A 60,948-nucleotide genomic window follows, 5' to 3' on the forward strand; every position below is an offset into this window, starting at 1 on the left:
GTTACTTTTCAAGTAATTAATTACTTTTAGAATCTTGTTACTCAGTTACAAACTCAGTTACTTTTTTGAAAAAGTAACTTACCCAACACCGATGAACACACATGAAAAGTTGCATATGTTTTACCCTCTCTCTCTCTCTCTTGCTCTCTCATTTTTTTTCCTTAACTTTTTTCTAAAGATGAGCCAAAACTGAACATCCTTATCAACAATGCAGGAGTAATGGTCTGTCCCTACGGACAAAAAAGCACCAACAAATACCAAGACATTGCCAGCGTTAGACAGTAGTAGCGGGTTATTTGGACTTTCAGTATAATATTGTACAATAGTTAAAAAGCTACTGTCTGTGAACTGCCTGTGCACCAATCATTTGGGTTTTTGGTTTTTTTTACCTGTGAATCATTCAAATATAAAAACTGACTCAACAAATAACAATAACAACTTTTAAATAGTATCTTAGGCACTTTTTTGCAAGCAGCCTGTCACAGTAACACATGAGGGGGAGTGCAATTTCCACTCATGGCTGCATTAACACATCAGTACAATTTTGAGGGGAGCGGTCAAATTTCAGGTTGTACTAGTCAAAATACTTCAAAAAGTTACAAATGCATAGAATTTTTCAGTACTCACTTTGTGATGTTGAAGTTGGATCTGATACTTCAGCCTAAATGCTACACTTATTTCATAATCAGCATTTTTATGACTTTACTGCAGAACGGCAAAGTGTTAACACATGCTTTAGATATGACAGACAGACATGAAGTTAAAGGTCAACTTCCAGATAAGAGATTTGACATTACAGTGTACTGCATTTTCACTTCCTTTTAGCCACACTCATTTCAAAATTCATTTTCCTCATCGTGTGTGTTTAACCCTGACATTTCCATAAATAGTAGTTATATTGATTGGCTTGTATAATTAGACACTGAAGCAATAATATGTTTAAAAAGGTAGATAGGGCTTTGGTTTAAAAAAAAAAAGAGTACAATTTATCGACCCTGCTATCAGAACTTTTTTACTACACAAGGTTTAGTAGGCCACTCTAATGAAACAAAAAATCTGTAATAACTTTTGTATGGTACCGTTTTACAGTCTAAACACAACACTCCTTTCAAGACCAACATTTTTATTACTGCAGAACAGTAAAGCTGCAGGAAAATGTTTTAAACAAAAGGTAAGGCTTTATTTATTGCTGCTCAATATTGCAAACAGGTGGAACAGAGAAAGCATGGGACAGGAGGGCACAGAGTAGACAACACACAACACAGGGAAGCCAAATAACAAACCCTAAGAACTAGAACTCCGGAAATACTAGGACAGAAACATAAATACTAACAGTGACAACCATGAATAACAAACAATCAAGAAACACAAATTAACCAGATACAAAACACTGGGTCACCGACCCAGGACCGTGACAGTTATATTGATTGTCTTCTAATATTAGACACTGATGCAATACATTTGAAGAGGCAGATAGGCCATTGGTTAAAATCAAAGAGTACAGTTTATCAACCTTGCCAACTGATCATTTTTCCCTCGTGAGGTTTAGAAAGTCACTCTAGTGAAGATATTTTTTTGTTTCAATAACTTCCTTGCCTGGAAGCTTAGTTGCTTTAACATGTTATTACTGTTGTTGTTGTCTCTCACAATAACAGTTTAAAAGAAATCTGGATCTATGTAGTGCCCTTGACTACATAGATCCAGAGGGCACAAATGGGCGATGCTGTATTACCCATGCAGGCTACATCGATGCAATGTGAAGTTACATTTCAAGTGAGGTGCAGGTCAAAGTTTTCTAGTTACCCACATACCTAGATTACAATTCACCCGTCATTAACTGTTGTTTGGCTATTTCTGCTCTGAGACTGGAAAAAACAAAAGATTTAAGACATTTGTGTATACCTTCAAGTCTATATTGAGGACTTTTGACTTGTTGACTAGTTGCAACAATATTTACTAATTCCAGCTTTTGGAATCAGTTGAATCCGGAATTACTGATCATCAGTTAAAATGTTGTTTCCAACATTTCCAACCGCAGACAATGAATCCGTGTTAACTGACCATCAACATAATGCAACACTGGACAAACATGAGATGTGTCATCAAAATTTTACACATCACAGGTATGCTCATAGTCCATCCATCCATTTTCTTCTGCTTATCCGGGGCCAGGTCGCGGAGGCAGCAGCCCAAGGAGAGAAGCCCAGACCTCCCTCTCCCCAGCCACCTCTTCCAGCTTGTCCGGGAGAACACCCAGGCATTGTGAGATTGTTATATTATCTTATGCCACGTTAGACCCCTAATTAAAGATTGTGAAATCATTATGTAGTTTTAGTTTGCATTATTCTCCTGACTTAGAAGAAGGTGATAACTATTACAGTTATTAAACTGATTTGTATTACATTAGACTGCTGATTTATTGTGAATGAATGATATTGTTTTATGATGCATTATACTGCTGAGGTGTATATATATATATTATTTGTCTTATTAGAAAAGAACAGAACATACTGCACAGGAAGCCAAGGTCATAACTTAGGCTCACTGAGAGAGAGAAAGAATGTGGATGTTTAGGTTTTATGACTAGGTGGAGGGGGGCTGAAGCTATAAGCATGTGAGGAACACTCAGACACTTCGAGATCAGGCGGACACCCTCCTGCGCTCATCTCCCCTCCGGATGGTTTGTGCGCAGAAGTGTTGTTTAGAATAATAAGATTTGTATGGAATAAAATGGTTGTTGATTGAGCATTTATACACCGAGTATTGTCCTTCCTTCAGCCCAAAGATCAAAAGAATTGGGAGGATTTAACAGCGTTCCCAGGGCAGCCGAGAGATATAATCTCTCCAGCGTGTCCTGGGTCTGCCCCGGGGCCTCCTTCCGGTGGGACATGCCCGGAAAACCTCACCCAGGAGGTGCCCAGGAGGCATCCTTGTCAGATGCCCAAACCACCTCAACTGGCTCCTTTCGATGTGAAGGATCAGCGGCTCTACTCTGAACCCCTTTCGAATGTCCAAACTTGTCACCCTATCTAAGGGAGAGGCCCATTTCCGCCACTTGTATCTACGATCTCGTTCTTCCAGTCACTACCCACAGCTCGTGACCATAGGTGAGGGTAGGGACGTAGATCGACCAGTAAATTGAGAGCTTCACTTTTACACTCGGCTCTCTCTTCACCACAACAGACCGGTACACCGTCTGCGTCACTGCGGCCGCAGCACAATTCCATCTGTCAATCTCCCGCTCCCTTCTCCCGTCACTCATGAACAAGACCCCAAGATACTTAAACTCTCTTAAACTCTCACTTGGGGCAGGAACCCGTCCCTGACCCGGAGTGGTCACTCCACCCTTTTCGGGCTGAGGACCATGGCCTCAGAATTGGAGTTGCTGATTCTCATTCCCACTGCTTCACACTCGGCTGCGAACCGTTCTAAGGCGAGCTGGAGGCCATCCCCCATTAAGCTAACAGAACCACATCAAATCCTTCCGCCACTTGGCTACACCTAGAAATTCTGCTCATAAAAATCATGATCAGAATTGGTGGCAAAGGGCAGCCCTGGTGGAGCCCATCACCCACCAGGAACGAGTCAGACTTATTGCCGGCTATGCAGACCAAGCTCTTGCAATGGTTGTACAGGGAATTAATGGCCCATAGCAATGGGTCAGACACCCCATACTCCTGGAGCACCCCCCCACAGGACCCCCCAAGGGACACGATCAAATGCATTCTCCAAGTCCACAAAACACATGTAGACTGGTTGGGCAAACTCTCATATGCCCTCAAGTATCCTTGAAAGGATGAAGACCTCATCCAGTGTTTCATGACCAGGACGAAAACCGCATTGTTCCTCCTGTATCTGAGGTTCGACTAACGGACGGACTTTCCTCTCCAGCACCCTGGCATAGACTTTCCCTGGGAGGCTGAGTGATTCCCCTGTAGTTGGAACACACCCTCCAACCCCCCTTTCTTAAAGATGGGAACCACCACCGTGGTCTGCCAATAAAAGGGTACTGCCCCTGATCTCCATGCAACATTGTAGAGGCATGTCAACCAAGACAGCCCTACAAGATCCAGAGCCTTCAGGAACTCGGGGCGGACCTCATCCACCCCAGGGGCTATGCCACCAAGGAGTTGTTTAACTGCCTCAGTGACCTCACCCCCAGAGATTGGCGGGTTATCCCCTTCGTTCCCAGACTCTGCTTTCTCCAAGGAAGACATGCCAGTGGGATTAAGGAGGTAAGTATTTCTTCCACAGCCCGACAATTTTCTCAGTCGAAGTCGAAGTCAGCAGCGCTCCACCCACACTATACATAGTGCATTTAGAACACCGCTCTTGGGACAATCCATGTCCCAATTGCTAGTTCTGGTAGCCGGGGATCGGTCTGCCAGAACCTCACTCCTGGCCACTGCCTGGCTCACAATGCACCTGCTCCTGGTTATTATAGAAATGTAGTTTTTAAAAAAGGATTTTGCCCTTTTAATTGTATTTAGGGAAATAACTTCACACATCATAAGTCTGATAAACATGCCCCACCAAAAGAAACAGACTCAAAACTTTTAACTGACATCTCACACTTTTTAATTTGATGTTTTTGTGCAGAATTAGTGCAGCAGGATAGCATTCCTCTTGAACGTAATTAAATCATAAGGTGTGGGTGGTCTTTGTAACACATTTTCTCTTTTTGTATTTATTTGATGTAGTACATTTATTGTAAAGGTCTTTAACAAGTTTGGGATACATTATTTCGTATTTAGTAAATTGTTACTATTTCCAGATACATTAACTTCACTCTATTTTCTGAAACTGAAAATTGACAATTTTAAAGTCATATTTCCTCCCCCTCCTTTTACTTCCTGTTGACATATTTGTTGCTTGACCTGATTAAAAAGTCGCCACCAGTTTGGATTATCAATGTATCTTCCATGGCTCACTCCTGGGGCTCCATAAATCTAGAGGACCTCAACAGTGAGAAGCATTACGACAAGAATAAAGCCTATGCTCAAAGCAAGCTAGCCAACGCCCCCTTACCAATCACTGGCTAAACGATTAGAAGGTAAATAATGCACCTTACACGCTGTCATTTCTTTCTTTTAATTTGCCAGTTTTCTGTTCCAATCAAATGCATGACTAGTAGCTCTACCGTTGGTGATTTCATTCACTTTTTCCTTACTTTTAGGCACAGGAGTGACGACCTACTCTCTCCATCCTGGAGTTGTTCAGTGTGAGTTATGTCGTTATCTGAATGGTGCCCAGCAATTCTCCATGAAGATGAAATTGAGATTTTGGTGTAGACACCAAAAGATATATAGCAGCGAGAGATATAGCAGCTTATTGGCTTAGAGTAAAGGATACTTTCTCAGATTATGCAATTCAGTATGAAGCAAGATAAATGTCCTGTTAAAGTCAGAGTTTTCTGTGTCACAAAAGTGTCCCTCTTTCAACCTAGCTAAATCACCATGTAGACCTACGCTGAACATATAAGGTATTCGAAAACAGATTATGTTCAAAGTTTGGGTAAAAAATGTAATGCATTTAATAGTCAAAGGAGCTTGCAAAGAAAAGCGTCTGGACTTCTTTAAGTTACTTGAAGACGTTTCACCTCTCATCCGAGAAGCTTCTTCAGTTCTAAGGTCAAATGGTGGCGAGTCCCAGATTTAAACCTAGTGGGAGTATCCCCCCACAGAAGGACAAAAAGACCCCCTGATGATCCTCTAAACGCCTGAGCCAAGGTGTGAAACTGGGTTTGGGACAAGGGCGTAGATTTGGCATGGACGGAAGGGACATGTCCCCACCAATATCCAGCGATTATTGAATTGTCCCCACCAATAATTTGATCTCTTCGAGTAAAGAAAAACAAAACCGATAGAAATTTAAAAAAAAAAAAGATCTGTCAACGTCTCATTCACCCAGCGGTGCAGAAAGAGTTAAATTACGTTCTCTACCGGAGTCCTATATCATGTGACAAATATGGCCAATGTGATTGGCTGTGCCTTTCAGGGAGCTCTGTTTAGTTTTAGCAGCAGCAATCCTGCCCTGCGAGGACCTGCAAGGAGGAGAGGAGGATGGCAGCCAAAAGAACCTGGATATAAGAAAGTATTTTTCAAAGAAACCTGTAAGTCACTTAAAGTCAAGTTCACTCATAAAATCTGTCCATCATAATAATGTTACAGGCTATGCAAGGCAATACATGCCCCTCTTATTACTCTTTCTGGGTTGCAAAATAAACTTTTAAAAAATTTTCAGGCGAGAATGTAGCTGTGCAAACTTCAAATATCTGAGCCGACGAGAACAGCAAACTCCCGGCACATCGTTTTAGGCTTTGGCCCACATCAGTCTAAAATTGTATGTAACCATGAATAACGTGTTACCATGTCTACCAGGAGAGACTGGACAGTATAGATGTAAAACAAATATGCCAGCAGTTTATCTCAGTTAATGAGAGGAGAAGGCATGTGTTTGGCTCCTTCACATAGTGGACATTGAGTTGTTGTGTGGGACACCAGTAGTCCATGTCTGTTGCTGTAACAGTAGTTCATGTTTAGAATAAGAAATCCCAGCTCACTGATTTGATAGGGGCAATAGTGTGCCCAAAATGTTGCATAATTTTGCTAAGAGATCTTTTACTTTGTGGTAATCTTAGATGAGTAGTTTTATGGACAAAAACCACCAGGTCATTCAGTGTTCCCTTAGTGCTAATGTATAAGAGATGTTGGTGTAGTATAACTGAAGTAATGTTGTTAAGTCCTTAAAGTCATATTCTTTTATTGTCATGACTGTATTTTAAGCTATTTTTATTATTATATATAGTTCATAGTTTATTATAAACTATGAATTGTAATTTTAAATGGTTTAAAAGCATGTAGAATAGCATATGTAGGCAAGTATATTTCTCCTTTTTTTTAATCAAGAAGCAAAGACGAAAAGGAAAAAAAAGAAACAGGGCAGGGTTCGGTGGTTGAATCATCCGTCCCCACCAATGCCAAAACCAAATCTACGCCCTTGGTGTGGGTCCCAATCAGCCAGAGTTTCGGGTGAGCTCATTGTGAAACCTGGCCCCACCTTATCATGCGAATTCCTGAGGTCAGATGGCCCAGGATGTGATGAATAGATATAGATCCATCTATAATCCAGTTTTGAGTTTTCTCAAAATTATAGATCCAGTTTTGGATAGATTATCTGGATTATCTATGGATAGATATAGATCCATCTATAATCCAGTTCCCTCCCCAGACGCCTTAACGCCCACTCACATCCTGGGCCATCTGCCCTCAGGAATTCGCATGATAAGGTGGGGCCAGGTTTCACAATGAGCTCACCTGAAACTCTGGCTGATTGGGTCCCACACCCAGCTTCACACCTTGGCTCAGGCGATTAGAGGATCATCAGGGGGTCCTTTTGTTCCTCTGTGGGGGGATACTCCCACTAGGTTTAAATCTGGGACTCGCCACCATTTGACCTTAGAACTGAAGAAACTTCTCGGATGAGAGATGAAACGTCTTCAAGTAACCTAAAGAAGTCCAGACGCTTTTCTTTGCAAGCTCCTTTGACTACGATGACCTGAATGACTGAGAACCTTCACAGACAATGCATTTAATACCATTAAGTGCGATATCAAGAGTGCAAACATCATTAACAGCAGTCTATAAACTGTAAACTATTAAAAAAAACTATATAAGACATAGAAAAGACAAAAACAACCTGTCTCTATTCTCTCAAATTGCACAACCCCTTATTAAACCAAGCACATTCAAGTGGACATTGTAGCATTTTAATGCTTTTTATTGCTCTGCTATTCAGTCCTTCTGTCCTTTCGCCATGACAGTGTCATGGTGCAAAAAATATATATAATATATACATCTCTATATAAATATTACAAATAAATACACAGAAAAGGAGTGTATACAAACTACCTACACCAGTTTTTATGTTAGTGTGCACAGATCCTAAAACAAATATAGTTTATAACCATTGCCGATATCTGTTATCACTGACTGGGGTTTTAAGCTTTGTCAAGTCAGCTAATGCAAAGAAAACACAACTGTGATATCATTCACATATACGCCGGTTCCCTTTAACTTCTTTCCCATCTTTAACAGTTCAACTTTATATTTCCTGTTCACAAATCGTAGTATGATAGTTGGCATCTTGGTATGTTTTTGTGGAATAGTATGACATGCAGCTATGATTTTGCTATCCAAAATAATGTCTTTGTCTGAATAACTTGCTGCTCAAGCAAATCCTTTTCAGCTCTTGGTGCATCTTCCCCCTCCTTGTCACCTGCTGTACTCCGTGCATAGGTGTAGTGATTTGTCTTCAGTCCAGAAATAATCAGTCAGCTAATGCAAAGAAAACACAACTGTGATAAATTTCCAGTGTAGTACAACTGAATAATCAATTTTCGGCATCATTGCCTGAGCAATAAGCATAATTAATAGCTATGTTGTGCTTTTGGACACACTGTCCTCAGGCTCCAGCTTTATGTTTATATATTTTTATGTTGATGTGAGACTGTTTCTAATTGATTATATTTGATTTATATATTTAACCTATTCTGTGGTTCTTGTACTTGTTTGGGGAACAGGATTTTATTATTTTTATCTACATTGCTGCCTGCGAAGTGACACCCTGATATAGTTCTGTGATCTGTGAAACAGTTCTGTGAATCACTGAGGCACCGTGTGTTTGTGTGTTCTTTGTCCTCAGAATTTTCAAATAACTTGAGATGTTTTATGATTAATAGCTATGTTGTGCCTGTACTATTTTGAACATACTGTCCACAGGCTCTAGCTTTATTTTTATGTTGATCGTATTAAAACAAAGAAAACAATCTGAAGTTGTTGTTTTTAAATTATATATACAATGATTTTACCAGTCCGGCCCACTTGAGAATAGACTTTTCTCCATGTGGCCCCTGAACTAAAATGAGTTTGACACCCCTGAACTAAACGAAAAGTTTGTTTTTTCATTTCTGCTTTCAGTAAACTATATTTAAATCATTGTGGCTGTTATGCTTTTATGTCTGGTTTTGTGTGATAATAAATGTTTTTCTCCAAAAATGACTGTTCATTTCATTAATCAATAATTGTTCTCATTTTTTTTTTCTGACGAAAACAAGATGACAACTTTATGATGACATGTATTGACAGTTTTGTCTACGAATAAAAATGAGGTCGAATCAGAAGTAATTTAAGTTGTGTAGAAAGGCGGGGCGAGTTTGGAAGTGATCCAATCAGAATTTATTTCCTTGTGCAGAAAGGTTAGACCGGCACGTTTCATATGTTCCTGGGAAACGGGGGTGTGGGTGGAGGGGCTCATTTATTCCCATGCTCTTCTCACGGAAATCCAATTCAATTTCAGCCTTTGTAAGGAGAAGAGCGCACCTACCAACGCATTTCGTATTTGATGTCAAGGAAAATAAAATGGAGCAACTCCTGCTGGTAAAAACAGACAAACTTTTACACTTTTTATTTTTCAAATCAAATGAGTCAAATTTAGATTTATTCTGCTATCATTTTGTGATGCCTAGTTGAATGAAACAAAAATAATTTAATGCCTTAATTATGACTAAAACTAAATCCTAATTTGCTGTCAAATTCAACCTAAACCAGCCTGAAGCTTGAACTCACACACTGGGTACATTACTTTATCCTTCATTACTTCAGCTCATTATTATTATTTATTACTGAGACAGACAGATTATTTATCATCTAATAATAACTTATGAACGTCTGCGTTTCCTTATACCAAAATATTCAATGTTCTGCTGTGTTAAGACCCTGAAATATTTTGATCAAGTTGATAAAATCATGGATTTCATTCATTTAATCATTAAACACAAAGGGAGGGTAATAAAGACAATGCTTGTTGGTTGCAATTCTACCTTGTAATTCTGTGAGGCTGTGGTTTCTTGATAATGGTAATAAGATCATAACACTAACCAGGAAAACCAGTCTATTGTTCCTTATGTTGCTTAAAAATTCAATTCATAGACCAAGCTCTTGGGAGAAAAAATAAATAATTATTCATTGTTTTAAAGAATCTTATGCTGCTCAACATTTAACTTCATATTTTAAATTTCCATAAATTTGTATTTGTATTAATTTATAATTAGGTCAATTGTGATCATTTTAAGTAATTAGAGGAACTTTAACATGCAGTATTTAATAAACATCCTCCTAATAAGTAAGCTATAAGTAAGTAAGTAAGTAAGCACATACCGCAAAGAATAACGGCCCTTTGGTGGCCCAGATCTCGTTTGCCAGAGGTGGCCCACACATGGGCCAGCACAAGGCCAGTTGCAGACACACTGGTGGTCCTGTGCAGGGCCATGTGTGGATTACCTCTGGTAAACCTGATCTGGGACACTAAAGGACCGTCATTCTTTGCGGAATGTGGGCCATGTGTAAGCACATTGTGTGGACCAGATCGGGCCCATACCAATTTTGCTACGTGGGTATGTTAAGTGATTGTACATAACTTTGTTGATTACTTGATGACACCAGTCAGTCAGAAGTGCCAGCTTGATGCCAGATCTGGGCCACATACACCAAACCACAATCGGACCAGATGTGGCATGCCATCACTAGACAGTACCATCTATGCCAGGCCTGGCCCATATCTGGATGACATATGTCTTATCATGCCAGAAGTCAGCCAGGAGTGCTGGCTTGATACCGGATCTGGGCCAGACCTGCTTGCTATGTGGGTACTGTGGTATGCACATTGTAATATTGTATATGTAATAACAGTTATGGCTTACTTATTACTTACTTGTCTTATTAATTAACGAGTTAGTGTAAAATGTCTTTTTTTTTTAACCATTTCCAGATGTTTCCAGGATTTTAAACATGATAATTAGTTAAACTGAAACTGTGATAGGGCCATGCTATTATAGAACATATTGACTTGCCCATTAAACGTGGTCTAATCATTTGCGAGGCACCATAAATGTGTGCACTGAAGTCCTTCATCTCCATGGCCACGTACAACATGAATCATTAATGTTTGATAAAGAAAAGAAGCTGGCTATAAGAACGGCAAGTCCAGCAGTGATACCATCAGTGAGGGAAACTGCCAACGGGATGGATGTAAGGATACAGTGTTGCATGACTAAACTGGACTAACTACACTGTTTCACTCAATAACTCGCTCCACTTTTTTTCTGATTTGCTGCCATGGCGATTGCATGCTGAAGATTTCTGTTTTTTTAATTTATTTATTTTTCAGTGATTTTCTGTCACAATGGAAGAAACTGAAGACAGCATTGCAGTGGTGGGAATTGGATGCAATTTTCCAGGCGGTGAGGACACTTTAAGAAGTTTCTGTCAGTCTGTTATTATTTTACTACCTAATTTGATTGTTGTGCGTCACATGGTGTATAGTCAGATCCAGAAGTATTTCGACATGGACATTTTTGTGTTTTTGCACCTGTGAACCACCACAGTGGATTTGAAATCAGTCAAGATTATGAAAGTGCAGACTTTCAGCTTTGATTAAAGGGGTTCGACAAAAGTATTAGATGAATTGTTTAGGAACTGCAGTCATTTTCAGAGGCTCAAAAGTAATTTGACAGGTTGTTACAAAAAACTTGATAGCTGTCCACTGGAACACCCAAAAGATTTGTTCCTGAGGTGAAGGAGGCATTGCTAGGCTTAATCTAGCAGATTCTTAAAAAGACACAAATGGTGGTATACAGAGGCAAAAACTGTACCATTCCCCAAATAGTATATTAGGAACAGTGAAAAATCTTTCACTATAGTTACATAAAGTTTAAAAAGTGTTTTATATGTATTTTCTCCCCAAAAAAGGAGAGGGGCTTGACAATTTCTGGAAGGTTCTGGTGAATGGGAGAAACTGCTCTGTGCCAATTCCCAAAGAGAGATTTGACTTAAGCAGCTGGTATGATCCTGATGACAACAAGCCGGGTAAATCCCGCACAGCCAAGGCTGCTCTCATTGACAGGTATGGCCCCATATCTCCTTTAGATCTGCTTATCTGTTTCACAAATGTGCGCCTATCAATACAGTCATATAAACTTTTGTTTGGCAATTTCACACTTCATGAAGTGTTGATTAATGAAATCACACTGCTGCTCCTAATTTGTATTAAAACAGAGACATACTATTTTGACGTTTTTCCAAAGACGGTTTAGTTTTTTCCCCTTTTGAAAATAAAACAAGTGCTCCAAACACTGGACTACTCAAATATGGCCTCTTAACATGATAAACCTCCATCAGTTAGCACAATGTTCCATGGAAATGAGTCTGTTTACATATGTCTAGATGTCCTATTAATAATTTATGATGCATGGTTCAATTTAACCCATTAACTGTCACTGAAGGTTTTTCTTACCAAGTCCATGTTATATTAGATAACAACAACCCTGCGTTTTTTTCAAACATAGGGCCATTTCAGAGTGACTACAAAAATTATGAAAAGCAGTTCATTTCTTAACTTTAGGCATCATTTTAGATTACTTTAACCTACCTCTGTGCAGGGAGGCAAATCTGCCAGTTGATTCAGGTGGTGTTGTTCCTGCTGGAAAACTGCAGAATTCACTCGGTTTAGGCCTTTTCTGCTGAATGTTTAGGCCTTTCCTGCTGAATGTTCTCAATCAGATTCCTTGGGATCTTACAGTCAAACTCCACAAAAACGTTTTCAACCTGGGAGACCAATTCATGAAGCATAAGTGCTCATAATAGGACTTTCGGGGAATGATAATAAAATATCAGTTGTGCTGTAATCCTAATGGACTCAGTGTGTAGTATATACATTGCTGGTGATGTCAAAGACTGAACATCACCTATTGGCTGTATATAACTGTGAAATACAAATAACAAGATAACCCACTTACAGTGAACTCAAAGTGACAAAGAACAACTGTCTCATATGTTAATCATAAAATATAAGCAATTTAGTGCTCAGTCACCTTCGGTCATAAATGTAGCACATGATCATTAAGGCAGTAAAATGAGACACAGCGCTGATGGATACAGTTGTGTTAAGAAAAAAGTTTTGAGGTTTTACATATCAGGATGTAATAAAAATCATCCAGTTCTATCAGGTCTTAAATTTGGGCAAGTACAACCTCAGATGAACTACAAAACATGACATATTACGCTGTGTCATTATGGGTTTAATTCAAATTGAGCCAAAATGCAGAAGCAGTGTGTGAAAACCTGAAGACACCCCATGATTCAGTAGCTTATAGAATCAACTTTAGCAGCAATAACTTAAAGTTTTCTGCATGACTTTATCAGGCAGGCACTTCACTCTGGAGGAATTTTGGCCAACTCATCTTTGCAATGTTGTTTCAGTTTATTGAGGTTTGCAGGTCTCAACACATCATTTCAGTCTGTTTGAGGTCTGGACTTTGAGGCATTCAAACACCTTGACTATTTTCATTTTAGCCATTCTGTTGTAGATTTGCTGGGATCATTTTCCTTTTGCATGACTCAAATTGGGCCAAGCTTTAGCTGTTAGACAGATTGCTGCACATTTGACTCTAGAATACTTCGGTAAACAGAAGAGTTTGTGGTTGACTTAATGACTACAAGGTCCTCAGATCCTGTGACTATAAAACAAGTCCAAACCATCATCCTGATATGTGTTTACTGTGTGTTATGGCCAAACATCTCCACTTTGGTCTCATCTGTCCAAACGAGTCCTGTGGTTTGTCCAGATGCAACTTTGCAAACCTAAGCAGTGCTGAAATGTTCTTTTTAGAGAGAAGAGGCTGGTAAACCTTTTCAAACACGCCATAAATGTCTGAACTTGAACATTTAATGTTCTAACTGAGGCCTGCAGAGTCTAAGATTGCATTTCACAGGTTGACCTTGAGGTAAATTTGCTGGGTCTTCCACTCCTGGGACAATGAAAAACTGTCTTGAAAGTTATCCACTTGCCTATAATAATTACCACTAGTCATTGCTGTCTTACCTCTCTGACATTGTGTTATCACAAACCCGAATACTCCAGACTAACAAACCACCAAAACATAACTGATCAACAAGTGTGAGGTGCTCAAACTTTCGGAACAGTAAATCAAGTTTGTTTGATTTACAGGGCTTGGCTGCTAGTTAACCAGTTAATTTCTATGGAAGTAGTGAAGATCTACTTAGTTTTTCAAAGTTTTTCACACATCGCTTCTGCATTTTGGCTTAGTTTGTTTGTTTGTTCTAATAAATAAAAGCATGGTGTAATATGTCATGTGTTTTAATTCACTTTAGGTTGTATTGACCTATCTTTGTGACCTGGACCAAATTATATTTGTCATGTCCAGTATAGAATATACGAATAGAAAGAGAATGTACTTTATTTTTACCCTGATTTAGGTTTTTTCTTTCATTGTGTTTTACCAAACTGCAGTGTTTTGTCTTTAGCTCTTTGGACTTAAGCAAATCTACCTTTCATTTGCATTAGTTTCCTTTCTTTTGGTGGAGTATTGCACAGAAATTGTGGACAAACCAAAAATAGAAACTGATTATAGGTTTGTACAATAGAAACAGCTTTACAGCTTTAGAGTCTGTACATGCATTACTCTGTAAATGCAACACATGTATGAGAAGTAATCTAAGAAGGAAGAATTTAAACAGTAATTAGAACATCCCATTGCCTGAATCTGACCTTGTTATTTATTTATTTTTTTTTGGTATTTTCAGGTTTAATGAATTCGACCACAGGTTTTTCGGCATCAGTGACAGTGAAGTGGAACAAATGGATCCTCAGCAAAAACAGCTCCTTCAGTGTGTCTACAGGGCTTTAGAAAATGCTGGAATTCCAATGGAAAAAGCCAGTGGGACCAGAACAGGAGTGTTTTTTGGTAAGGTACTAAAAGCTTACTTGTGTTTTTGTGTTTTTATTGTTTTGTGTTACAATAATGGGTGCTTGATCCAAAACTTAGCTACTTTTTATACCAGAATTACCATCAAAATTTACATACATTCAAATGAATAATGTTAAAATGATAAGTGCATGACCCCTGTGTTTTATGTATCTCTGTAGGAATAATGAACAGAGATTATGAAACAAATGCTGCACATGTGCACCCAAGTGTGATCAACCACTGGACTGGCACAGGACTTGCCATGAGTATTGCAGCAAACAGAGTCTCCTATGTCTTTAACTTCACCGGACCTTCGCTGTCCTTAGACTCTGCCTGTTCTTCATCCCTTGTGGCTCTTCATCTTGCCTCTCAATCAATAAAACAAGGTCTGTCCAGCATTAATTAGCAATAGAGGAAATTATTCTGTAGTATCGTATTTATTTAGAAAGCGGCGTTTAATTAGTTGGGATGATATGGTGTGTTTTTATCTTATCAGGGGATTGTGAAATGGCTGTCTGTGGAGGGGTCAGCTGCATCCTTGAGCCAAGAGTTTTTGTTGCGCTGAGCAAAGCCAAGATGATCTCACCTGATGGAACCAGCAAACCTTTTTCCAGCAGAGCAGATGGATACGGCAGAGGGGACGGATGCGGAGTAGTTCTCCTAAAACCACTGAAAAAGGTCAGCATATGCAGATTAATTATAAGAAAATGTCAAATACTTCAGGAATTTAAACATTAAATGGACAGTTTGCAAAAGTGCAAAACCCGGACGTTGGCAATGTAGTAGCTCAACCAGCTGATGATCCATCACAATTCATAGATTACTATAATACATGAAGTACAGAAAGGAAGTTATCAGTTTTCTTGTACAAACTAATGGCTCTGTTGCACAAACTAATGATAATTAAAATCCACTGAGAAGTACAGCAGGATCACAAACTGTCATATCCATTACAGTTAATCTAGTTTAGCTAAAATATGAGAAATATTCAAGGGGGAGTTGCAAACCTTGTGAATTATGGAGGGACAGACAGATGGGCGATGAACACCTCGCCATCTCATAGACCTGTTGGTCCTTCGGGAGGATGAGCTAAAAACACAACAATGACTCCCGTTTTTTTCATATTCAGTGATCAATTGCAATTAACTGCAGTGACCAACTGTACACTTTCCATCAAACGTGATTGACCTGCTCGCCTAGCGTATAAAAATTGTCTCCAACAGATTGGTTTAGCATTTCATTTTCATTTTTGCACACTTAGTTTAGTTCTAATTAACCAGCTTGAACAGAGGATATTTTCAAATGTATTTTCTGTAGCTGTACAAGTGGCTCCATAGTGCATACCTTTACGCAAAATATAGAACATTCCGGTTGATTTAAGACAAAGTGGAAATCTCTGCAGTATTTATCCTTCAGCTGAGTAACTCACAACAGTGCAATCTAGTTTATATATTTATAACTATAAGCTAAAGTTCAAATATGGCATGTAATATGTTTGACTCTGGTGTTAGATGTTCTTTATCAATACACACTTTTATTCATGTTTCATTTTCATCTTCTTGTTGCTTGACAGGCTCTTCAAGACCATGACCATATCTGGGGTATAATCAGCAAAACTGCTGTAAACCAAGATGGCCGCTCTGTCACTCCAATCACCAAACCATCCATGACACAACAAGAGGAGCTTCTCCGCAGAATCTATTCAGAGTCTGACCTTGCAAATGTCCAGTACATAGAGGCACATGGGACTGGAACCCCAGCTGGAGACCCAACAGAGGCAAGAAGCATTTCCAACGTCATTGCTAAATCTAGACCTTCCGGTTCAAAGACACTCTGGATTGGCTCTGTAAAGAGCAATATTGGACACACAGAATCTGCTGCTGGAGTCGCTGGACTCATTAAGGTTCTCCTGATGATGAAGCATGAGACCATTGTTCCTTCGGTGTTCTACACTGATAAGGCTTCCAGTGTAGATACCACAGCACTAAACATTAAAATTCCTAAGGAACCAGAAAAATGGGAATGCTCTAGTGCAAGAGTTGCAGGAGTTAACAACTTTGGTTTTGGGGGAACAAATGCACACGCCATTGTCACACAGTACATCCAGTCATATTCTAAGCAAAGGCATGATGAAAAGCAAGTCAAGTATTTTGTCATATCTGCAAATTCTTCAAAATCACTTAACATGATGATGGAAGATACCATCAGTCAGCTACAGGCAGAAAACCGGTTTGATCTAGATTCTTTGCTCTACACGTCAGCTTGCAGAAGAACCCACCAAAAACATAAATACAGAAAAGCCATCACAGTGTCTTCTGTAGTTAATCTAAAAGAGAAGCTAATTGCTACTGTTGGCAAAAATATTAGTGTTGCCTTCTCAGATCCAAGGTTAGTGTTTGTCTTCTGTGGAAATGGTGTCACCTACCATGGTATGTGCATGCAGCTACTAAAAAACGAGCCTATATTCAGAGAAAAGGTCAAAGAAATTAAGGACCTTTTCCAAAAGCTGAGTCCTCTGGACATCCTGGATACTCTTGAGAGCGAATTTGAGAGCAGCGACTTCAGAAACCCAGACGTTGTCCAACCCCTCCTCTTTGCTATTCAGGTTGGGATTACTACCTTGCTCAGGCACTGGGGAGTCAAAGCTGATGCAATTCTTGGACACTCTGTTGGTGAAGTGGCAGCCGCTCACTGCTCTGGTCTCTTGTCTCTGGAGGATGCAGTAAAAGTCATATATTTCCGCAGCACTCTCCAGAGAAAAGTCACCGGAGGAAAGATGCTCGTGATCAGCAACATGGCTGTATCAGAGGTATCTTCACTGCTCCCTCCTTACTCTGGTAAAATTGGCCTTGCTGCATATAACAGCCCACAGTCCTGCACCCTTTCAGGTGAGGCAAACGCAATTGAGCGCTTCCATAAGGAGCTAAGCACCTCAGCCAATAGTCAGAATCTGTTCCTTCATGTGCTGGATGTCCCTGCTGCTTATCACAGCCACATGATGGACCCAATTCTATCAGAAATTGTGGAAAAAATTGGTCTCTTTCAGGCGAATGATCTTGACACAGAGTTGTTCTCAACAGTGACAGGGAAGGAAGTCCAGCAGGGAGATTTCTGCACAGGTGAATACTGGGCTAGAAACATTCGTGAGCCGGTTGCTTTTGAGCAGGCAGTACAGTCAGCAACTAGAGGAAAGAAGCACACTGTGTTTGTTGAGATAGGTCCAAGAAGGGCACTGCAGAGAAACATTATGGAATCTCTGGGAAATGACACGGCTGTCCTTGCCTCTGTGCAGCCAGAAAGAGATCAAGAATCAGTCATGTCTGTTGTCTCTAAACTGTTTGAGCTCGGCGTTCAAGTAGATTGGAACACCTTCTATAAAGGCTATGAGACAGTACCTCTGCCTTTTCCTAAATATCAATTCGACTGCTCAGACAAGGATGTTATCATTGGGGCAGCACAGAATAACACAGCAAGCAATCATCCTGTGCTGTGTCAGACGGGAAGTGAAAGCAACATTTTCACTTGTGATCTAAAGTCCGACTCTTCTTTCTACTTGAAAGAGCACAAGCATAATGATGTACCCATCATCCCTGGTGCTTTCTATGCTGAGCTGGGTTTAGCTGCGTGCATGGCCAGTGCTAAACCAAAAGTACCTCTCAGTTCACTGCAGCTCAGTGTCAATTTTCACAGACCATTTGTTTTAACACAGAATCTACCTGAAATGATAGTGCAACTAGAACAAACAGAGAGGGAAACCAGATTTACCGTTCTCTCCTCATCTGTAGTTTATGCATCAGGCACTGTGGTTTCAAAGAAAGAGAGGCTGATTGAGGAGCAGCGCATTTCACTAAGCTCCATCAACAAACGATGCACATCTGTAGTGAGCTTTCAGGAGTTTTATGGGTATCTCTTTCAAGGAGGCTTTCAGTATGGAGACATCTTCCAGAATAAGAAGGATGTGCACTATGGAGATGCTCTGAAAGAGGCTTTTGCAAAAGTCTCAGTTCCAGAAGAACTTCAGCCTCATTTGCATGACTACTGCATTCATCCTGTCATGCTGGATTATCTGATGCAGCTTCTCCCAGTCACAGTAGAGCACATCTTTGCTGACAGGCCAGGATTTCCAGCCAAAATAGGAAGTCTTACAGTCTTTGAACCTTTGCAAAATGAGATGACTATTTATCTGAGAGCAACTGATGTGGGCACTGATCACTTTGGGGTTTGTGGGTGCTTTGCAGACAAGGAAGGCAGAGTGTTGGTTGAGGTCAAAAATGTCATAATCAAGTACCTAGGCAGTCGTTCTCATGTGGTAGATGAGTACTTCTACCACAATGCCTTCAATGTTGTCCCAAATGATCACATTCCTACTCCTCCTCCAAAGGCGTTGGTGTTCTGTGATACTTTAGGGATTGCTGATGGTCTAAAGAAATATTTGGACTCAGCATCTACTTACATTCCCATCACATATGCAAAGGACATCTTAGGCAATGGTTTCCCTTCTCTTCTGGCAAATCCTAAAATCAGAGATATTAGAGAAAACTTTGATGAGGTCTTATTTTTGTGGGGCAATGAAGACTTCACATCACGGCCAGCTGAAATCATCCTGCAGAGTATAGCTGACTGCTGTGAGATTTTCCGCCAAATAGTTGTTGAGCTAAAGCGAATTCACTTCCCAAAATCAATTAGAGCCATAACCTACCGTTCATCTGACATCACAGTAGATCATGTAAGTCCAGGTTTTGCTCTTGTTGGTATGACACGATCGTTCGCTGCTGAGATAACAGATCTTTCTTTTCAGCTGATTGATGTGAGCAGGATCTCTCCTGAGGACATTGCAGCTCTGTCTGATGTCCTAAGGTCATACCCATGCAGCAAGCACCCAGAACTGGTGGTAAAAGATGGACAGGTCTTGAAACCTTCCATTGTGCGCACCCCACTAGAAATCACTGACAATGATGTTGGCACTTATACATCTACAGTGTCTGAACCTTGTATTTTTCTGACAGCTGATTCTCATGAAATTACGAAACTGAGTGCCATTCGCTCTGACGAGGAGGCTGAGCCGATCAGTGATACATTCATTGAAATCCAGCCCAGTAAGATATGTGTTCACTCATCCGACTATTTCCCAGTCAGCTCTTCAAATCTAAAATTCGGCAAAACACTGTATTGGAACAAGCACTCATCTCAGAAACACAAGCTGCTCGCTCTTGACTTCAGCGGTACTGTCATTGCAGTTGGAAAAGATGTAAGGAAATTCAAAGTGGGAGAACATGTTGCTTCCTGTTATCCTGTGGTGGCAGCAAGTAAGATCAGAGTACCACAGGAAGTGTGCTACAGCACCAAAAGGTTCCCCGTCCTCAGAAAAACACCTTGTGTTTCCTACTTTGTGCTAGCATGGGAAATCCTTCATCGAGCCTTGCTCGGAGCCAAGCGTAATATAACAATCATATGCTCTGTGCCTGATTCTGCACTATTGAAAGTCTTGGCATTTAGCGCTTGCAAATCAGGCTGGAATGTGAATGTTGAAACGCAGTGCAATGGAACCTTTGTAGGTGCCAGTCAGTTGGGTGCAATTGTCATTCTGCCTCCATTTGATGAATCCCTAACTGCTCAAATTTGCAACTTTCCAGGGTTGCAACATGTTGTAATCGTATGTGAATCTCCGAAGCAGGATCTAGTCGTTGAGGAAGTGTTCCAAAGTGCAAAGGAAGGTGTTCATGTACAGATAACTCAGATGCCAGTCATTTTCCAAAAGGGATTCCTGAGAACACACAGGCCATACCTTTATCACTGGCTTAAGTCCTTAAACTTTAATGGGAAATTGGCTCTTGAAAGCTTTACCTTTCAGAGTGCAAAATGTGAACGAAAACGCATTGATTCAGCAAAACCAGACTCATATTTCAGCTCCAAGAAATTGGCTGTTGTAGCTCTAGAAAATGATGTTGGCAGCACACTGTCTGAGATTCCACTTTTCCGAACAAAAAAACGGCTTTTTCGAAAGAGGTCTGTGTATGTAGTGGCAGGTGGTCTTTCTGGTCTGGGCTTTGAGACTGTTAAGTTCATCTCACAAAGAGGTGGTGAGTACATTGTCATTCTCTCCAGAAGCAAGCCCACACCAGAAGTACAGCAGGAAATCAACAATGTGGAGAAACAGTGTGGAAACAGCATCACCAGCATGGAGTGTGACATATCTGTTTATGAGAATATCCACAAAGTCATCAATGTCATTGGCAAGAAGTTCCCTGGTTTTCCGATCAGAGGTGTGTTTCACAGTGCAGTAGTCTTGCATGATGGACTGATTGAGACCCTTAACAGATCTCTGTACGAGAAGGTTTTCAGGCCAAAAATAAACGGTGTCCTGAATTTGCACTATGCAACAAAGCACTGTCCGTTGGATTACTTTGTATGTTACTCCTCCATCTCCGCTTTCCTGGGAAACGCATCGCAAACAAACTACGCAGCAGCCAATACATTTCTCGATCTGTTCTGTCAATACAGGCGCAAACTCAGCTTGCCTGCACAGTCTATCAACTGGGGAGCTCTGAACCTTGGTCTGCTCTTGAACAAAGAACATTTCCAGCGTTTTCTGGAGGCAAAGGGAATAATGATTTTAGATGTGGCTGAGATTTATCAAAGCTTGGAGCAATGCCTTGTGCTCAACCGACCCCAGCAAGCTGTTTGCAGGTTTCACTTCAGAAACATCAGATACAATATCCTCTCCCAAAATAACGCCTTGACTATGCGCCTTTCTGCATTAGTTGAGGCAGCCTTCCAAAATTCTAGAGAGACTTACTCTGAAACTAAACAAGATGTCTCCGTCTCTCCAAAGGACTATGTTGTTTCTCTACTTAGTGAGACTATTGGCATGGAGCAGAGTGAGCTAAAAGATGATTTACCACTTTCATCCTTAGGCATTGACTCTATGCAGGCTATGACTCTGCAGAATTTGATCTTTCAGGGGAGAGGTGTGAATGTACCTTTGGTGAAACTGTTGGATCCCAGTGCAACTATTGCAACAGTGGCAGCTCTACTGAGTGAAGGAGCTGAAGGTGAAAGTGTCAGTGAGAACCCAGAGTCTCTACCAGATGAAGCTGAAGTTTCTACCAGATTGTGAAAAACTCAAATGGAGATATTTACTTTATGAATACAATCAGCCATCAACCGTCAGAACACTACAATAATGGATTCAATCTTTTTTTTCCACTGAGATTCAGTTAAAAAAAATAGATAAATAAAACGGCCATTGCAATAAAAGAAAGTTCTGATATTAATGCTACTTGTTTACAGAACTTTGCATCCTTTTTGGAACTCATTTTTAGATTTTGGTCGATTTCTTTTTTTGTAATGCGGTTTTTTAAACAAATGGCATGTATTGTACTAACTGGAAGTTTTCAAAGGATATTTATGTCACTGTTTTACTCACCAATATGGTACAGAAAAAAAGCGGATTGCAACTAAACATGTAAGTCTGTATAAATGCATTTACTGCTAAATTATGTAAAGTAAGTGCCTTATCTTGTATTGTTTTTAAAAATTGAAATAAATGTTTTATCTTTATAATTGGTCTTGCTGCATCTGTAGAAAGACCAATTATTGCTACTGGGTTCTCTCCTTCTACTATCTACTATCAGTGCTTATCACTGTTAACTGATTAATTCTGAGTGTTTATCAACTTTATGACACTAATGGAAAAAAGCTGGCATGTCCAATGAATGATCATTTGGCGGCACACATGATTTCTGAACCTTCCGCTGAGCACAAAATTATCATATCGTATGGGAAGGTCAATTTGGTCCCAGAGAGATGAATATGTGATAAAATAAAATAAAAAATATCATAGAGCAATTTAATATCCACTGCACTTTAGTTTTAACATTTGAAAAGGCTTCACCTAAGCTATCATGATGTATCATGTCTTTATTATAATTCTTTCTTTTTTGACACAGAAAAATCAAACTTGAAAACATTGTTTTTTTCTTCTTTTTTTATTTTATTTTTTTAAAGAGGTAAATTAAATTAAATTAGAGGTAAATATTTCTGTAAAAATGTACATAATACATGAACCATTTCCATAGTCATTTCAATATGCAAAGCTTTCAATGGCAAAAGTCATCTATTTTGTACACTTAGACACAAATACCCTACGTTTCAAAGCTGAATTAAGAGATTTAAGCTCATTTTGTTTTTTAATTAATTTATACATCATAGATCATAGGCATGACTTGTGTAACTCACTGCTTCATAATCAATGCTATGCAGACTTAAAATATTATTACAATGGAGCTATGACAAAGGGCATAACAGTTTTAGAGTACTAGACACAAACTTCGTCAAGCTTTTATTACACAACACCAAATAATGAGGCAATGTTTTCAAAGGAGGATTATTAATTTCTTGAAAATACAAATTAAAAAAGTAAAATAAAATAAGTAATTAAAAAGTAATTAAATTATGATCTGAAACAAATTAAAGAAATTTGTAATCACAACAAATAGTCGAGGTTCTCATAGCAAGTCTTGTACAGAGCGCTTATAAGGTGACTGTGATACTCATGGGATAAAGAATTATTATGTTTTGTTTTGTCATTATTTTTATTATATTTTGGTTTCAAGCAAACAAGCAGCAGAAGAGTTTTTAGCAGAAGCTATCTAAGAGTGCTCACTTATGATAAACACAACTAGCTGCTTCTTAACTACGTCTACATGTTCAAAAGTATTTTTAAAATGGGGATTTTTCCACTTTTATGTTTAAACATGTCCGTCCACATAAAACAAAAAAACGTGTCATATACTGCCAGTACTATGCCAAAGTTAATCAGCAAACCCGAAGCTTGCAAAGAATAACACAGCACAAAGTGTGACGTCCAAAAATGGGGCATAAAAACGCAAGAAGACAAAATCTTAATTTTCCTTGTCCACACTTAAGCAGAGTTTCTGAAAGGAGGGTTTTGAAAGCTCAGTTTTCAGTGACCTAAAATGCCATTTACATGTGGACAAAAGGCCAAAACATAAAGAAAAGCCTATATTTACCAAAATATATGTGAGCAAGGCTTTATACACAAATGTACTGTAAGATGTGTTGTAAAGTCTGTTGCAGCATTTATTCAGACACATGTGCCATGGAGACAGGATGTACTGTACTCAGTGTTGGGAAGGTTACTTTTAAAATGTATTCCATTACAGAATACAGAATACATGCCCCAAAATGTATTCTGTAACGTATTCCGTTACGTTACTCAATGAGAGTAACGTATTCTGAATACTTTGGGTTACTTAATATATTATCATGCTGTTTACAACTACATGAATCTACTATTGCTGTGATTTATTACTGTTACTGAAGGTTCGCGGCTCCGAACCGTAGTAAAGGGACCTCTGACTAATACGGTGGGTTCTGTGTCGGGCTCGTAGCCGAAAACTAGCTTTACTTTGTTGTCTGGGTCAACTTTGCTAGCGAGAGACAGAGAGAGGCGTTGAAAGGCTGCTCCAACGGAACTTATTGTTTCGGAGGAAAACACGAACACAGCGTACAGTCGAGTCTTAATAGCTTACTTACAACTGGGCTCGTCAGGCACTCTTCTTGGCTGCAGTGGTTATTATTATATTTACATGCTTCCAGCTCCCGTTTTTGCTCGATGACAGCTCGTACTTTTCCTTTTTCTCCCTCCCTCGCTCACAGACACATAACGTGTATGGCAGTCCATTCTCCCTGCAGTACGGACTACACTGCCTATGATGCTACATTCTTTAGCGCTATACCTGTAGCATTCTGCCTATTAGCTTAGCGCAACAACAACAACAGGCGCTCTCTCACCCAGGAAACACGCAGAGACCCTGTAACCATGGCAACCGTAACGCTGCCGCCTGGAACAACAGAACGTAGCTGTCAAACAAAATCCAAACAGGCCTGACCCGCCACAATATGAAACAGGGAAGTACCGCCGTGTAATCCATTTATTTCAACAAAGTGACTGTATTCTAAATACCACCTTTTTAAACGGTAACTGTAACGGAATACAGTTACTCATATTTTGTATTTTAAATACGTAACGGCGGTACATGTATTCCGTTACTCCCCAACACTGACTGTACTAAACCATTAGATAACAAAATAGCGTGCATTAGCAGGATGTTAGCAATGTATGCACGACATTTACTCCCCTGGAACCCAAATTGAGGGACTTTAGCATCATTTAAAATCTATACATACAATCAATACAATAAATGTAGAAAAGTAAAATGAAATGGAATTTAGGGTTTGTTTGGAAGCTGGGTAAATATTTATTTTAGCTGATTAGCTCCAATTATCTTTGAAAACACTGCCTGGGGTTTATTTAACAAGTTAGACAAATGTAACTGTTTAGTTAAAATGGCATCAGTAGTAATAGAATAGCAATTAATTATTCACTCTTTAACACATTAGTTACCAAACTGGTAAGTGTACTGTTTGGGTCCAGTATTACAACCAAAGGTATATTTACGCCTGTCTCCTGGAAAATCTTGTTCTGCAGAGTCATTGCTAACATCGAGTCAATCCCCAAAGCACACAGATTGGAGTCATGATCTAGTTCCTCTGCACTTACATTGATTATTTCACTCACAATATTCCTCACATGTTCATATGTGGAAGAACTTTGGGTTTTGGGTTTGTTATGTACTTCATCTTTGAGCTCCATTTCTACCAAAGGTAACAATCGCTTTCTGAGAGACTCGTTTTGCGAAAGGACATGGATACTGAGATTTTTAAAGCTGAATTTGCATATTACCTGTTGGGGTCTGTTCATCAAAAGACTCTTTTTAAGTGTCTCGTGAACCTCACAAACATCCATTATCATCATCCCCTTTGCCTCTAGAAACTTTTGTAAATGATCTTTGTTCAGCAGGAGACCAAGGTTCAAAGGACCCCAGTTGATGGACTGTGCAGATAGGCCGAGATTTCGTCGATAATGGCAGAACAGGTCGAGAAAAGAATTGGCTGCGCCATAGTTACATTGTGAGGCATTGCCAATGACTGATGAGATGGAAGAATAGCACACAAAGAAGTCCAGTTTGTTGTGCAGTGTTGCATAATGAAGATTTAGAGCACCACAGACTTTGGGCTGCAGCACCTTTCTGAAGAGAGACTCATCAAGAGATTCAATCAATGCATCGTGCAACACTGCAGCACTGTGAAACACTCCTTTGATAGGGCAACAAGGGAATGTTTCACCAATTTTTGAAATTGCATCGACTACCTGCATCATCACAGAAACATCACACTGGATGTTTATGATAGCAACCCTGTATCTTTTCTGGAGGAGATCCATTTCAAACTGTGTTTTATCAGAAGGTCTTCTTCTTGACAGAGTTGCAATACAAGCTCCACCATTGTGGGCCAAAAACTTAACTGTCTCAAGACCCAAACCAGACAGCCCACCGGTTACGATATAAGTACAACTTTGTTTAAAGAGTTGTCTAGGCATTGCAAACAAAGGGATTTCAGATGCCAGGCTACACGATTCTTCATGGCCTAAAACTATTTGCTGCACTGTCTCTGTTGTGAAATAGGACTCAGGTATTGTACCGGACCAGGACACTTTTGAGTCTGAATACAGATACAACTCCCTTCTTAGAGGTAGAGATCCTGTATCAAAGCCTAATGATTTTAACCAGTTGCAGATATTCCTGCTTCGTGCTTGTAGATAAGCTTTCTGGAGAACATAATCCATATCGAGTTTATGCACATGAATGTGTTCGCTCTTCGGAGTAAACAATTTGTCTGAGACTGAGGGTGGCATATGACTGCTAAACACGAAAATAATGTGTTTTTCAAGACCCCCATTGTCATACATCTCCTGCCAAGCGGCATCAAATGGTGGCAAAAGAACGAATGCGTGACTCTCATCAAAACATGGAGGTTCTCCAGTGAAATGTGACTGAGAGGAAACACTCCAGCCTGACCTGGTTGCTGTGAGAGCCAGAACCTTCGTCAGAGCAGAGCCTGAGTTTGGGGAAACAATAGTCAACTTTCTGTGCTGCTTTTTATCTTCAAACAGTATGCTCTGCAAGATCTCCCATGCCAGTATGAAATAAGACACACATGGAGTCTCTTTTAGAAATGGAAATGTCTTAATGTTGTAGCACACTGCTTCAGGAATTACAATTTTTGAGGTGGCATGAACTGGGTAACATGATGCAATATGGTCTCCAACTCTCAGATTATTGACATTTTTCCCCACAGCTGTAACAATGCCACTGAAATCTAGAGCCAGAAGTCTGTGATTCAGTGATGTATGCTTGTTCCAGTACATTGCCTTACCAAAGATCAATTGAGAAGTGGTCACAGGGAAGTAATCTGATGAATGCAGGCAAACACTGATTAGCTGAATTTCAGCTGTCTTCTCTTGGAGAGCTTTTCCATTAGTGTCACAGTGGGTGGCAGACAAATGGGTTATACTGTATGGATCAGTACTGTGTAGGACAAAGTCTCTTGGATTCACTGAATGTGTTTCACCATCAAACAAAGCTTTTTCTGTCAATCTGGTCCGTGCCATTTTTGTTACTGCTGCCTTCCCTTTACTGATCCAAACCTCTTGGTGTCTGCAGGTGTTTATTACCTGAGCAAGTGTTTGTATGTTTTCACTGGTCACAGAAGCAAGGTCAATCAGCTGAAAAGAAAGATCTGCCAACTCTGCTGCACAAGCCCTTATCATACCAGAAAGTGCAAAACCAGGGCTGACATGGTCCACACACATTTCTGATGATCTGTAAGTAATGACATGGACAGAGCATGAGCGTTTGCTCTCTTTCACAGCCAGAACAATCTGGCGAAAAATCTCACAGCAAGTCATCAAGCAGTCCAGCATCTTTTTAGATGAAAGATGAGTGAGGTTATCAACACCCCAAAGGAAGAGAATATTTTCCACATCCACTCTGCTGGTGAGACACTGGAGCACTAAATTTCGAACTTGGTATGCCTTCAAGTGCTCTTTGCTCTCCACAGTGATGGATTCTGGGTGCAAATATGGCCCGAGTCCTTTAGCAATACAGAGGTTATCTTCAAAAACAATTGCTCTTATTTTGCCATTTTGCAATTCTTCTTCAACAGCAACTGCTTCATTTTGGAAGAACAGTGACTGGGAAACATTTGAGCTGCAGCCCAAGAATGAAATCCTGACCCCCTTAAGTTCCACTAATACGTTGCCCTCTCTTGTGGAAAAGCAACCACACACATCAGTAAAGTCTGGAGTTTCTTGAGTTGCTCGCAAGTACATAATCATTTCTTCCTGCAGTGGTGCTGATATGACTATATCTGTAATACCTGAAGGGAATCCCTGCTTGACTGTTAGCTGTCCCATTGCTACCATAGCAGTCATTTGCAGAAAATAGTCAAGCAGCACAGGATGAATAAAATAGTCATGAAGATGTTTCAGAAGATCACCAGGGACTTGAATTTCCATCACAGCTTCCTTGAATTCATCCCCAAAATGCACATTATCAAGCTGTTTGAAAAGAGGGCCATACTCAAATCCTGCTTGAGAAAGAATTGAATAGATCTCATTTCTCGTCCAAACCAACTTGCACCGTTGGAAGATCATTCGAGGACAAATGTTTGATTCCTCTAACAATGGCTTGATATCTTGATATGTGTATCTTCCAGAGGCATGCGTTACATTAGAGGACTGTATTGCAAATGAGCCCTCCTTCTCTCCATGTTCTACTCTCACTTTCAGTTGTTGAGAGTGTGAGTTGAGTGTTAACACACTTTCAAATCTAACACTGAGATGGAGCTGGGTAATAGTTTTTCGTGGCTTAAAACTTGCCATCACAGAGGCAAAAGCTAGTTCGACATAAAATGAACCCGGCACAATGGAAATGCTGTTGTTTTTATGCTCCCAAAGATATGGCACGGTCTCTGAAGAGAGGTTGCTCATGAACTCTTTGGTATCCCTCTTTATCTGGGATATGAGTGTATGGGGAGTAAAGGAAGATGGCTCATCACCTTTCCGCAGTGATTCAAAATTCAGGTCTTTCTTTGTGTTGTCAAACTGATAGACTGGAAGAGCTGTGGACAATGTCTCCAAACCCCTGTAGAGCTTATGCCAGTCCACGTTCATGCCAAGTTCAAATAGCTTTGCCACTGTTGAGAGGACTGTGCCATAATCCTTATCAGGATTTGCGGTGGAAAGAACTACGGTATCATTGCCCAGGGTCTCACATATGTTCCTGTGGAGAGCCCTACGAGGTCCAATCTCCACAAAGACCACATTTCCCCTCGTCGACTTGTCTTTGATGGCTGCACGGAGCGTTTGTTCAAATAAAACAGGCTCTCGGATGTTCTTGGCCCAGTATGTGCCTGAGCTAAAATCACCATCTGAACATTTGTCTCCAGTCACTGTTGAAAACAGTTTGCACTCCATGTTGTTTGTATCTAAAACATCTATTCTTCTCTTAATGTCCTCTAATACTGGATCCATCATATGGCTATGGTAGGCTGCTGGAACATCTAAGACATGAAGGAAGAGAGTTTCATCTTTAAAGATGCTCTTCAGCCTCTCATGGAGGGTGTCTATGGCATCAGCATCTCCTGACAGAGTGCAGGACTGAGGGCTGTTAAAAGCAGCTACACTAATTTTCCCAGTAAAGTTCGGAAGAATTTTTAATACCTTATCTACAGCCACATTGCCAACCACGAGCATTTTCCCTCCTTTGACTTTGCCCTGGAGAGTACTACGGTGGTACAACACCTTGACAGCATTGTCCAGAGACAAGAGACCTGAGCAGTGAGCAGCAGCAACCTCTCCAACTGAGTGGCCAAGCACGGCATCAGGTTTCATACCCCAGTGTTTCAGAAGAGTAGCAATGCTGACCTGAATCGCAAATAGAAGAGGTTGCACAACATTTGGCTCATTGAAATCATTGTTATCATGCTCACTAGAAAGCCATCTACTCATGCTGAAAGATCCATAACTCTGGAAGAGAGTCTCAATTTCTCTCACCTTATCACTGAAAACAGGAAGCTTACTCATTAGCTGCCTGCACATTCCCTTGTAGGCAATCCCATTTCCACAGAACACAAAGACTACCTGGATGTTAGACCTTACTGCCTGAACCTTATCCTTCAGTGCAGACATTAACTGGTGTTCTAAATCTGAGAGAGAAGATATTAGGAAGGCCTTCCTATATTTGTGTTTGTAATGACTTCTTCTGCACGCTGAGGTGTATGAGAGTGCCTGCAAATCAACTGACTGGTTCCTGCGAAGTCTTTCATGGGTGTCAGTGATGGACAGGCTTAATGATTTCTCAGACGCTGCAGATATGACAAAGACTTTTGTACAGTCTTTTGGTGTTGCAGTGGGAAATGTAGCATTTGTATACTGTCTTACAATTACATGTGCATTTGTACCTCCAAACCCAAAGCTGTTGATCCCAGCCACCCTTCCCATTGGCCCGTTTGTCTCCCACCTAACAGATTTAGTTGGAATACTCAGATTCATGGCTTTTACATCTACACTTGCACTATCTTCAGAGTAGAAAACTGAGGGAACAATAGTGCTGTGCTTCATCATTAGCAGTACCTTAATGAGTCCAGCAACTCCAGCTGCAGATTCTGTGTGTCCAATGTTGCCCTTTAGAGACCCAATCAGAAGTGTCTCAGAACGAGTGGGTTTAGCAATGACATTCGAGATGCTTCCCGCTTCTATTGGGTCTCCAACAAGGGTTCCTGTCCCATGTGCCTCTATATATTGAACGTTCATGATGTCGGAGTTAGAGTAGATTCTTCTCAGCAGCTCCTCTTGCTGAACCATGGAGGGTTTGGTGATTGGAGTGACGGAGTGCCCATCTTGATTGACTGCTGTCTTGCTGATAACACCCCATATTTTGTTGCAGTCTCTTAAAGCCTTGACAAAGAAAGTCACATCATTAGAAGACTGGATAGTATCTCAATTATATAAAACTACTTGACACTAAAGATCAAATCATCAACCTACATGTTTCAAAGGCTTGAGAAGTACTACACCACAGCCCTCTCCCCTGCCATAGCCATCTGCATGGGCGGAAAAAGGTTTGCTTGTTCCTTCAGGTGAGATCATGCTTGCCTGTTTGAGGGCAACAAATACCTTCGGCTCAATTATACAGCTAACTCCTCCACATAGTGCCATTTCACAGTCTCCTGGTTGAAAGAAAGATCATTAAATAATTAATTTTTATACATCATCCAATAGTTGATTTTTTTGGCAGCCAAGCATAAGTATATTACCATGCTTTATAGCCTGGCTGGCTACATGAAGAGCCACCAAAGATGATGAGCAGGCGCTGTCGATGGCAAAAGAAGGGCCAGTCAGATTGAAGGTGAAGGAAATCCTGTTTGCTGCAAGACTCATGGCCGTCCCAGTGCCATTGTAGTGGGTTATTGTGCCAGGGCTATTATTTCTGAGCATCTCATAATCCCTGTTCATAAGACCTGCAGCAGCACAGTCACAATCAAAACAGACTTAAAATTGCTGGATTTTAAAAATTGCTTAGGATTTTTAATGTATCATAGATGGTAGCAAGAGTACCTATGTAGACACCAGTTCTGGTTCCACTGATGCTTTCCATAGCTATTCCTGCATCTTCTAATGCCCTGTAGGTACACTGCAGCAGAAGTTTCTGCTGAGGGTCCATGAAGTCAGCCTCCGATTCAGTAATACCAAAAAACTTGTAATCAAACTCATTAAACCTAGAATATAAAATAAGTAGATCCATCATAATTCAAAAATCTCAAAGAGAAAAATAACTTAATTAAACTTTTATATATTGTAGGTAACAAAGAAATAATGCAGTGTACTAATCACTGGTCATTTGTAATTTATGTCACTTTGTTAGTAGTTTGTGTTATACACAATACTTTACAAATCCTGTATTGTGTCATAGCTAACAACAGACACTTCCATTCACATTCTGATGCAAAGCTGTTGTTGCATACACATTTTATTAATGTTACTATATTGTGTTTTTGTTGACCTTTACCAAACATTTTTGTCATTGTGTTGAACCAAAAACAAAACAAGTCAAAAAACATGCTATTACTAACTTCAACTGTATCCACTTTTTTTTTGTCCTGAAAGGCTTAGATTAAGCCTATTTCTGTCCTTTACTCTGAGGGCTGTGCACCACACAGCAGCTTTTAAGTGTGTGTTAATTGTTAACTAGCAGGCAAGGAGGCACTCAGGTCATACAAACTCAAAGGACAACCATGAGTTGTTTCCCATCCAGAAAATACAAGTTTTACACCCACCAGGTTAAACTTTATAATTGTCCTTTAAGGTTTACAAATTGTAATCAATCAATTTGGTACCTTTAACAATTTAACGATGTATCATAACTATAAGCTGCAGCTTTATAATCTCATCTAAACATAATATAATAATATAAGATAAAAACACAATAAAAATATATAAAATATATGAATAACATAATAGAATATTTATAATGCTTGTTACAAATTATTGTATTATGAACATTGTAAATATGAATATAAACACAACACATAACAACATTTTAAATTACAAGCCAACTAGTATTACTCATAAATGTTACATATGTGATTCAGTATTTATACACAACTTCATCAAAGCTTACAAATGATTAGTAATTAACCAATTAATTGTGAATAAATAGTCTAATAATTTTATTACAATGTAATTACTGACTGCCAACGCACTAAAAGCAACAACATCAATAAGAATACTAATAATTAGTAAACATTTCATTTTCAATTACTTTTTTTTCATTAACAACTTAATAACAAATTAACAATGAGTTTGCCATTTATTAAGAGTGGTTAAAACATTTTTAAACTCACCCTTCTATTAGGGCTGCTTTGGTTGTCTGTATCTTCCCAGGTTTGTTACCTTCTGCATCATACCAAAGAGTGGTGTCAAACCTCTCAGCTGGAATATCCACCACACAGCTCTTTCCCTCCAACAGAACCCTCCAGAAACTGTCCACCCCCTCACCTAAAATATAAAGTATCACAACAACCTGAGTATACATTATCTTAAAATTTTGAGCTTTGGAGAAAAAAAATGCAGATATTCAGTATTGCTTTAAATGGTGTCAAAATGAAGTCGTACCTCCGGGAAAATTGCATCCAATCCCAATAACAGCTATGTCATCATCAGTGTCCTCCATTGTTCCTTTGGGGCAATCATAAGATTGCTCTGAGAGCTTTTTGGAAAACACAAAATGAAATTTCAAGTTTCTTCATAGCAAATGTTTCGCACTGGTTGCTGTTTTTGGTCAGAACTAGTAGTAGTAGTGTTGTACCAGCCTTTTTAAATAGATGAAACAATAGGACAGTGTCTTGGTCTCTTAGCCTCTCCCCCAGAGTCACCTGGAACTTAAGACACTAATAGCAGGTTAAAGTAATTTAACCGCAGCCATAATTAAGCCTTTGCTCCTGTTAACTGCCCAACAGAAGATGCAATGTTAGAAATGTGCCACTCAGTAGATTAGAGAATCTGATTTGTCATTTTGTCTGCATTTCCAAAAGCATGATGTTCTTTGACACTGTGTAACATTAGAAAATACACTTATCAGCCACTTTAGTCTAGATTCAACAAGGTGCTGTAAACATTTGTCAGAGATTTCAATGTGATATCACACATACTTAATGGTTTAAAGCACTATTTAAAATCTATAAACCATCACTAATATTGACCTGAAGTTCCCATCAGTTCTTTGGAGTACTTTACAGTCTTTCAGCTGATTGGTTTAGTATTCTAGCTCTTACGAATAGTTTGATTGAGGTTAATTTCCACTGTTTTCAGCTATGACAGATAACAGTGGAAAAAGCTTCAATAAACTCTGCTACCTGAATTATATTGAATTCTAAGCAATGTAGAGACATATATTAGATGTTATTTGTTGTATATATATTAATAATTAAGGCCTTTTTATCAGTTTTATAAGGTGATGATGTGTTAATGCTACAACTTGTTTTAAGAACCACACATAAAAAAAACAAACCCCAAAAGAAGAATCAGGGCTGATTTGTAAGAGGAATCTTTATTTGAGCTTTATGAAGGCTTTAATCTAAAGACACAAACAAGCACCAATGCATTTCTTTTACAAGCTTACAGTATATACACAACTTCTCATTTATCAGCTACAGCTGGTCTTACCTTTGGGCACTTTAATAAATAAGAACAAAGGAAAATAGATATGCATATGGTAAAGTTCAACAATGAACAGCAGTAGCACCCGTGCCTGGTCATAGCCAAAAGGTACTTTCCAGCTTAAGGTACTTTAAGGTCCCATTGTGTTCACTGGTTAGTACAAATATGTGAGAAAAATTCATATGAGACGAAATATGACCTTGGTGCATAAACCACTGCTGAGGTTTTGTTTTTCTCTCCCTGTGAGAGCTGAGAACAAAAAAAAAAAAAAGCCCTGAATGAAACCATCTTTGTGACTTTTTGGGGAGAACAAATAGTTATTTTCACACAGTTAAACTGAGATGATTTAAAAATCACTGAAGGAAGGTAAATGATGATGATTGTTTCAGTGTCATCTTCACATTGACAATAAAAGGGATACAAACAAAACAAGGCCTCCCAAAGGCCTGTGCTTGATTGCACAGTTGTGCATATATATGTATGAGTCTACAATGCCTGCTGCTGTTGCTGAGGTCTATAGTGGTCCAGTGATTTGCCCTCCAGCACCATCTGGATCTCTTTGGCGTCCAGAGTTTCATATGTTAGGAGGGCATCAGCCAGCTTCTTGTGCTCCTTACTGTAAGTCTTGAGGATATCCTTAGCACGTTCATATGAGTCCTAAATAAAAGAGTAAAAAAACATTTACAGAAAGAAAAAAAAAAACATTTTGAATAGAAAAAAATTATAATTATTATTTTTAAATGACACATATTTTGCTCACCTTTAGTAAAGCTCTGACTTCCTGCTCAATGGCTGCTTGGGTTTCGGGGCTTTGCTTTGAAATGTCTCCATAGGTCATGACACCGAGCTGTAACAAACACATAACCAAGATGAATGAACAATGGATCTTCTCATGCATCGACCACTTGTAGCTAGTGATTACTGTAAAGCAGGTTACAAAGGGCTTTTCACTGAGCTGTGTGTAATTACACCGAATGACACACTAATGTTAGAGGACTGCAGTTTTTAGGTCCACTCCCCTCTTCTTCTTCTTTTATTACAGATTTGTATTAACTTCAAGATTAATTCATTCAATACAGTAGCTGTAGATGTGCTACTGTGTTTGCTTTTAATATAACAAAGTTTGGCTGACATAAATTGACTGAGGACAATTGTTGTGTATGGCTTCATAACTTGTATCTTACTGTAAATAAAGACGTACGTCTGCAGCAGTATGTACAGTTAAAGCCCAGATCAGCACTGCTAAGTCCTTAAATACTGATTGGAACAAAAAACAGACAACAAAACAGACAAACAAAAAAAACCCCACAGGGATCATCTGGCACACAAGTCTAAATTCTCACCTTGTCACTCATGCCGAATCTGGTCACCATCAATTTTGCGATTTTGGTTGCACCATCAAAGTCGCTGGAGGCACCTGAAATGGTTAACAATGTTTTTTGTCATCTTCCAAACAATCAGAGCATAAGACTAGAGACTAGTAATTTATAAAAACTTCTTCAAACCACACAAATTTATTTTCTTATGTTGATAAAAGCACACAAATAAGTGTATTTATACTTGGAAAAAATAAAATCCCAGGGTGTTAAATGGTAAATGGCCTGTATTTGTATAGCGCTTTACTTAATCCCCATGGACCCCAAAGCGCTTTACACTACATTTAGTCATCCAACCATTCACACACACATTCACACACTGGTAATGGCAAGCTACATTGTAGCCACAGCTGCCCTGGGGTGCACTGACAGAGGCGAGGCTGCAGGACACTGGTGCCACCGGGCCCTCTGACCAAAAATCAGGTGATAACCTGATAAACCTTTAAATGTTATAATCATAAAATACTATTCATAGCTCAAGCATTTTATATTTATGAATCATGTCCCACCAATCAGTCCCTCTGTGTCTCGTACCTGTGGTGATGTTATCGTTCCCAAAGATGAGCTCCTCTGCTACTCGGCCGCCCATGCTGACGTCCATCTGAGCCAGCAGCTGGGCTCGTGTCTCGCTCCAGCGGTCATTCTCTGGAAGCATCGACACCTAAAACACGGCATGCTTTATTAAAAAAAAAACAAACAAACAATCCCAGCAGAAATACGTACAATATTGCAAAACTGTAACAAAAGCTCACATGGCCCAGAGTTGGTCCTCGAGGCATGATAGTAGCCTTATTGATGGGCATTGCATCTTTGGTGTAATAGGCAACAATGGCATGGCCGGACTCGTGGTATGCGGTAATGGTCTTATTCTTCTTGTCAATTTCAACACTCCGCCTCTCAGGGCCTGAAATGTGAAATGGAAACATAAAGAAATAATCATGATGGTGTTCCTGTCTCCTCACTTAATAATGTACAGGTGATCAGTGTAATGTGAAATGTAGTGCTGTGGGCTGCACCGTGATCACTCATTTACCCATGAGGATCTTGTCCTTAGCGAACTCCAGGTCCTTCATTGTGACCATCTCTTTCCCGTCCACTGCTGCCTTCAGGGCTGCCTGGTTGACCAGGTTCTCGAGCTCTGCCCCCGAGAAGCCCACTGTGCCTCGGGCAATAATCTCTGCATCAACAGCTGGGAAAAAAACCAACAGTGTTTGTAAAGGTGATCAAAGACAATGGTGTCATTTAGAGAAACACAAACACAGGTTTCTTCTCAGGCTTAGCTCCAGCAGAGAAGGATAATAGGAGAAAAAAAGGATGAGATCAAAAGGTAGTTAGAGATATCCTTAATGTTGTTGAATACTTTATACCCAGACCTACCTGGGTCTACTTTGATCTTGGAGAGGTACCAGTTGAGAATCTCTGTGCGGCCTTTCACATCAGGGCGAGGGACCGTCACCTGCATGTCAAACCTTCCTGGTCGAACCAGAGCGCTAAAGAGTGATGCAAAGCAGCAATAATTAGTACATAGAAGTTTACGTTTAAAACTATCGCAAAACGACACTCAAAATGTCTTACTAATATCTGTAAAATGAACGTGTTTCATCAGAAGCTGCATAACTGCACAATAACTACCTCTGATAGTAAATGCTAAAAAATGGTTTAATTTTACTGTCACTTTACAAAAAACTTAACATGTTTATGGCATACATAAAAAGCACTTCATCCTAAATGTTTACATACTTATCCAACGCTTCAGCAAAGTTTGTAGCACCAACAACAATGACTCCTTCATTTGGTTTAAATCTGTAAAAGAGCAAAACAAAACATTGGCAACTGTAAATTTAAGGTATCTACACCACTTATCACACTATTCAGTTTAACTAACACTGACCCATCCATTTCAGCCAGCAGCTGGTTGATGGTTTGTCTGGAGTAAGGATGCATAGGGGACTCTATTCTCTTTCCACCAACGCTGTCCAGCTCATCAATGAAGATGACACAGGGAGCATTGGCTTTTGCCTCTTCTGCAAAACACAAAAATAGAGGTTATATTTGTTTTTAAAATACAATTTTAAGTGTAACTAAACTTTCTCACATCCAATAAACTTACTGAAAAGGTTCCTGATTCGGCTCGCACCAACGCCCACGAACATCTCATCAAACTCCGACCCGGAGGCGTAGTAAAAAGGAACATCGGCCTCTCCGGCCACGGCTCGTGCCAACAGAGTCTTTCCTGTGCCTGGGGGACCAACGAGCAGGATCCCTGAGGAGACCCAAACAGAAACACATAAGAAAAAACCCCAAAAAAACCAAAAAACCCACCCTATTCAATTCACTGAATTTTCTTAATGATCAGAAAAAGTGATGAAAAGAATTAGCAGCATCAATACCTTTTGGCAGCTTTCCACCCAAAACGGTAAATTTCTGTGGGTTTTTCAGAAACTCAACAACATCTTGCAGTTCGCTCTTTGCCTCCTCCACTCCTTTGACATGCTCAAATGTCACATTCTTCATCTGGATGGGGTCGACTGCAGAGTCAAGACCGGATGTGGTGCGGAACCTCACTATGAGATCCCCAAAATAATCAGTTCAATAAATACATATTTTCAATGTCTGACAGTAACAGCTGCTTCCTGCAACACACATTTATTTTCTACCAGTTATTCATAAAGCACGAACACAGTAATTAAATAAAAGAATAGTTTGTATAGATATTTATATGTTAAAGCACAGTATCATGCACCAAAATAATCTGTCAAACCCTACATGCGCACTAGATTATTGTAATAAATACATAAATATATATATATGAATATTTAAGCTGAAAATTTGGTGAACATTAAGTGAAACACTCCTTTTCTAATGCTTTTGCACCATTGGAAGGTGTAAATCAGCAGGCAGTGTGCATATAGGATTATGATTTAATTTGAAAGCTTAAGAAAGAATGAAGACTGAAACAAACCAGCATCAGAAAAGGGGCCTTTACCGGAGAGAAACGGGGTTCTTGAGAGGCCATAAATACCAATGAGGAGGAGTACCAAGAGGATCAACCTGGTTCTCCTCAGTGAGTCTGTAAAACATAACAGACAAAAAAACAAAACAAAAAAAACAAATCAGCCAATCTTCATCTTTGTACTCAGCTCAGCACTGCCACCAACTGTTATAATGAAAAACAGGTAACTGTGTCTTTGTCTGGACCACATGCCTTGTGTTCTCCGAGTAAAAGCTTGAGACCTCATGAACCCCTCAGTGAAACCCGTCTTGAAAGCCTCCTGCTGGTTTTCTGGAAGGTTTTTTTGTTGTATCACTTGGTCCAAAGACTGTGCCTCGACTCCTTTTTCTTTCAAGAGCAATCCCTGAGAAGGAAAAAAGTAGACATGGTAAATCTGCTTTCCCCCTCATTTAAATGTGTGCTTCAAATAGCAACTCAAAATCTGCAATGACTTGGTCAAGTTGTCGACAGAGCTAAAGGGTCAAAGTACTGTAAATCCCGGACTACAGAGCGCACCTGATTAAAAGCCGCATGCTCTAATTTTAGAAAGAAAATCAATTTTGTACTTGTACAGGCCGCACCGGATTTTAAGCCGTATGCGTTTCACTTGTAATATGAGATATTTACACAGAAATATTACACGTGAGGATTTTTAACATTTAATTTAATCCGTAAGGTAACATAAACATGGTAACATAAACGTTATGGTACTAAAATACATACTGCAAATGCTTTTTTTCCTCGAACAGCGCCTGTAACACGGCTACCTTTAAGTATACGTGCGTATCAGTAACACACAAATTACGTTGCTTATGTTTTTTTACGGAACAGTGCACAAACAACATTACAACGTCTCTTAACAACCGGTAAAAATAAATACCGTATATATACTACTTATCAATTTTATTGGTCTACTGTTACCAGGCAAAATATTTTTGGCCGCATGAAAGAAAATATGCATTAGCCGCACGTCAGTAAAAGCCACAGTGTTCACAGTGTGGGAAAAAAATAGCGGCTTATGACCCGAAAACTACGGTATGTTGTTCATTCTAACTGCATATCTAACTGTGCAGTGTCCGAGAAATAATGCTTATTCAGTAAATACTGAATTTATGTTGGATTAACCAACAGTCTGTATTCAGAACAGTGCAACAGATACATCAGTCGTGTGGTGGCATACCTTCATGAAGCCTGGAGTGTAGGCTTCAGATTCCACGGGACCGTCATAACCAGACTCCGCCCGTCTGGTCCTTGATCGAAGTGTCTTGAACCCGCGACTTTGGACCCGTACTACACAGACAGAAAACATGTGATTATATGTCAAGTATCTTTAACCTTTTTCAGACATAGGGTATATAACATTTCTGGCTTCTTCAGTCTGTTAAAATGACAGCTGTTTATCATAAGTAAGTCTAGCTGTGCTCTAATCACATGTAACTACACTTTTGAAAATGTAATCATTGCCAGTGTTGTTGCAAAACAGCATAGTTTTTGTGTGCTGCACGGTATTGCTGTTTATATAGGGCCCCCCCAGGTGGCTGTGATTTAGCTCAGGCCCTGCTGTGAAGACCAACTCATAACAAACAGAACCTGTTTGTTGTAAAGTGAAACTGAGTGTTAAGGACAGTGAAAGCCATCCAGTGGAGCCATTGATAGCCCCAAATTGCTTTTTCCGTCTTACTGCTATTGAAGGCCTAAACCAAGACTGCTTTTTGAGAGCTAAGCAATGTAACGAAGAGCATATACAGAACATATGTATCGGACCTGTATAAATTGTAAGATTGTGTTTTGACTTTTCACTCAGGCATGAGGCCAAAAAAGCTCAGGTGCCTTCAGATAAATGGAAAGGAGTGCATGCCTGAAAGGGGCTTTAATGCCACTAAGTTTGTATAACGTCAGCTTCTTACCAGGCAAAAACTGTAGTTCTGAGCAAGCTTGTCTTAGTGGGCTGTGGTATTGTCTGTGGAATAACTGTGAGCTGAAAAGCCCTAAATTCCTGTGTGAGAACCCTGTGAGACAAATCGTACAAAAAGAGAAAAAAATCTCAAGGTCTGTTTCACATTAAAACATCTGGTTAAATAAATAAAGCTCGACTGAGCTGCTCACCGTGCTTGTTGTGAAAGAAGCTGTCTGCAGAAACGTGGCTCGTTCTCCATATCGAAGGAACAGCGGGAGGCTCTTCTGGCCCCGGTGTAGGCAGTAACCTGCTGATGAGCTCATCCAGCTGACTCGCCCTGAGCTCGGACAGACCCAGATCCTTCAGACTCACACTGGGCTATAAGTGAAGGACAGCAAAGGTAGGTCATCTACAACTCTAAGGTAGGGCTGGGCCATATCATACTGTTCACGGTATAATATATAATACCGATATAACGTTAGGCAATAATAAGAAAATGAAATATCGTGATAGAATATGGGTAAAACGCGCGTGCGCAGTGCCTTTGTTTTCATATTATATTATCATATTATATCGTGATAAATATCTTTGGCCATATTGCCCTGCCCTACTCTATGGAGCAACTGATCGCCTAAAAGTAAGTAAGTACATAAGTAAAGATGACACAGAAAAATAAATAAAAATGAGAAATAGTCGCAATAAAAATGCAATAGCCTCCAGTCTTCAATCTCACCTGAGGAACAACCAACAAATTCTGAGCCTAGGATCTCAGACTGTGAGCAAGAGCGTGTTTAAGAAGAAGTTTAGATAAACAGAATATAACTTGGCCATTTAGTGCTCTTTATTCTAAAATAAACTGGGAACAAATGTAAGGAGTATAAAACAGGAGTAATACAAGCTTGCTTACTAGGATATATCAGCATTTTGTATCAGCTGGAGTCATGACATTTTCTCAAGTTCATCTGAGAAAACTATACCTTACAATTTAGAAATACTCCTTAAATTGAAAAAACAAAACAAAACAGGTACGTCAAAGTAGATGTTGCGTGTGAGTCAAAGCCCAGAGAGGAATCAAATATAACACCAAGATTATGAAGACTGGACTTAGCAGATAAGCAACACAATGAACTATAATCACAGCCTCTGTGTTTTTGGAACACATAACAAAGTAATTACTGGAGATCCAGTAACTTATCCGGATAAACATTCAGTTAGGTTGGACAATCTATCCAGCTGATAAGGCTTGAAATTCAGCTGTATATGCATTTTACTGGCATGAAAATGATGAAGATTTTCCGAAAAAAACAAATCTAATAATGCCAGCTAAAGGCATTATTGGCAATAATGGAGCCAGGATTAAGCCTTGCAGCTCACAGGTTAGAGAAACAGTGTTAAAGGAGAATATATTCAACCTAACAGAGAAAGCCCAGTCAGATAAATATGAGGAAAACCTGTCTAATGCAGAGCCAGAGAAGAGTCCCAAACAGGTAAAATCTCTAACGAGGATGATGAGGGTTTTCTTTTTCCCATTTTGGTAACCAAGTCTTTTAGTGTTATTGTCTTCATAGAAACAGGGAGACTTTTCATGGAAAGTCCACTGCCCTTTTCAAACATCGATTGACAAGCAGACCACTTTGACACTTTATCAGAGCATGTTGATGTAGAGGATCACTCTTATTATGATTCATAAAATTATTGAAAAAAGAAGATCAAGCCTCTTTCACGTCCTCATTAGAAGAGTGGAGAAATCCTTTAAAATTTTCTCTATGGACAGTCAGACCCGTGGTCTTCCTTAGTCGCTCGTTGCAAAATATGCAATGACCTATTTTCTGAGGAGTAACCTGATCCATAAGGACAAGGCAATGATCGTTAAAACAGTGAACAAAGAGATATATCCTTTACTTAGACACATTACTATGGTACAGTATAATATAGTGTGCGGCCATTAAAAGTAGTGAAGATTCAATAAAGTTTACTCATAAACATACTTCCATAAAGTCGCCATCAACAGATCTGTGGTTTACCTTAGATAGTCCACTGCAACAAAACATGTACTATGTCACCTTCAGCTACTATCCTGAGGAGATGGATCTCACCTCTCTCAGAAATGCACTGTGCTCTGGATTGAAGTCTTTGTGAAGAGCCTGGATTGAAGCTGTGGCTGAATTCTTCAGAGAGTGGAGGGCATTGATGAGCTGGCTGAGAGGCACTATCATCTGGGAAGACACAAGAACAGCAGTAGCTTAAAACACTCTCATAGCACCTCACATTTTCTGCATGTACATTTAGTGTTATTGTCTTCATAGACATTCTACTTGTTTTTTGTTTTTAAATGAGACTTCCAGGCGGAGACAGCGTGGTCAGGACTGTTATGTCAGTGTTATTCTGCACGTAGAGCGATTTGGCCCACATACGGCAGACGTATGGGAGTTATGCAACCTCTACTCTTTGAATGTTTTTTTTCAAATACTTTGCTTAAATTAACCTAGATTTTCCTTCACGTATCTCTGGGTAAAGCCACGACCGAAACCTCACGTATCACGCTCGTCTCCTCACCGACACAGGGTGACAGCGTGACGTAGCACGGGCTTATTCTAGAGTAATCGTTATGTTCTTGCTAACACTAAGCGAGCTAAAGGGAAAAAAGGGGGTGAAATAAGCAACAGGCAGCAGAGCTACATGTCGATATAACTCCCATAACAGTCCTAAAATAAACACTAACTTACAACTAAAGACTAAATTCACTCCGAGAAAAACACACATGAGCTAGCCAAGTCAATAAGCCGCTATCTAGTCGGCTTACCTGCTGTGGCTGAAATGACGAAGACAGCGAAAACATTTTTGCCAATGGATGCTACAAAAACGGACGTTGGAGGGCTGGTTTGTAAGGACAGACCCTCTATATAACCCAAATGAATGCGTCCTCCCGAAAGGGGCGTCCTTTTGGTTTTCCTTGTTACACAACTTTCAACAGTTACACAACTTTTTTTTTCAGCTAATAACGCCAAATGGATCCCCCGGCATCTGAGGTCAAACGGACTACAAAATGACGTAAAGAAGAACTACTACCGGGTGATGCTTGCATCATTGCGATTGTTTCCTTGAACTCACTAAAATTAATTTATAATGCGTAGAAATGACAAAAGAAATCTTCACTTGCATCAGATGGCTTACAGTAAAAAAGCGTAGCAGTTATTATTCATTTTTCTATTTAATTTTCACGTTTTTCTCATTTTGGTCTGTTCGTGAGTGCCTGATCAAAATTTAAAAACAGTTTCCAAAATAATGGATTTCTGGTAAATAATTGTTTTAATTGTAATTAGACGGCCAAAATTAACTAGCGTCTAATTACAGTACACAGGTTGTTCAAGTACAGGTTGTTCTTTTTCACGTAGGCGCTTTCTTGGACAACTAAGTGGGGTCCCCGTGAAAGATCTGCGGAATTCAAAATTTCAAAACAAACCAGAGAATCCGTTCTTTTGCAAGTGCGTGTTGTTTACTTCGAGCTGGCTGGCTTACACAGACGTAACCCTCATTTTAAAGCAGTTAAATAATGGATGCAGAGGAAGAGCACCGCTCGTGTGCCGGCGTGAAATCTGTAGATCATCACCCTAAACCGCCGTCTATCAACGATTTCGTCGTGCTGAAGCCCATCAGCCGCGGGGCTTTTGGCAAGGTCTACCTTGCACGGAAGAACTGCAACGCACGCTTATATGCCATTAAGGTTAGTGGGTTTTTAACCTGTGCTTATTCTAAATCATTAAACGGAGATCTAGCTTACTTAAATGCACATTTCTTCTGCCTCATAGGTGATGAAGAAAGCCGATATGGTGGATAAAAACATGACAAACCAGCTGAAGGCAGAGCGAGATGCCCTCGCTTTGAGCAAAAGTCCCTTCGTGGTTCACCTGTTTTACTCCCTTCAGACAGCCACCAAGATCTATCTGGTAACGCCCAGAGATGAAAAAATAGACTCGCGTTAAACATGTTAATGACCCCGTTTATTAAGTCATTGTTTATGCTTACAGGTAATGGAATACCTCATTGGTGGAGATGTCAAATCTCTCCTTCATATCTATGGCTATTTTGACCAGGATATGGCTGTAAAATACATCTCAGAGGTCGCACTGGCTTTAGACTATCTCCATCGTCATGGTATAATTCACAGGTACTTTTACAGTGTATGCAAATCTTGCACTTTCATTCAATTTGATCGACGTTTATATGCATTTTTGAACTGTAACAATTTTTTTTTCCAGAGATCTGAAGCCAGACAACATGCTCATATCCAACGAAGGCCACATTAAACTAACAGATTTTGGCCTTTCTAAAGTCAAGCTGGACAGAGGTTTGACTTCCCAGCAGCTTTTGCACATTGTAACCATCACCTTTAGAAATATTATTAATAGTTCCTTTACCTCTGTGCTTTCTATATTAGAGCTGAGTCTTATGGATATCCTCACTACCCCATCTTTGGCTAAACCCAAGAAGGATTATTCCCGCACGCCAGGCCAAGTCCTCTCTTTAATCAGCTCCCTTGGATTTGTAAGTAAATTCAAATCACTTCACATGCAGGAAAACAATCAGATGTGTTGTTTTGTGTGTGTGTGTTACATAATTCCTCTTTTTCCTTTATTCTGTTAAACACAGAATACACCAGCAGCAGAAGGCAAGCGTCACTGCAGCGCTACTGTGGTGTCCAGTCCCATGTCGTGCGGCAAAATAAAACCAAGGAATAAATCTCTTGATTCTCCTGTAATGAAGAAAATAGATCGCCTGTCTTCACCTGCTCGCTACCCTTGGAAACTGAGTATGTCATCAAGGACATTTTATTTTGGGGGGTTGATTTATTTATTTTCTTTTTGCCTACATTATGTTAGAAATTTTACTAAAAAGGGGAAATAATAAGGGTTCCTGTTAAATACATGCTTTAAAGTTGGTAACAAAATGGTTATCAATATAGCATGAAGTTACAACATGAAAGCATATGATGCAGATTTTTAAGTGATAGGTCATTATTAGCTGATGCTGTCAGGCTGTAGTAGACAGCCAAGAGCTATCCTCTTGGCATTTTGTCATTCTTTGTTCATGTGGAAAGACGAGATATGCTGACAATGAAAATGTATGCTAATTGCGCCTTTTGTTCAGTTTTTTTCTTCTAAATTTTATCTGATAGGACCGAAGAGCAACGTGTTTAGTCCTCATAATTTGACAAAAAATCTGACTCCCACATTGATGAAGACCAGGAGCAGGTTTCAGACGATGAGTGCAGGCAGCACTACTGACACTGACGGTGGCACCAGTCCACTGTGGGAGTGTGAGGAGGTAAGTGGATTTTCTTAATTCTTATTTTTATCCATGTGTAATTAAAGACCAATAAAGTTTTTTGGCTTGGAGTTTTCCTGTTCATAAAGTGTCTCACTCACATTTCATTGCATATTGTGACTTTTTTTTTTTCTTCAGAAAGAGAATGAACACATGAATGACCAGAACGGGAGAGGGCGATCTGAGTTGAAGGTGCCCAAAGAGGACAGTCCGCCCACAAAACGGGACACTTTTTGCTTTTCTGATAAGGCCTCTTGCAGTCAATCAAAAAAGTCAAATGAAGCTCATCTTGTAGAAAATAAATGCCATACGAACAACCAGGAGTCTGTCTCCACAGCTCAGGAGAATGTTTGTCAATTAGCAGTTCCCTCATCTGTGAAGAGAACATTTTCAGATTTACAAAGAAGTCCAGAGACACCAGAGATCCGAGCCAAAAAGAGAAACACAGACTACAAGAGGTTCTATGAGATTCCTGTGGAGACTGAGAGGTTTCACACTGGCTTGACTGGAACATTTTCCACCATCAAAATAGGCGACTTCATGGTCTCCACTGAGGGGATCGGGGCAACTGAAGAGCGGGTGCCCAAGCGCTCCAGTCCCGTTGCTGTAGCCAAAAGTCTGTTTTATGAACTGGAAGAGCCGGTGGAGGATGTATTTGAAGGTGGAGCCAAAGACCTGTCACATACGAGTTTCACGTCACCACTTCCTGGGACAAGTGACATTTGTAGGAACCTGAGCATGGACTCTGACGGGTCTATGCACGAAATGTCTTTCACTATAGACAGCCATCCATCCCTCCAGCCAACTGAGCCTGTCAAACACAGGAATTCATTATCACCAGAGGAGGACAAAGAAAGTAAAGACTCCTTCTATACTGCATCACTACCAAAAACTCCTGTGGCCACTGTTGAAACACCTAAACTTGGTCATTTTCTGGAGAGAGATGAATCTCGCTGTTTCTTTGCGAACCGACTTCCCGAGCTCGCTTGCAGTGATGCGGAGTCCCCTTTATTCCTCAAGCCGCGAAATGTCGTAGCCTTCCGTAGTTATTGTAGCTCCATTAATCGGTCCAACGTGTCCGGGGTGTCCCGACTTAGCATGGGATCTGTGGAAGCTATGGACGTGTCCACAACGGCTTCTTGTAACGTCGCATCTGGAGCTGCAACACCAGTGCAGAAGAGACCCAGCTCCAGTGGTTCTCTCTATCAGGTAGGCACGGAAGGGCAAGGAATACAGCAGTCTGCATAGCCCCAGAAACGCAAGCTGACGCTCTCATTGTTAAGTCAGTATTTTTATTTTGTTGCTCTACTAGAGTAATTTTGCTTGTCTCACAATTTTTTTTAATCTTATCAACTTCCTGTCCTCTGACTTTAAGTTGACTTTCTTCTAATTGGTTGCCCCTCTTTAACTGAAGTTCGAAGATCTTCTACATAACTGACAATGACAACCACTTTAATAAAGTTTGGCAGTCACAGGTTATATTTATGATTCAATAAAAGGCAGTTCTATAGGATTATGTACATATTAATGAAATGAATGCTTTTGTTTCCTCAGACTCCTCAGCCCATGTCGACCTCTCATACCCCTTACAGGACTCCAAAGAGTGTCCGAAGGGGAGCACTGCCTGTTGAGGGAGTACCAATTTTAGGAACCCCTGACTATTTGGCTCCAGAGCTTCTTCTGGGAAAACCACATGGTAAGAGAGAGAAATCTTCGAAAGTTCTGTAACGATGACAAAGCCAAAGTCAGTCAGTCTCAGTCTTGTTTTAACTGAATAGTTTGCTTGACATTGTAGCTCTTGTGACAGGCACTCTCTTTTAGTTTCAGGAAGTGGTCAGTGTGGTAAGTTTTTAACGTTAATGTTTCTTTGTAAGCGAGCTTGCATGTTCCCCGGCCTGCTAATACGCTGTAGGAAATGAGCGGATTCCTGCCCCGTTTCCCTTTCCCCGCTGTTTCTGCCCTTTGGATCGGTGAACAAACTGTGGGCCTAATTAAAGGGGAAAGGGAAGGTGGTTCAAGTGTGTGATTCTAAAGGTTAAAGCATTGGGTCTTTCAAGTTTCTTTTAACACCATTGTGCCAGCAGGGGAATCGGATTAGCTGTGGCTGATGTGCTTTTAATTTGGCAAAAAAAAGATTTTCTTCTTTTTGTTCTTATAAATCTATAGAATTTGTCAATTCTGACACACTGTCAATGCACAGTGGCACTGGCATCACACAAAATGTCATCTAATAATAACCTATTGATCTGCCATGCTGTTATTAATTCAGATGTTAACACATTGAGGGCAGTGTCGCCTGTCAGTTGCACAATGCAATTTTGTAGCTTGATCGCTGCTATTTGACTTCTGTGACATGAATTTATTCATCTATTGTCTTATTCGCTCAATAGTAGAGACCTATAACTGTAATCATGGTTTTAAGTCTGTGCAGCTATCGAGAACTAAAAAATAAGCCTTGAGAAGCACAACGTTTGTAGGCTTGTAAGGACAAATCTCAGGCACCCTGTTTGTTTTACCCTCAACGAACTCTGCTTGTTTGAATTGACATCAAATTTTATAACAAACGAATCCTAATGATTTGTTTTTAGGTTTTTGTATGTGAGAATGAAAGAATGTTTTCTTCTCCAGTATCTAACGTAGTCCCTGCTTTTGCCACTGCGGTACAGTTAGTGTGCACTCTAACAGAAATCACAGGGAAAAGTGAGGCGTTTGAGGCCCACGGCGGTACAAAAATGTGACTATTCCTTCTTCTTTTGTTGTTGTTGTCGTCGTCTACCTGGGCAGACTTCATGGTGGATTGGTGGGCGCTTGGTGTGTGTCTTTTCGAGTTCCTCACAGGTGTGCCGCCATTCAATGACGAGACGCCCCAGCTGGTCTTCCAGAATATTCTGAACAGGGGTGGGTTTGCTCTTCTCTTCCAACCCTCAACCACAAAACCATCTAAAATATGTAACTCATTAAGCTTCTTCTCGATTACCAACACGCCTACGTTACTATCAACTATTGTAGATATACCCTGGCCTGAGGGGGAGGAGGAGTTATCTGTAGACTCCAGGAATGCCATTGAAATCCTGCTGACCATGGACATGACAAAGCGCGCTGGCTTAAAAGGTAGAGACCACCTTTCAAAATAAAAGACCAAAAGAGAAAGAAACAACTGGCTTTATAAATAACTATCCCATGAAGTGAAAATTTCAACAGTATTTGTCATCCAAACAGAAATAAACACATCAATAAAAACACAAATTATTATATTTTTTATGAATAAATAAGGAAAAATGTAATGTAAATACAGAAAATTCACCCCATTTTAGAACAGATTAACTTAACATAAAATACTTATACTGACTTTAGAAGTTGGAAGTTAATTTGAGCATGTGTTCTCAAAAACAAAAGAAGAAGAAGAAATAGGTTGTTGTGTGTTTCGCTGTTTGTCATTTGCCTATATGTTCCATTAGAACTGAAGTGCCACCCCCTGTTTCACGGCCTGGACTGGGACAACCTGCAGAACCAGCCGATGCCTTTCATACCTCAACCAGACGACGAAACCGACACCTCTTACTTTGATGCGAGAAACAATGCTCAGCACATTGCCGTGTCCGGCTTCAGTCTATAGAAGTTGTTCTCTCGCTCGAATGTATGATGTGAGAGTGATTTTTTTTTAAACACTTCAGACCATTACCGTGGATTTCTGCAAGTAAATGCGAGGTGAAGATGTGGATTAGGGTGGCTTTTCCGTTCATTGTTGTAATATTGTTTTTAAAGAAAACATTTTACATTTGTGCAATCAAAAAGGGCCACTTAGCTACAAGAAATATCTTTTTAATGTTAGCACTACTGCGTTGCATTACTCTACTAGCAAGGCACCCCTTTATCTGCTGCTTGATTTTGTTGTGATGAGGATGTTAAAGTTAATATGCTCCATTTTCTGCTGTACTGGTACAAATGTCATGTTTCAGTGTTGAAGAAAAACATATTCATAAATAATGTCTTATATACTGTATGTCAATTTAGTGTAGCGTTGTTTCAAGACAAGACTGTTACTTTATCCCAGCAGGACTTATTTTACGTAATGTTTCTAATTTTGATTGTTGTATCCGCTCAGTTTTCCACACTACTGGTTAATTCTTGCTACATGCACAATTTTATCTTAACTCTGAGGAAAAAAGAAAAAAGAAATAAAACCTGTTTGTAACAAGATGTGTGCTTTGAGTATTTTTGCAGAATTTTAGTTGGGGAAAAATCTCAGCTGTACACTTCTTAAAGAAATTAAATGTGAAGGGAATACCAGGAGATGAGCAGTTACACAAGGTGGGCTGGCCCAGGCCATAAAATGGTATAAACCCAGTAACAGGACTGGTATCTGCTGCTTTTCGTGAGGTGGTCTGCCACCCTACTGCTCATCTACATGTACACTCAGAACTAAAAGATCTGTCACTTGCACCCTGTTCTCTTCACAGATGAGAGCAGGGTCACACTGACCACATTTGATGGATGTTAAAGAGTCAGGTGAACGTTAATCATCTAACATGACCAGTTCAGTGATGGTCTGGGGAGGCCCATCCAAAGCTCGACCTGCGAACCACTTGTACTCTGAGGCTATGTCCACACGTACACGGGTATTTTTGAAAACGGAGATTTTCCGTTTTCGTTTTAAAAAAATAATCCCGTCCACACGTAAAGGCAGAAATGAAGGAAAATGCTGCTAGGAACATGCCAAAGCAGTAGGTGGCGCTATATTCCTAACCGTGTAGAAATATTGGCCAATCAGAAGTCTAGAAGCCTCGGTGGGAAATAGTAAACAAAGCTGGGGCAAAGAAGCAGAACCGAGTCGTATGTGTGGAGGGACAGTAACTGTGTGTGTATATGTAAGCATTTAAACACTGCAGAGAGTACAATTAACAGTAACATTATTGTAGAAATTCATTTCACCGAAACAATAACGTGGCGCACACTGTGGCGTCAAAAAAGGTGCACATCTTTGACGCTGCGTTTTCTCCGTTTTTCTCGTCCACACGTAAATGCAAAAACGGAGTTTTAGAAAATATTCACCCTGGCCGGAGTTTTTAGAAACCTCCGTTTTCAGTGACCGAAAACGCCGTTTACGTGTGGACGAAAGGTGCAAACGCATAGAAAAATCTGCGTTTTCAAAAATACCCGGGTACGTGTGGACATAGCCCGAGTGCTCTTAGGTATTTGGGATGAAATCCTCAGACCCACAACTGCTTCTGGTGTAGTGGGCACAGTGTGTAGGCAGTTGTTGCTGGCTATAGTAGATTTACTGTGAGGTCTCAAGTAACCACTTATTTGAAATAAAGTGGACAAACCTGCTTTGTGAAAACTTTATTTCAGGCTGAGATTATCACATGCAAAACACCACTCTATCCACAGGCAGAGAGGGTGAGAAAGCCTTAGTACATTTCAGTAGAAAGGTAAACTATTGCATTTTTTTTCTTTAATTAAAACATAACAGCGCTGGAAAGATCAGTGCTAATGCAGATGCCATACTTTGTAAATATGGTATCATATTACACAGAGATGCAATTAAAATATTGCATTTTTGTTTGGACTGTACAGCTATTGTATACAATTTATATGGAGCTCGCTGCTCTGCAAACAATTCACGATTACTATCATCCCAATGAAATTCTTCACACATTAAAATGAAACGACACAGACGGTGACAAACATTATGCATTAGTTATAGGATATCAGATTGGAAGAATTCTGCTAATTCATGGCTCACTAAGTAGTACAATTAGTCTGAATTTGGTCCAGAAATGCAAGGGTTATGTTACAATAAGAGAATGTAAGAAATCATAATGCCTACAGTACAAAATACCTTGTAATGCTGAGGCACTTCTTCTATTTAGAAACTGAAGTACAAAACAATCTGAAGTGATTGCAGACTGATATGTAGCAAAACCGTTGATGAAAACATCCTGAACCTGGTCTGATCTACACACAAACATTCACTTCAACAGAAATCTCACTTTTACAGCTGAAAGCTGGCCAGCAACATCTTCATTGCAACTGTTGCTAAAAGCAATAAATATTAACTTAGAATGAAAAAGAATCTCACATTTCAATAATTAATACATTCATTCCTCATTTCTACAGTAATTACAATATTTTACTATAGCAGCATTACCTGGGCAACTAATGAAAGTGAATTGGGGACATTTCTAGTAACACCAAATGAAACCTTAAGCTGAAAACGCTGATTTGTGTGCAATAATATCTCAGTTACGGAAATAATTGAGAAGCTACTCTACAGCTGGACTCAGACCATTTCTTACAGAAAAAACAATCCAATACAGTCGATTCATCTTGAAACAGTTGGATAATCACAGACAGCAAGCCCATACTTTCATCTTCCTTTGTGACTCCACATCCACGCTGCAACGCGCCTGAGAGACTGCTTCCTCGCTCTCGTTAGTTTTAGGGGCTTTCTTTATAGTGCAAGAGCTAATTACTGGGCCATGGGTCTAAGCAGGGAAAGAGTTACAGCCATTAGCAACCCATCCATAATATTTTGGGGATTTGTTATTGTCGTGCCCACGGCGATTTAAGGTGTCACTGGGTTCAGTTGATTCGTCTTTTGGAGAAAAAGAAAAAATGAAATTAGTTAATATCAGAAATACCTGAAAAGTGTGGGACGCTTTACGAAAGCAAATAATTTTTTTCTTTTAAACCTTCTTAAAGTCAGACAATCTTTTAAGCACTTTATAGCAAAACCACTGTAGCCAAAGAAATGGAGTGAACCTCATTTGAGTCAATACGATTTTAGTAAGATTATAAAACAAACCAAAAAACTTCCACTCACTCATCTTTATTGTTAACGACCGAGGAAAAGTCTGTTAAGTGCAGGTTGTGAATTTTCACCTAATTTTGGACTATGTGTGTTGTCCATATGTTTCTTACCTTCTCCTCCTCTGCAAGTATAGGCGGATAAGCCACTGTACCACAAATGGCCATATAAGAGCAAAGGCCAAACTGGTTGGTGAAATGTCAAAAGGCCACCAGGACGGTTTCTAGGAGGACAGAAAATATACATTGCTATTACAAATGAAACTTGTTAACTCATAATAATGAACATATGGTTTAAATGAATTGAATGAGCTGGAAATTCAGTAGATTGTTTTCAAAAATTTAATGAGACTGCAACTGTTTACCTGACTCCTATTATTCACTGGGGGAGATGCATAAGTAGGAGACAGAGCCACTGATCTTGCCTGCCAAAAGAAAGAGTTCATAATCTGTCATTATGGGTACATTTAAAAAGAAAGAACTTATATTTATTTTATTAGTGATTTATTAAGCAATTCATTTAACCTTTATGAGATTTCATTTAAGAAACTATTTTATTGAGCTAGTCTGTTTTTATATATATATATATATATATATATATTTGTTTGCTGTCAAAGTGATTTCCCAGCTTTTGGGATAACTGAAGTATATCTTATCTTAAATTTCTAAAGCCACATAGAAATCTATATATTATATATTTTTGATATTGGGGTTTTTTTGCACAAATTTTACTTCCTTTTTGTAAATGTTATTAAGCGGAGCAGTTAGCAGATTCCAACAAGCTAACTTTTAAATGAATGTCTTTTGCAAACTCCTTCTGGGTCAACAGTAAGCATCAACAGAAGCTGAAGGTTCTTTGTGTCCAAGGTCTGGACCGTGGCTAAAAAAATATATATTTATTTGCTTTATACACACAGAACTCATCCTGTGCTACATCCTGAATATGATACAAACTTCTGTTTGTTTTCTTAGAGTCATCTCTCCCAGTAACTGTTATTTCAGCTGCTTTTCCACTTCATCTACAAATCTGCAACATCTTTTTCTCAGAAACCATTTCTTGTGAGTTACTGGCCTTATCCACTTGCAAATAGCCTTTAAGTCCTTATTATTCCATGTCCTTTTCCATTGGCACCAAAAGATGGTGACAGGTTAACCTGCACTTTCCTCATAATGGCAGGCTTGCCAGTTTTGGATGAAAAGTGTCTGTCAGGCCGTGTTAACTTTTTAATATTAGAGTAAATCAAAATATGGGACATTATGTAAATGTGTGAGACAGGATGGAAATGAATGATATTCAGTTCCACCTGAAGTGGGATACCTGATTGTCCTAATGAATTCAATACAGCAAAATATTGCCAGATCTACCTCACATCAATGGCGAATTACAAATGGCTGATTAACTGAACATGTCTGTTTTTAGACTGTGGGAGGAAGCAGCAATACAAAGAGGAAACCCGCGGAGGCACACGGAGATCCTGCAAACTCCACACAAGTGCTAACCACTGCACTGCTGTTATATGTCAATAGTCTTATTAAGACAAAGTTCTTGGTTCTTGAAACAAAGACCAGTTCTTATATATTATTTATATGAAAATCCATGTAGTTTAGCAGAATTCACCACTACGTGCATCATATTTGAATTCAGCTCTTCAAACTGTTGCCTTTCACTTGTTTTATTTATGTCACTATGACCACCTGTGTTTCCCTTCTCTGTCCTAATGTCACTGTGTATAAAGTGTAACCACTGACTCTTGCACAAGAGATTTGACAATCCCAGCTTCCTGTTAAAATAAAACCTGTAGCATTATGATAAGAAAGCACCTACTGTTTAGAGAGGTTACTTAGTTAGCTTCAAGTTTTGTTTACCTTGTCTTCTTCATTATTTCACAGTAAGTTATTATCCTGTCACTAGCCAGCTGTCCAGTCCTGTAGCTGATGCTACTTTATTTAATATATTACTGAAGATAATTAAAATTGCCTAAACATTATAAATGAGTAGTACAATCAAATTCCATTGCCAGCTCATTTTACTCACCATAGATAGCTTAACATTGCTGTCAGCCTTGCAGTCTATAAACCGCAGAAAGCCACCACGAGCAGTTTAATCATTTGCTGTATAGTTCTAAGTTTACATATAATGTAATTATGACAGGAAATTTTGATTTAGATTTAGTCATAGTTTTTTGACTAAAATGTCATAAGATTATGTGTGTGTGTGATTATTGTTTCTTAAATCTAAAGGTGATTTAGTTAAATAAAACAAAAAGTTGTAAAAGTTTGCCGTGTTTTTACAGAGGCGAGCTTCACATGACTTAAAGTTTTTTTCCTGACATCAAATGTGAAATGTGTCCGTATGCCTAGTCGAGTCAAATATGCATGTCTGTCCTTACTGCACTAGATTAATTTTCAAAGAATTATTATTTTTAAATAAATTGTAAATAAATATAAATGATGAATTAAAAAAAAAAAAGAGAAAGCGAGCTTACTTTTTATTGGATCATTTCCAAACTCGTGTCGTCTTTTTTTTTTCTACAAAACTTACTTAGTTCTGATTGGCTGTCACCTCGCCAGACTATTTTCATCTCATTGTTTTGCTCTGACAAAAGTGTATGTGCACTTTATCGTAGTTTTCTCTTTATGCATTAATTTTTATTTAGCCATCGCCTTGTTTTCATCAGGAAAATAATTAATTAATAAATAAATAAAAGGTTGTTATTTTACTGATCAACGATCAATGACATTGACACAGCTATATTTAAATAAAATAGCGTTATATTTAATTTGCTTATAAAGACCAGAAAGTATTCACACAGAGTGGAAAGATTTTGGGGGCACTTGATGTTATCTATTATTTTTTCTTAGTTAAGCCTCAAAGAAGCCACATTGTAGTTTTTGTTTCGAGTCATTTTCATTGTAATATCATCAGACCTGGCTTGCAGTTAGAGCCTCCAGTGTGTGCAGCCTCTCCAGGACGCTCTGCATGTCCTCCTGCAGTCTGGCCAGCGCCACGACGATCTGCTCATTCAGGTTCGCTCCAGGTGTTCCTGCACCTCCCCAGTGGCCCCCGTCTCCATCTCCAGCATTGTGCATGGGCATCTGAGATCCAGGGCGAAGGCCTGGAGACCTGGAGCCTAAAAATAGAACTGAATTTGAATAACTGACACATGCTCGGGTGTCAGCGCATACAATGGAATGACAGTCTTTGTGACACTGAAAGGCCACTAAATGGAAAAACAAAAGCCACACAGAGCTGCCGGCTCCACAGAATCATGCTGTCATCCTTGTGATTGCATTTCATAACGTTTAAATGTGAGTGTAAAACCCTGTGAATGCAGCCTTACCCCTTCCTCTTCTGACTGAAGAGCCACCAGGCACAGTCACATTCAGCCTCTGTGACATTGCTCCACCTGCCTCTCCATCTTCTCCTCCACATCTGACAACCTGCAATGGACCCTGTACATCCTCCTGAGTCTCCCGTCTCTCCTCCAGAGGTGGCTGGAGGTGGTTCTCTTCTTCATCCAATTCATCCAGAGAGCGGTTATGCTCCGAGTTCTTCAGAAAAACAACAAGATGAGTAAAAAACAGTCCAGTTGGCTAAACCCAGTTGATATTTCTGCGATGTTTAAGTTTTTACTTGCCTCTTCCTGTCCGAACTGGTCCACAGAGTCACAGTACACCTCGCTGTCTGAGTCGCTGGTCAGGTGACTAGGTGCAGACGCAGCTACACTTGGATCTAATGTCATTACAAAGAGGGCAAAAGGGCACACAAAACTCAAGACTTGTTCTCCATTATGATGACTAGTCTGCACTGTAATTACCAGAGTGACAAAGAGGAAGTTCACTGAATTAGGGGCTTTTTCCTCAGTTTCTACAGAACCATTAATTTTCTCCATTAAGCCTGTCCCAGGAGCAGCGGATGTGTTAAGTGTTAAGATTCAATGGGTGCTGCAGCTCTGGGAATGAAGCTTAGCAGATTATCTGATCACATGGTGCTCAGACAGCTTGAGTGTTGGTGAGTCTTCAATGACTGTTTTGGACCGCTGTAGGGATGTACTGTAGGCTGAAACAGAGCCCTATGTTGGAATATCGGTTTTCCTACCTGGATTGTGTCCGTTGAGCAGAGGCTCGCCAAGTGAACCCTCCTGGGACTTGTCGCTGTTCAGAGCAGCTCTGGAATGACTGCCATTGGTCAGATGGGTGGCCCCGTTAGCGACTTTACCGTTTGACAGCGGAGCTTTTTGTCTCCTAGCTAAAGTTTTCTTCTTTGGTTGTGATGGTCCAGATTTTTTGTCTGAGGAAAAAATATAGAAGATAAGAGGAAATCTGCATCTAACATGTAATAATATCATTTCAGATATTCATACTCAAAAGGAGCAACTTTGTTACCTTTTCTGACCTCCCTTGTCACCATTTCTTCTTCTTCTTCTTCCTCCTCCTCCTCTTCATCCTCCTCATCGTCATCTTCCTCCTCCTCCTCCTCATCATCATCCTGCAGCGCATCTTCCTCTGACCTCACTTCCTTCTGTTTAAGCCTTGCAGGCCGTGTCTCCAGAGTGCCGTTCATTTCCATGTTTCTAACAATGCTCTTTGCAACACTTTTTGATGCCATTGAATTCATCATTGTGCCAAACCCTACAGACACACACACACACAAACAGAAAGAATTTTCTAAGCTCACGAATACTTGCTTAAGATGTTAACATATTAAAATGAAATGTGTCCATTTCTGATTGTAAGGGGAACCTTAACTGAGGTAAGCTACAAGCAAGCTTTCTATGACTGCTAATAAGGACTCAAAGCATCTGAGCTACAACACCAGACAGGAAGTAAAGTATATCAACAGACCCGCGTGTTTACACAGTAATGTACTTGCCTTCCAGTTGCCTAGCAAACTGAGTCAAACGGGCTGAGCGTATAACAAGAGGCAAAAAAAGAGGTTAAACTCCACATCACAAAGTAAAACGTGTGGGCAATCCACCTGGCGAGGAAACACCAACCTGTGCTCAGGTCTGATATCTGCGCGATCTTTTTCTTTTCGTCCACCAGCTCGTAGAACGGGCCGAGGACCTTTAACAGCTCCTCCACCTCGTCAGTCATGGGCATCCCCTCTAGGATCTGAAAACCAAATCCAGAGTGAGCACAATGAGAATATTATCCCACAGTCACAAACAACCAGAAAGTGCTTTAAATTCAAAGTACTGGTATTGCGGCATAAATTATTTGGTGTAACAGGGTTATTCCTGATTCAGATGACTATAAAGGTAATGTATCTGTGTTACTCTTCACATGGCTTGTGTCATTTGATTACACACAAGGACATGAAACACGGACAGGTTAAAAAGGTGCTTCAAAACGTACCAGTTTCATTTCATCAACATAAGATGACATTGCTTCTTCTTTGGACATTTCTCCAAGAGAATTCCAGGCATCCCTATCACAATAAATACATAAATAAAATACATAAAAGCAAGCAAAAGAAGAAAACATGCACTGTTATATAATTTTATAAGGTGGAACACAGAATAGAATGTCATGCGTCAGCAAAAGTGTGTTTGAAGGCCTTTGTGCCAGTTTCAGTTTTCAGCTGAGTCAATAAGGAAAGACTATTTGAGGACACCAACTAATTTACTAACTTTGGATCACAGTCTGGCAGACACTTAAAAATTCATTAGAAACTGTACCTACCCATGAAACGTGTTCATTTAGCCTTTATTTAACCACGGAACTATCATGTTTAAGATTAAAAATAACTTTTTCAAGGGTGTCCTGGGCAGAACAGGCAGCAGTGCAATCAGCAGCTGCGTAGAAACCAGGCCAAAAACAGGGCAGGAGAGTTCAAGCAACTGCCTCAAAGTCCTTCAAAAATCATTTATAAGAACAGATGCTTAACAGGTACAAACAAAATGACCTTTTTGGTATTAATCAAGTTATCTGAATCTAAATATTTAAATGACTACAGAAGGAATAAGTTTTGAGACCAAAAACAGTAACATCCTGCCCTTCTTTTGACCAACCTAGTAGATCAAAAACTGCCTTGCAAATAAGAATATAGCTATATCTGAGTCTACAGAAGGACAAAGCAGATCATGGTGAGCAAGGGCTTCAAGGTTTGTGATCAAACTCAATGCTTCGTGACAGACAGTATCCAGCGTGTGTAAGGACTGAGAAAACACACAGGTACAAGCCCCTCCTTAAGAGAAACTGTCCAGCTTTGTGGGTAAGAGGTCACTCATATATTTTAATGAGTCCAGAGATCACCTGACACAGCTTGAGCTTAACAGAGTGAGATTTTCATTTCTGAATATCACAAGCTGTCTTCATGTGACTGCCAGAGAATGATAAAATATGATAAAACATTACAGCAACAGGGTTTGTGTCTGGGGGACTATTCTTAGAGGTACACTGATCCACATAGATTTAAAACAAGGAGTGTGGGGAAGTGTATGCATCTTCCTGTTACACCATTAGTGCAGGAGAAATAGAGTAGAATAGACTTTATTACACACATCGAGGGAAAATTGTCTTTGGTTCACCAAGCCATAAACAAATCATAGCAACACAGCATCTCATTATTTAGTATACTGATTGCTCTTGGAACAAATTATTCCTTTTATACGCTGAAATCACATTTTTTCTCCATAGAATTGAGTTCTGAAGGAATCTTAAGTGCACAACCACCACTGCCCCCTAACTTACCATTTCGCCTTTCCAACTACATCCCAGAAGCCAGGTCGGGGTATGCTGCATGGTCCCACAGTGGCCTGTTTATAGTAGCTGTAGAACTTGAGCATCATGTCATTGGAGGGCTGAAAGGGACCTGAGGAAAAGAAAACTCTCATCACATAAAAAAGCCTTACCCTCCACGTGCAGAGTTGTGGCTGATTTCTATTTCTTTCAAATCTGTGATGGCTTGGGGACAAAGCAAGCAGGTCAAAGTGGATTATTTAAATCGCACAAGCTGCTGCACCGCACCTGCCCGGGGGTGGCTGAGCTGGTTGAACTGGCCTGTGTGTGTATATGTGTGTCTGTGTGTGAGAGAAAGAGAGCTTCGAGTGAGGTGTTCACTCACCATTCGGGGGTAAACTCTTGATCACCTTCACGGCGGCATCAAACCTCATCTGGGTCAGGCGCCCTTCATCTTCCACGCGGACGCTCTCCACCTCCATCGTGTCACTCGCAGACAGCACAACAACAACAACACCTGCAAGCAGTAAACAAACTCACGACAACTGCAAAAAAACAAAAACAAAACGTTAAAAGCGTTTGTTTATAGCATTTATGCTAGCTCTGAGCAGCAGTTTGGTTTGTTTTGGTCTGCAAACGAGCAGACTTTTGCGACGCTAACGCGACCAGCTATACTTGAAAGTTAACTGTCTACAATATGTTATAACCACCAGTAGGAGGAGGCTGAGCCAGTTGGATATCTAGGACACAACGTTTAACGTGTGGCACAGCTTTAGCAACACTGTGGTTTCCGCTAAACGGTATCTACACTGACACACTTTCGAGAAAAAAAAACGCTTAAAACCGTCGTTACTTACCGTTAAAATCACGGGCCTATCTGTTTGTCAGAAGGCGACTTGTCATTAGCCCTTGACCAGACGCCATGAACAGCACACACTGTGGGAATTGTAGTCTTATTGCTGTATATAGACGGCGCCTACAAATTCCACAATCCTCTGCGTCCACATGAAGAAAACAAACAAAAAACGTCTGTGAAAATATGGTTTAGATATAAAAACAACATATTAAAGTCAAACGAGTGAGAAAGCTGATGAGAAGTGAAATATATAATGTTACTTCGCTCTTATGGCTGAAAACACAAACTCATGTTGCGACAGTTCGACACGCAAAACTGCATATCCCAACATGCTCTAGACAGATCCATGTTTTTTCTTTTTTCCCCTCCCTCTTCGTTGGAAAACTGATAGGTCGACAGAAGAAAAAAGATAGAGCTCTCACTTTGTCCTTAAATCCTTTATCTTATCTGTCTGAAACACACCTTCTTCCCTAAAGCTGCGACACTGAACGCGATCCTACAATAACTGCATGCAATATTCTTCTACCTAATTCCGCGTCCACACCTCGCGACATACATTCTGATGTAAAGTGGACTTACATTATATATACACATTACATATACATACCCTGCTAATATATATTCCCACATCTGTATAGGTATGTATCTTTCTGTATCTGTGGTTCAGTATGAACTCAGGGCTAGAGGTATGCTTAAAATATAAATAAAATAAATATTTTCTTCAAATCAAATCAAAATTCTTCATATTTTGCTTTCAAGTAGCCAGATGTTCTTGTATTATTATTTTTAAGTGCTCTTGAGCAAAAGTTATCCAGGCTTTCTGAATTCTTTCTAAGTTTTTCTTTGGGTATGTGCTGCTGAGGATTTTTTTTCCTGTTCATTAAACCCCTTATAAAACTGACCTGTGCATCATTTAAGCATAAGGAAAGATGCTCAACTCGAGAGAGGACCCACTGTTGTATCTATGCATAACAGACAAATTGGTAAAGAACCAATTTTAAAATTTAAACAGTGTCTTTAGGCACTTTTTTACTTTTAGT

The 60,948-nt window shown here is 39.8% G+C and overlaps 4 protein-coding genes across 9 annotated transcripts; 1 reads left to right on the forward strand and 3 right to left on the reverse strand.

Moving 5' to 3' along the window:
• Window positions 1–19,682: 19,682 nt before the first annotated feature.
• On the reverse strand, window positions 19,683–32,982 carry pks1 (polyketide synthase 1). The gene is made up of 7 exons (XM_087845653.1): window positions 32,925–32,982; window positions 32,654–32,807; window positions 31,368–31,528; window positions 31,067–31,270; window positions 30,798–30,979; window positions 27,423–30,707; window positions 19,683–19,709 (listed from the first exon to the last, which is right to left on the reverse strand). Exons 1-7 carry the CDS (start codon window positions 32,980–32,982, stop codon window positions 19,683–19,685), a joined length of 4,071 nt encoding a protein of 1,356 aa, XP_087701779.1.
• Window positions 32,983–33,839: 857 nt separating this feature from the next.
• LOC118453388 (ATP-dependent zinc metalloprotease YME1L1-like) lies at window positions 33,840–43,318 on the reverse strand. 2 transcript variants are annotated; one of them, XM_087846274.1, is made up of 18 exons: window positions 43,037–43,318; window positions 42,330–42,449; window positions 40,443–40,611; window positions 40,244–40,345; window positions 39,517–39,626; window positions 38,550–38,700; window positions 38,331–38,414; window positions 37,735–37,908; window positions 37,455–37,607; window positions 37,236–37,368; window positions 37,085–37,147; window positions 36,722–36,834; window positions 36,378–36,533; window positions 36,097–36,248; window positions 35,879–36,005; window positions 35,312–35,385; window positions 34,729–34,815; window positions 33,840–34,625 (listed from the first exon to the last, which is right to left on the reverse strand). In XM_087846274.1, the coding sequence occupies exons 1-18, from the start codon at window positions 43,070–43,072 to the stop codon at window positions 34,455–34,457; spliced, it is 2,175 nt and encodes a 724-aa protein (XP_087702400.1). In that variant the 5' UTR covers window positions 43,073–43,318; the 3' UTR covers window positions 33,840–34,454. The 2 variants fall into 2 exon arrangements, with proteins under 2 accessions (XP_087702400.1, XP_087702399.1); XM_087846273.1 differs by having other exon boundaries at window positions 38,307–38,414.
• Window positions 43,052–49,747, forward strand: mastl (microtubule associated serine/threonine kinase-like). 4 transcript variants are annotated; one of them, XM_035911342.2, is made up of 14 exons: window positions 43,052–43,305; window positions 43,780–43,957; window positions 44,043–44,180; window positions 44,262–44,401; window positions 44,493–44,581; window positions 44,672–44,778; window positions 44,884–45,043; window positions 45,410–45,558; window positions 45,697–46,767; window positions 47,113–47,254; window positions 47,380–47,400; window positions 48,343–48,456; window positions 48,568–48,669; window positions 49,017–49,747. In XM_035911342.2, exons 2-14 carry the CDS (start codon window positions 43,787–43,789, stop codon window positions 49,172–49,174), a joined length of 2,562 nt encoding a protein of 853 aa, XP_035767235.1. In that variant the 5' UTR covers window positions 43,052–43,305; window positions 43,780–43,786; the 3' UTR covers window positions 49,175–49,747. The 4 variants fall into 4 exon arrangements, with proteins under 4 accessions (XP_035767235.1, XP_087702397.1, XP_035767236.1 ...); XM_087846271.1 differs by lacking the exon at window positions 43,052–43,305 and adding an exon at window positions 43,329–43,529 and having other exon boundaries at window positions 43,629–43,957; XM_035911343.2 differs by lacking the exons at window positions 43,052–43,305; window positions 47,380–47,400 and adding an exon at window positions 43,329–43,529 and having other exon boundaries at window positions 43,629–43,957.
• A 1,141-nt stretch (window positions 49,748–50,888) lies between these two features.
• acbd5a (acyl-CoA binding domain containing 5a) lies at window positions 50,889–60,017 on the reverse strand. 2 transcript variants are annotated; one of them, XM_087846275.1, is made up of 13 exons: window positions 59,910–60,017; window positions 59,438–59,597; window positions 59,065–59,185; window positions 57,727–57,799; window positions 57,366–57,483; window positions 56,755–57,000; window positions 56,468–56,659; window positions 56,007–56,101; window positions 55,710–55,920; window positions 55,297–55,499; window positions 52,734–52,793; window positions 52,483–52,592; window positions 50,889–52,156 (listed from the first exon to the last, which is right to left on the reverse strand). In XM_087846275.1, the coding sequence occupies exons 2-13, from the start codon at window positions 59,532–59,534 to the stop codon at window positions 52,144–52,146; spliced, it is 1,539 nt and encodes a 512-aa protein (XP_087702401.1). In that variant the 5' UTR covers window positions 59,535–59,597; window positions 59,910–60,017; the 3' UTR covers window positions 50,889–52,143. The 2 variants fall into 2 exon arrangements, with proteins under 2 accessions (XP_087702401.1, XP_087702402.1); XM_087846276.1 differs by having other exon boundaries at window positions 59,438–59,569; window positions 59,910–60,016.
• Window positions 60,018–60,948: the final 931 nt, after the last annotated feature.

The sequence above is a fragment of the Neolamprologus brichardi genome, chromosome 9, assembly GCF_056152115.1.
Source record: "Neolamprologus brichardi isolate AB-2024 chromosome 9, ASM5615211v1, whole genome shotgun sequence".
NCBI lineage: Eukaryota > Metazoa > Chordata > Actinopteri > Cichliformes > Cichlidae > Neolamprologus > Neolamprologus brichardi.

Coding starts and splice junctions, on each gene's coding strand:
- mastl (XM_035911342.2), top strand. CDS start 43,787: ATGGATGCAGAGGAAGAGCACCGCTCGTGTGCCGGCGTGAAATCTGTA. Junction 44,181..44,261: donor CAGCCACCAAGATCTATCTG/GTAACGCCCAGA, acceptor TTATGCTTACAG/GTAATGGAATACCTCATTGG. Junction 44,402..44,492: donor CGTCATGGTATAATTCACAG/GTACTTTTACAG, acceptor TTTTTTTTCCAG/AGATCTGAAGCCAGACAACA.
- LOC118453388 (XM_087846273.1), bottom strand. CDS start 43,072: ATGTTTTCGCTGTCTTCGTCATTTCAGCCACAGCAG. Junction 40,346..40,442: donor CTTCTTTCACAACAAGCACG/GTGAGCAGCTCA, acceptor TTTGTCTCACAG/GGTTCTCACACAGGAATTTA. Junction 39,627..40,243: donor AGAACTACAGTTTTTGCCTG/GTAAGAAGCTGA, acceptor CTGTCTGTGTAG/TACGGGTCCAAAGTCGCGGG.
- acbd5a (XM_087846275.1), bottom strand. CDS start 59,534: ATGGAGGTGGAGAGCGTCCGCGTGGAAGATGAAGGGCGCCTGACCCAG. Junction 56,660..56,754: donor GACAAGGGAGGTCAGAAAAG/GTAACAAAGTTG, acceptor TTTTTTCCTCAG/ACAAAAAATCTGGACCATCA. Junction 55,500..55,709: donor TTCAGTCAGAAGAGGAAGGG/GTAAGGCTGCAT, acceptor TTCTATTTTTAG/GCTCCAGGTCTCCAGGCCTT.
- pks1 (XM_087845653.1), bottom strand. CDS start 32,982: ATGGAGGACACTGATGATGACATAGCTGTTATTGGGATTGGATGCAAT. Junction 31,271..31,367: donor CAGAACTGGTGTCTACATAG/GTACTCTTGCTA, acceptor GTGCTGCTGCAG/GTCTTATGAACAGGGATTAT. Junction 19,710..27,422: donor ACATACAAACACTTGCTCAG/GTAATAAACACC, acceptor TTTTACCACCAG/TTCTGGGTGCTTGCTGCATG.